The sequence below is a fragment of the Halichoeres trimaculatus genome, unplaced genomic scaffold (genome assembly GCF_033239565.1).
Source record: "Halichoeres trimaculatus isolate MK-OKI-2021-1 unplaced genomic scaffold, fHalTri1.1 fHalTri1_scaffold_20, whole genome shotgun sequence".
Taxonomy (NCBI): domain Eukaryota; kingdom Metazoa; phylum Chordata; class Actinopteri; order Labriformes; family Labridae; genus Halichoeres; species Halichoeres trimaculatus.
In genome coordinates this window covers 22,834,300-22,890,956 of record NW_027437198.1, presented here as the reverse complement: position 1 = coordinate 22,890,956, position 56,657 = coordinate 22,834,300, and the positions used below count along the sequence as shown (strand labels likewise).

Here is a 56,657-nt window from a genome sequence, read left to right as displayed (position 1 = left end):
CTGCCAAAAAGGATGATAATTTCCTGTTGTTTACCTTAATAAAGCTTCACATTCTTCTATAAAGCCAAAAAGTCCTAATTTTAAAGATTACTCAACAAATTAAGTTGAATAAAGTTTAAAAAATAAGCAGCAAAATCTAAAAAAAAAAGAGAGATAATAAATATAATAAAAAATAAATAAATAAATAAAAAAAATCAGCCCCCAAATCTAAGAAAATGTTTTATTTTTAATTTTTTTTCCTGTTTTTCCCTACCTTTTTTAATTAAAATTAAAATTTCTGGGTATTATTTTCCTCATTTAATAATTTGAAGATTTTACCAGGGACTCTGGGACATCATGCACGACAAGAAAGGAAATCTTATCAAGTATCTTTGTTTTATTTTCAGTAAAAAATATATCTTTTTAGACCTAACAGTCCAGATAAATGTCTTGTTTCAAATTATTTAAAATCAAATTAAAATTATTAAAAATTTTTATCATTTTTTTCTTGTATTGAGACATTATTTTTATCTCAAAAAACTTGATGTTGATTTTCTTTTACTTGCTACAGAGCTCATTTTTTCCTCTTAATATATTAAAATAAAACATGTTTCTGGACTTGTAAGTTGATTGTGGCTAATATAAAGTTCAACAAGACAATTTTGACTAAAAATAAGACAAAACACTTCAGTTTTTGCAGTGTGATGTAAATTCTTTAACAGTTTTGTGATTTTAACAAACTTAAATATTCCAAACAAGACTGATCACAACAAGAAAAACACTTTCAGTAGTGTTATTCCAAACAAATAATGCTCTGCAGAGTTTCTCCCCAACTTTCTAAGAGTTTCATCTGCTGTGATTTTAGTCAAATGTATCCTACGTTCACCTGAGGGTCAGGTTTTAGATATCAGCTGACAGCCGAGGAGCTGTATCAGAGCATTTTAAAACCTTAATGATGTGAAATTAAGATGGGAAATGTTAGAGCACAAAGAAGAAAGATGGAGAAATCAAAAGTCATAACAAGACCTGCACACTCTCTTTTTAAGCACTGATTTGAAGTAGGGTTAAACAAAAAAGGGACTTCATTGAGGTGAATCAGATCTAATTAAGGACCATAATCCAGTCTCCAGAAGTCCCTTTAAAGAGGTCACTGATTTCAATCCTCTTAAAGATTTAAAACATATTCTCTCTTTCTGTCATTGTCAAAGCAACCTGCCCCCCCTCTCCTGGTGCCTGTGGCAATCTGCCGCTCGTGTTTAAAGAGCAGAGGAGCCAGCGGGGAGGGCCGAGCAGCCGGGCGAGGTATGTGCAACAGACAGTGGAGCCGGGCAGGTCAATGAGCCGTATTGTCTCTCTTTACAAATCAGTGTCAGACACCAGCCCCTGGCCTTCTGCCTGCTGCCAGCTCCTCACACACACACTGGAGGGCAGACACACTTTTCACACGATCCCCGGGGACCCCTCTGCCGGTCACAATGGGGTCGCACTCAGAGAGGAGAATACAGATTGTTTGTGACAGTCATTACAGGTGGCTCTTCACACATTAAGCCAGCTCATGTTTCTAATAGGAGTTAAATGGACGAGCACATGGACACCAGGGCTGCACGTCAGCTGAGCATCAATTATTCATCCTCTGTTCAACGAAACCCCTGACTCACAGCACATGGGGAAGGATTTCAAACTTACCACAGAGAAAAAAGATTTTACTTGAACTTTTTTTCTCTGTTGGTAGAAGGCAATTTAACACAGATATCAACATAGCCTAATAACTTTAACCACATGCCTATCAGGGTTTGACCTCTTAAAGCTCTAAAGATATTTAACTTTTTGAAACACTCAAAAAGTGTGGGTCAGTAAAACAAAGTTTTAATTTCACCTGAAGTCTTGGTTATTTTCACACACAGGTGGAGACAACCAGTCCTGTTAATCCCCACTGTTCGTAAAGTATAAGACACAAGCTTCAACACTTACTGCAGAGAAATGAAGACTCAAAAGTCTACAGACAGTCATCCAAAAACATAAGATTTTACTCTGACACTTATAAACTCACTGTCATCTTGGGGGTCACCCTTTTACGGGAGAGGATTAGGGCCACAGGAAAAAATAAGTGCAACTTTTTTTTAATTTCTATTTTTTTCTCTAAATAAATAAATAAAATAAAAAATTATAAAATAAAAATTATAAAATAAAAAAAATATAAAATAATATATTTTTACTAAAAATAATAAAAAATGGACTTAAAAAAAAAAAAAAAACAAGAAAAAAAATATTTGATGGCCTTAATCCTCTTCTGTACCCTTTCCACACCTCCAGTCCTGGAAAAACATCTACTGAACTTATGTTTATATATGCATATGTATTTGTGATGATGTGCATGGATAAACTAAACTGAACTAAAACTAAACTAAAATAAAACTTTTTTAAATTTGATAAATGCTTTGAATAAAAGCTTTTTTAGAAAATATGTTCCATGATTGGTGACCTCTCTTGTTTTTCACCAACACACCAGAGGCTTTGGTCTCCTGCAGAGAGCTACATCAATGCTAAACATGAAAAGAGCATAAAGCAGGGGTGGCCTTATGGGAGGGCCCAGCAGCCCCAGGCCCACTACCTTTCTGACAGGACGATCCTAAACTTTTATTTGAATAAATCCTTTTTTAAAAAGTGTGGTAATCTTTTCTTTTAGCCTGTTCAAAAAAACAACAGATGATTAAACATTGTATCTCATTTTTTACCAGTAGGACTAGAGTATGATATTAGGAAAGACTGTAGATTTTTGTCTTTAATCTAACCGTGGCTAATGTTGCTGCTCTTACAGCCTATAATAAATGGAAATCTGAGGTGGCACAGCCTTTGGTACGTTAAAAACCTACGCTTCGGCCAATACCATAGAGAGCAACTGCAGGTAGGTCTGTCTAGTGTACTTAAAGATGCAATCAATTATAAAAGAAGCAAAAAAAAATCAAATCCACTTTAAGACCACACACAGCAAGAGTAATTAATCCATTCATATATGGAAATAGTTGCTTTCTAACTTCTGTAATTTAAGGGCCACCCAAAACTGAAATCCTTGTTCTGCTCCCTGGTATGGTTGATCATATGAAGGGCAGACATATGCAATGATTTTCTTTGGTTTGACGTGGATTAGGGAGGGTAAACTAGGTTGCCATGTTTTTTTTTTTGTTTTTTTTTTTTGTAAGATCACTGTTGAATATCATTTTTTCATGTTACCATCATTTTGTATTGATATTTTCATTGATAAAAAGTAAAAAGAGGTTTTCGAATTTAAGCGATTTCTGGTTTTACTGAGTCGGACACATTACCAGACTCACACGGCAAACTGAAATCTAATCAAGTATTTTTGACTTAATTTTAGTAAAAATGTCTTATTATATTTTATATGAGTCACATTCAACTGACAAACACAGAAAATTGTCCTATTTCAAAATTTTAAGAGACAAAAATGACTACCAAGTTACTTGTAGCATGTAAAAAAATCAGCCAGAAAAATGTGCTCGAAATGTGTTGGTCTGATGCACTAAAACTTTATACAATGATATCAAATATTAAAGGAGCAAAAAAGCAACCACATCCACTTTAAAACCACTTCTAGCCACAGTAGTTTACCTATATCTATATAGTAACAGTTATCTACTATCCACTTTGTAATTTAAGGCCCACCCAAATCTGAAATCCTGGCTCTGTTCTTGGCGTAAAGGACACCGAGCTGATTGTGGTCTCCGTCGGGGAATATGAGGTTTAAACCAGTCCACATTAAACAGGCTTTGAGCGAGTCTGAAAGCAGATTGAGTTTGAATGAAGGACGGGGCGAGCTGGGCCCTGAGGTCAGGCTGAGGTGGACAGAGGGTGGGGTGGGGTTCAGAGTAACAGAGTGACAGATCGCTGGCATGTTAAAGCACCCTGCTAAATTCATACGTCCCAGCTGTATTCAAACAACATGGATCGGGGGGACGGGGACAGTGGAGAGCAGAAAGAGGAGTGCAGCGGGTCCTGAGAAAGAGGCATGTCTCCCCGCCCCTCATTTTCCACTTCATTTCACAGGACAGTGGAGAACAGAGGAGCTGTTTCACCCTCACACAGACACCTGCTGGTGGGAGGAGGAGGCGGAGGAGGAGGGGGGAGTTAAGACACCGAGTTAAGACAGCACATAAACAAACACTTGTTACTGTTGGGCTGTTAAATTACAACGTCTGCTCTTTCTCTAACCTGATGTTCGCTTTTTATTTGAAGGTAAGATCAACGTTAAAAAGACGAGGTGGGAAAAGTAAAGAATGAATGAATGTAAAGAATTTGTGCTCATCATAAAAAACAAACTAAAGGGTTTAAAACTTGACCCATCACCCAGTTTTGAAGTCTCAAATATGACAAATGCAAACTTTTCTTTCGCTGTAGTTTGTATTTTGGAGCTTTTCTGTTGTTTTCAAACATGAGTGTATTTTATATCAGTGTTGTATGGTGGCCCTAAGAGGACATGCATGAGTACACTTTATACACTTCGTTTTCTAATGATAACAAGATTGATTCAGAGCAGATTTTCTTAACTGTTTATCGCCTTCTCGCTGAATAACAAAGCTTCTTCTCTCATGATGAAGACACAACTTTCTGGTGATGAAGGGAATAAACCCACAGGCTGGTCTCTTCAGCTCTTCTAACCCAGAAGTGAATTTCTTTAACTCTTTCTCCCGATTCAACCTTTTATTTAGTAATAATCAATGGATAAAACATCATGATATAACACAGATATAATTACAAGGCTTCAAATGTCACCACTCCACGTGTGAGATCTATAAGGCATGCAAAAGTTTGCATAGAGCTGGAATGGCATTGTACAGTACTAACAAGGATCCTTCATCTTCTTCCCTTTGCAGTTCACGGCGGCGAGGGGACGTCAGTGACATCTCAACCAAAGCACGCCATGACGGAAAAAACAGGCAGCATTAATCAAATCATGTGAGAGAAGGTAAAAGAGCAGAGAGGACGGTCAAACTCCTCCAGAGACACGTCAACAAAGAGGACAGAGCACTGCAAGCAGCCAGCGGTAACATCCAAGGGTACATTTAAAGGAATAAAAAGGCCTCCACAGCGCCCCCTGCCTTTGACAAACAGTAACAACAGTCTTCATCACTCAGTCCTTCTCATCACATCATGTACACTTCATATATACTTTCTTCTTATATATATTCTGTCTTATATAAATACTTTCCATACATATGAGTTCACCAGCTGATCGGCAGCTTTAAGGATAAGTGGGGACGTGTGCTGAGCTACAGGAAGCAGCGCCTGCTTCTGATTGGCTGAGGAGACGGGTTGTCTCGCTGGCCTGGGAGTTGGGGCTGCTCTCCTCAGAGCTGGACGGGACGTAGAGACCCAGAACCTGCTGCACCTTCAGGGGGAGCTCCTGAGGAGGAGAGGAGAGGAGAGCTTATACGATGACAGCCGACAAAGTCAAGCAGGAGAGAAACTGAGCAGGAGTTTCTCACAGATCTGTTTAAAAATTTGTTCATGTGAAAAGTTTAGACTTTTTAAAACCAGCTGTGGGGGTCTCACCTTGCACTGAATGAGCTGCAGGTAAATGGCCTCGGCTCCTCGCAGAACACTCTGAAGATCCAGCTTCATGGTCAGCTCGTTGATGTGCTGAGGAAACAAACACAGACACAGTAAAGATGCAGGTGAGGTAACAGGATTCAGCTCACAGACAGAGACACATGAATGCACCACTCACCTTCAGAATAGTGTTGAAGTCGTGGTCGGAGCCGATCAGCTCTCCTCTCTGAGACTGAAGGATGGAGCAGGCGATCAGCAGGTGGAAGTTATCGCATGGGAGTCGAGTCCAGAGGACCTGAGGAAGAAAACAATTTACAAACAATATTTATTTGGGTGCAGGAACTCTAGCTGTGATTTTGCTCAATATTTTACTGTGAATATAAAGTTTATCTGCAATAAGCCCTGGCTGACAGGTTATTTCTTTTGTGTAACTTTAAAAGAAGACAACAAAAATGCTTCTTAACTAAAAGCAAAGAACAACAACAGACATGTTTGTGTTTACATGTCATTATAGCTAACAAAAAGATTTTTGTTGAAATAAAAAATAAAAGAATGACTAAAATTCTTAAGTGAGTTTACAAAACATAGTAAAATAACCTAAAATGATGAAGAAAATGTCTTTCGTTTTCATCTTTGCCAATCTGTGTCGTACATGAACTCATTACTTTTACCAATCAGAGAGCTGACAGGCTGCTACTACTCCTGAATAAGTAAGGAGTCTCCCACTTTTTAACCCTTTTACCTGCTGTTTTCTGGCTTGTGATTTCTCCTGATTATTCCCCAACTTTAAGTTTTCTACTGTGATCTCTAATATTATAGAAAGTCAAATCAAGTCATGTACTTGAGCGTTATAACGAAAATTTAAAAACCATCCACCCCCTCTCTCTGAGTTGGTTTGATCCAAAGACGCTGTAGGAGACCTCAGAGACAGAGACAGATAACTGTGCTGCACTTGTTGACGAAGACTTTATCAGAGCCTTATCTGTTTTCTTTTTTCATTTTGTTTTTTTATTTTCTAGGTGTTGACACGACATGTCATGAGTTAAACTCTTGCACTGGTTAAAAAGTTAAATCATCCTGTGGTTAGACCTGATCTTTCTATCTCAGTGGTGAAACGATACAGTACCGATGCCTGGTTGCCTGGCAATCGGTATCAGTACTTAACAGTACCAATTTTCGCTACTTTTTTGTATCTATGTGGCATAAAATATCAATTAGTTTAATAGTTAAATGTAACTTCTTTTTTCAAATTAATATATTTCTTCTTCAGTTTATTACCTTGCAATGCTGTGTTCATGTCCAGCATGGAAAATCGCCTACTCTTCCACTCCCTCCCAGTCACAAGGATGCATTTAGATACTTAAATATGGTACCTTTTGATTTTAAGTAAATTGATACCTGGTACTTTTGACAGTATTCGGTTGGTACCTATAAATGTACCTAATTCAGTACCCATCCCTATCCGTGGGTCAATTGATGCTGGGCTGCACATAAAAAATTCTCAACCTACATTATTTTAGTTTGATTTATTATCTGATTCTGAATGATTTTTAATTTGAAAAATGATCAGATTCTCTCCGTCATACCCATCTATGACTCATCCTTGACGTCAACCCCCCCAAGCTAGCCAAATGAACAAAAACAAACATCTTTGGAAAGTTTCTTCAGGCAGGGTAAAAAAGCCAATGAGAAGACAGAAGAATAGCTTGTCCGTGAAAAAATTGTCTGACGTTAAACCAATCCGTGGTGCAGAATAGCTTGGGGACCACTGCTCTATATAACCCAAGGATCTCAAACTCATGCCATGGAGGGCCAAGAGGCTGCAGGTTTTCTTTCCAACCAAGAACTCCAACAGCTGATTTAACTGATTAGTCCCTGCTCTCTGCTTGAAGGTGATGTAATCAGTGAAATCAGCTGGTGGAGTTTTTGATTGGGAGAAAACCTGCAGCCTCTTGGCCCTCCATGGCATGAGTTTGAGATTCATGATCTAACCTAAGCTCCGACATGCTCCAACGTAGCATCCTCTTCAATAAAGAGAGATTAGAGCAGCGTAAATCTTATAGTGTGTAGGATGACTCTGTCTTCGGTGTGCGACCGCTCTCTGTCTTCAGAACAAGAAAGAGCTCAGGTGAAGGAGACTGACTGAACCAGTGAAAGAGAGGATGAATTCAAACCACAATGTCTTGTACGGTGTCTGTGATAGAGGACATTTTAAGACATATGCACTCGTAGAAACGTGACCACATGAAATTTTTACTCGCACACGCTAAAAAAAGTAGCATATGTGACCATTTTAGTCGCAGCCTTGAGCCCTGTTAAAAGATGTTAGACTGAAGTGAGTGCTGCAGATGTTGTGGTTTTATAAAAGTGTGACTCTACATCACTCTCACCTCCCACAGCGTGAGGATGTCCTCGAAGGAAAACTCTCTCTTGAACCAGATCAGCAGCCAGCGGAAACAGAAGCAGAGAGAGCCGCTGTCCTGAGAGTCTGACGGACGAAAGAAACATGATTCAGTGATCAGGTTGAACTTTCATACATACAGATGAACAGATTGTAATGTGTAACCCAGAGGATGAATTCTGTATCACAGCCTCTAATTTCCTACATTTTCTTCCTCATAACTCTGGCTAACAGTGCACGGTGTCGCCTCGGGCCTCGTTAGGTTTTATTTTCAGCCCATCCAGCGCGACAGGACGAGCGTTGGCAGACTTACCCAGGAAGTCACAGAGCTCAGGGTCCAGAGCCTTCAGCAGGATGCTGAGCTGCAGGAGCTGCTGCTTCATGGCCTCCTGAGACTCTTCAAAGTTCTGGTGCTGCAGAGGAAGAAGAGAGACTTCAACATCACGGGAACATGCAGCAAAAAGACATCTGTCTGACTGAAGACTGTGCTCACCTCTCTTTAATCTGTCTTTTTAATGACTCTGAATACTCAAATGTTTCATTCCACAACAGTTTATACTTCTTCAGACAGAAATATGAAGCTGGTACAGGAAGGACGGGCTAAGAAAATATTTGATCTCACATCAGGAATGAGGTTTATAACGCTTATTCACAATGAAACCTGTAATAACGAAGTGGAACCATAATAAAACTGCTCCACATGTGCTTTGTCTTTATTTAATCTGCTGATGTTGGATTAAATCACCACACAGGAATCCAAACATCTGACCTCACTGAGCACAAACAGTGAATTCAGCTCTGACTCAGACTTTCTGTTCTGGTTTCAGACACTCAGAGCTGACTCACTCAAAGTGTCTTTATCTCTAAATCACCTTTAATGTTCTTATTTTAAACCTGACTTTAAAAAGAAAGAGATGTTTGTACAAACCACCAGCTCCATGAAGCCTGTCAGACACCAGAAGGACTCCACCTCGTTCTGAGTGATGAAGAGGAGCGGAGAGAGGAGATCACTCATCCCCTGGACGTAACCTGGACAGACATGAACACAGGTTGGCATGAATACCTTAATCAGAACTACTTCCTGTGCCTTTAACTGTCTAAAACACATCTTTGAATGACTGGAAGTCTCAAATATGAAAGTAGAAATCAAACTGATCAATTGTTTTTATCATAAATCGTCTGTAGTACCAAGATCAAAGTTGTACATGCAGTACGTCATCAGAACGTCGTGAAGCAGAGTCAGTCCTGGGTTGTCGTTCCCAGAGAAGAACGTGTTGTGTCTGTCCGTCCTGCTGACGTCTCTCTCTGTCACAACAAAACAAAGACACTTAAACATCAGTCCCATCTCTCTCTGACAGCTGACTGACACCAGGAGGAGAGGATGTGTTTTTCTGACCGATCAGGCTTCTGTATCCTCTGAGGAGGGAGTTCCTCATCTCCTGCTCCTCACTCACGGACTTCCACTGCACCTTCATCCTGAAGTACTCATCCCTGCAGAAAAACACATGTGAATTTATGAGGATTACCTCCTTAATGGCACACGTTTAAAATTATATGCGATTTCTTTTTGTCGAATCCAGAACGGTTCAGTTTGTCAGTCATAAAAGGGGCCATACTGGCTCGGTCCAAAGGTTAGAAAAACTATGCTACAGCAGCTTTGAATGATCCTTTATGAGAACTTGAACAACTTAAAACTTAAATGTTGTGTAAGAAAACTTACACAAAGTTCGCTCTGGTTATTAAGCGCTTATAAAATGATTACGTGCACAATCTTTGCCAGCTCAAGTCGCCTCGTATGCAGTTTTACGCAGCACTTTTAAAAGTTATGATGACATCAAAATAGTGAAGCGATTAAAAATCAAAGCCAAGAAAACAATTTAACCATGTCTACCTAAGGCTGGGCAATATGGCCTGAAAAAAAATCCCAGAATATTTTCACAAAAAAAATTAAAAAACTTGCAAAAGTAAAGCCTATTTCACTTTTGGAAGTAAAGTTTTTGCTTTTCTTCTGTTTCAACAATTTCACTATGTAGTTTTAAAGGAGGAAGACTTTTTTGAGTTCACACTGACTCCCTTCATAAGTCAGTGCCCTGGTCGGGGCACCCCAATCTCAAGTGTCTGGACACACCCCTGCTTGTCATAGCGCACCTTGTTGCAGGTTTATCATGTCGCTCTGCTCATCAGCGGATGGATTTATGCTGAACGAAGGGCTCAAATGGTGGAATGGAGGGAGTTACAGAGAAAGAAAGGACTCAGCTTTCCCCAGGTAGAAGTCAAACAACTCCTCAAGCATTTATGCCCAAGCAGCGCCGCTCTCGTCTCCCTCCTCGCGGACTATTTGCACAAATCATGACCCGTCTGTATCGCCAAAAAGAGGGGATTTTCTTCGGTAGAGCAGGGTTGTTCTGAGAAAAACTGATCTGTATTTCTCCACTATCTAAATCTAAAAATGACCAGAGTATTATTTTTGAGGAGCAGCCGTTTCTATGCCAGTCAATCACATCATTAATAATCTGCAGGTGAACCTAAAAGGGTCCCGGCTTCGTAAATGTTTCAGTCAAAGATCTTAATCAAACTCCTGAAAAGTGACTGATAGAAAACAGAGTATTGAAGGTACGGGGTTTAAATGTTTACTGATAAGAGGTCTAGTTTATATCAAACTCTTTGGGCTGTTGATACAGACCTTAAGGGACATGTGTCCGTCAATGTGCTCGGTGGCAAAGACGCATAAGAACATTTTTATGACATTCTAGTTTCTGTGGTTCATTAGTGAACTGTTTAACCACGCTGCACACACAGAGTCAGCACTTTCTGCGGTGTAATAGGTGTGTTATAGTGGGGAGAAAAATTCAATTTTAATAATAATAATCGGTATATCGCCCAGATCTATGTCTAACTTTTCCCTAATAACAACAGAGCAATGAAAGAGAAGTAGAAATATAAACAAAACTGACGTTTTGACCCGCAGGATGTCCTCCCTCTCTTTGGTGGTGCTGTTCCACGGATAAAAGCCCAACAGGAACTTCCACGCCTCTTTCCTCAGCGGCGGTGAGATGCCCTGAAAAGAGTTCAAATGATATGAAACATGAATTTCAGGAGCACAGACAGTTAAAAACAGTAAAACAGTATTCATATACACTGCCTCTCACCCCTCTGAAGACGATTTCTTTGATCTTGTCTGGGTTTTTCACCCGCCCCTCTGCGTCCAGAAACTCCTCCCAGGTATCCAGAGGTCGTCCCCTCGTTACCTGTGGTCTTGGACCAAGCTCCACCCCCTAACCAGAGAAACACACAAACATTAACAGCCAATTTATGATTATGTGTGTCTTAATGTGATGATAATCTGCTCAGAATGTTTTTATCTTGCCTCTCTTACACATGTGATGAGTTCAAAACCAGGCTCGTCATCAGACTGAGGCGGCAGGGAGGGATCCTGAGAGGTACGAGAGTGGGCGGGGGAATCTGGAGGCCGTAGTGCCGCCTTGAAGAAGTTGGTGACTTTTGAGAATCCACCAAATGTAGTGGCATATGGGTCATGGATAAATCTCTGTAAGAGCAGATACAGACCATGTTAAGAATATAAGAGCTATCAAGTTTTCAATATTCATCTGTTTCAGCAAATTACCGAAACAAGGTCAGTGCCTCCGTCGTCGAACAGCTGCAGCTTGTCAAATGATTGAGAAAGCGCGCCTGAGTCATGAGGATAGGCGAGGAAGAGCCGCCCATCAACAGGTGACCTGATGAGGATAAAAAAAACAGCAATGTGAAGCTTTTTCTGAAGCTGTTCATAAAACTGTTACAACCAGGATGTTAACTCTTACTGGTCCAGGATGATGTAACGGTTCAGCGCCCTCAGCAGCTCCCTCGTCCCTCCTCTGTGGAAGTGAAGAGGAGGCAGCGGGTGTCCCCCTCGACTAGTCAACACCAGGAAGTTTCTGCCCAATGAGAAGCGAGCCCTCCGGAGGGAGTACAACTCTGAGAGCGGCAGAGAGAATGACCACTGTCCTGCAGGGGAAACAGATGAGTTTCAGTTTAACATGGAGATGCTGCTACTCACTTAATCAATAAACTGAAAAATATAACCTTTTAATAGTTGTAAACTTCACCTGAGTCTCTGGTTGGGACAGGTTCCTGATCTTTCTTCACTGTACTGATAACAGCCCAGTCAGGCTCATAGCCGGGGTCAAAGTTCGTATCCTCTTCCCCTCCTTCCCCATCCTAATCAGTGAGAAGTGGTTTTGAAGAGATTATGGAAAGACACACAAAACAGAAAGAAAACACTTTTACTCAGATAGCTACTGACCTTTTTGGTGTAGAGGACAGCCGGGGCGCTCCGACCCTCATCCTCAAGTGGGCTCCACTCTAAAGCTGGAACTCCAGCCTAAAATGACAGAAAGAGGTTATTCGTCCTTCTAGTGATTCCTCTCACTCTTTCTCTACTTTGAAGGCAACAAAAATCTGCTGACCCGCTCCACAACACGAATAAACCCTGGTATGGACGTCTCCAGATTATTCCTCTTGGCATTTGTGTGAAGATAAACGCCCTCCTTCTCAAATATCAGCTGGGGAGAGAAGACACAAGGATAGTTATTCTTAACATGTTTATGAAGCTAATTGTGCTCTCACATATAAAATACTCAAACTACAAGCCAGTGTCAGTGTACCATTACATGTGAGTAAGAACAAAACTTTAATTTAAGCCATAACTAAGAGTTAATCTACAGTAGAGCTAACAAATAATGAATACTACCTTGCAGAAATAATGTGATCAGAGCGGCTGCTTCAAAATTAGGTCCCAGATTCACCATTATCACACCAGATCTATTGATCTTCTACTGAATCAAACTGACCAGTTTCTTAAAGGGAGCCTAGTGAAAGTATGTGGTAGTATTCTCCTTCTTCTTTAATGAAAACCTGCTGCATTCTTAGTGATCAGTCCTTGTGCCTCTATATGCTTTGACCGTTGATTTTTCTTACCAAGCCTCTCATACTTCTGACTCAGGAATATAATACAACTCATACACCAAACTGAATTTGTAGCCTAAAGTGACCCTTCACTGCTCTGTTAGTACAGTAAAATCGCATTACAATGTGCTGCTGAATGACAGCCTGAAGTCACATGATTGTTGTGGCTGCTCATTTAGGTCAGGCAGGAAGGCGAGCTCACCATATGGGAAACTTTAATAGCTTTTTAGAGTACAGTATAAAAATAACACATATAGACAGCAGGTTTGAACGCCCATCTGAATTAATAAAACAGATATCCATGAGGAATAAAATAAGGAAGAAACAGACCTGTAGCTCTCAGTTTACTGTTTCTGATTCATCATATGGAATGATACTGTGAGCTAGCTTCAAGTGGTAACAACAGCTAACACAATGAGAGCAGAGTCGACACTTCCACACATAATTTCACGGTTGGGATGAAAGAAAGTGCTCGTTGATAAAACACGCTACGAAAAAGACATTTGAATGCAGTAATAAAGGTGTAAATACCTTGTAATCTTCTACGTTTTGCTCCATTCTTCCCTCACCTCTGGTCCGACTCGTTTTTCCAAAATAAATGTTACGTCACTGTTCCGGACAACGGAAGCCCCGCCCTCAGAGAGACGTCACGGCAGGACCCAGTGTATGGGCAGGACGAGCCCCTCAAAGGAATAAAATACATTTAACGAAGTCCAGCGGCGCCCAGAATAACATACGGGATTTTAAGTTAATCTACAACGCATATTTGGCTGCTAATATTTACTTTAGATGTGCTAACAGAGGTTTTTGTCCATTTTTAGGTCAAACATATTTGTTTTGTTGTAATTCTTATTTGAAACCACAAGATGGCGGTACAGATTGGTACTTAAATTCAGCCCCAGTAATGCCCTGAGAAAATATACAGTTGTTTACCATATAAAAGAATAAAAAAAATAAGAAACTAAAATAAAACACAAAACAAAAAAGGAGAAAATAAAATATAAAATATAAATAAAAGGTATATTTGTTTAAAATGTATTAAATAATAATAAAAAAGAAATAAACGTTTCTGACATTCACAATGGCATATTTTTGTCTGCAAATATTTAAAAAAAAATGTTGGATATCTTAAAAGAAAATGTTTTGAAAAAAAAGAGAGATAAAAATAATAATTTGACATTAGATACCTTGTCATGGCAGTACAACTACGTGAAAATAAAATTGTATTAATGTTGAAATTTATTTTTAAAAATTAGATCAAATATTCAAAATTACAAAATGTCAAAATTCTAAGACTTAAGTTGGCCGCCTGACTGCTTTTCTCAGAATTCCCTTTTTTCTCTCAGAGATCTATTTTCCTTAGTTTTCTATCGCTGTCAAAGTATTTTGTTGTGCCAAGATTCTAACTTTTATTCTCAAAAGAAATTCTGAATTATGGAGAGATTTTATGCATTACACGTGCATGAGACCCTAACGAGTACGAGCCCGCCCATAAAGGTCGGTCACGTGTTCCACCTGCGTTCGATTGGAAGCCTGTTAACAGTTGACGTCAGGCCACGTCAAGTTGGTTAGGGCAAGGGGGAAGTGGAAAATAAACCGGATGGGAGCCGACATCAACAACCTTCAAATTACAGATATTGTCACGTGATAATGTCAGTACATTTTACGGTTAAATAAGGTTGAAAACCACAACATGGGCTTGTTTTACTATGAATTTTCACTCTTAAAAATGAACCATTATCAGAAGACTTCTGAAATATAGTAATAGGGTGGAATGGTATTTTTTTTTTATTTCTCTGTGTTGTTTTCAAGTGAGGTCAAATTAATTCACAATAGCAAATTTTAACACAACCAATGTTAATTAAAGTGCCTTACAGGCAATAGGGTTAAAGAAAACAACAACAAAAACAAAAAGAAAACAAAACAAAAGAAAACAAAACAAAAGAAAAAAAAAGGTAAAATCAAGTCAAATCTAGTAGGATAATTATAGTCTCTTAAATAGAATACCAGCGTTGTCATTGCTTAGTTTTATTCTTCTGTAGAGCACACTGAATAGTCTATGTGAATGAAACAAATGCAAAACAAAAATGCAAGCATAGTTATTGAGCATTGCAAACAGAAGTTTAGTTAAAGGGAACACAATTACATGCATTATAACCCATAAAATGTTCACAAGTTATAGCACTACTTCATTAGCTCAAGGTGTGACATGAAAGTAGGGCATTGTCCATGATAATAACAATGATAATAGAAGTTACTCTCTAAGACACCTTAAATACATATGACAAGGTGCTTCAAAAGACAATAAAAACCAATTAAGGAGAAAATAAAAAAACAAAAACAAGAAAAGCAACGAGGTAACTATCAAAATGTAAAATTTGGTATAAAGGTGTGCCTTGAGTTGATCAGATCATAGTTTTAAAATGAAAGAACAAATAAAGTGCTCATAGTTAACTTTTTAAAAGACAATTGATATAACATTAGAACTTTTATCAACAACTTTGACTGACTTTGAATAATGAATTGTGTCATTTTTTCCCAAATATTGTCCTTGTTTACCTTGGAGCTTGTGGTGAGTTTGCGCAGCTTTTATTTTGAAGGCCCAAACCGGAAAAGCCGTATTAGTCCCTGCAGACTTGCTGCTGGTGAGGAGCCTGGCTTGGGGAGAGAAACCGTGGAAGAGGGCAGAATACGTATGACAGAAAAGAAGTAAAGTTAAGATTGATTAACATCTGGAAACGGTCAAGAAAGACACTGGACAGGTGAGCGAACCCCCACAGCTGTTTGTGTCATTTCCACCCGCGTGTCTTTGTCTTTGTTAGAGCCTGAAACATGGAGGTGAAATGTGGTTCCATCAGGGGGAGGCTGCACAACAGTGAATAAACAACATGATAAACAACAACAGCTGCAGCAGCGGCGACAGGAGCCGTGCAGAAAGCATTTAGCACGTAATTTTAAGCTGAATAGAAAAGATTATAAAGGCTGAGGTGAAGGTGATCAGTCGGGCGAGGAATCATTAGAAGGCTGCAGCAGCTAACGTTACAGTAGCTACAGTAGTTAGCATTGGTTGCTGTCTGACTCGCGGAGCTGCGACAGTTGAAGCACCTGAACGTGTTTTTGAGATTTTATCTGCACATACCTCACTATGCAGTCATTCTCAGTATTAAATATGTTTTCTAAGATTAAAGATGACTCTATATTTTAATCAAAGCATGATCTTTTCCCATTTTCAGAGTGTAACAGCTGTCTTTGTTTGATTTTTCCAGGTATCACCAGCAACTTGGCAACATCTCTTCTCTCCCCTGGCTCTCCAGTGTGCAAGGACACCATCCATTACATCATATCTTCAGTCACCCAGTGCCTCTGTACCTGATTGATCATCGCCCCCCTTACCATTTTCATCAGTGCAAAAACGTACCATACACCAGCAGGACAGAAGAACCACAAGTGAAGAGTTTTTGAAGCATTTTGATCAAAGTCAACCAAAGTTTCTCATCGATATTGTAATCAGCGAGGTATCCGAGCCTCTGTTTGCTGCAAACCCAAAAGAAACCGTCATTCATCAGCATTCTTCAAGTCAGCTTCAGGTATCTGTAAACTACCATAGCACCATTATGGCCTCCATCATCCACTCATCCGAGCCCGACATCCCAGACAACCACAAAGAGAGCTGGCTGGCTCTGCTTTCTGCAGCGGAAGCATATTGCCAAAAGTCTGGCTGTGACATGGCCATACTTACAGCCTGTAAGAAGTTCAGGTCGTCGGCTGGAGAAGGAGACGGGGTGAGGAAAAAGGAGAGCAGCAGTGCCTTTCCTAAGGAGTGTGATTTCTCCTATAATGTGTGGGGGCAAGGCTTTCTGGCCGAGTCGGCGCGTCGTTACATGGATGACATCGGCGTGCTGCACTCTATGACCATGCTAACAGCCCAAAAGCACACACGTCAGGTGGGGGAAGAAGTGGGGACCAAGCTGGTGGTTGATCTGACCTCTGACCCCGCACACAGAGGGGTGAGTGTTTTTCTTCCTGCTTAATTCTGTGCAGAGACATTTATCCAAGATCCACATGCTCAGGTTGGTTTTGGTTGTCTTTTCTAGAGCTTTACAGGAGACGGAAGTGGAGTCAGTCCCAACGGCAGAATGTTCTCCCAAAGCTACCCTTCAATCTACAGCTCAGGCGCCGTGACCGGCCAGGATGGCGGGCAGAACGGGAACGGGGAGAGGGAAAGGGAGAAGAGTGTGCTGGAGGTTGAGAGGGGAAGACAGAGGTCTGCGATCGTAGACTTGGAGGAGGAGTGTGAGGAAGAGGAGGAGGATATGGACGAAAGGAGACCCTTTGGGAATGAAAGTGCCGGTAAGATGTCAAAAAGATCTGTGTCCTTACTTTAGAAATCCTTCTGTCAGGAGCTGCTGAACAAGCTGTAAATGCTCTAATTGCTAGCTCTTCATTTAAAGTGACATTTTGGTTCAGGTGTTTTCTCGATGGATGAGGACTCTCTGTCTCGAGACTGCGAGCCGTTCTTTGAGTCTGACGGGGAGGAGGAGAGCACGGATGGTAAGAGACTTCTATTTAGATGTGTAGACATGCACCAATCGATTGGTCGGCCCATTTATTGGTGCCGATTTCCTTAATTTTGAATGAAACTGATCTTGTATATCTCCGGGAAGGTCTGACAGCCAGCCATTGTTGCTTTTTGCTCTGAGATCTAAAACTTCATTGGTTGTTTAAGTTAAAACATACAGATTTTATTGTTTTGCAGATATTGTTCAATGATTTTCAATAAAATAAGATTGAAACATTGGAGGCACATGCTGTCACTTAAAAAATAAAATATAATAACTCGTATCAGCAGGTCAGACTTTTAAAGATTGGTGATTGGCCAGAGAACTGCTTCCCTTCAGACGTGTGAATGGTTAAATGCTTACCTTCCTCTGTCCATCACAGGCTCTTTGAGTGAGGATGCTCCTCCGCCAACACGCGGCATGGCCATGGGGCAGGCGGCGTACTCCTCCTCCCGCCACGCCAACCCGATGGCTCTGGCTCGTTCACTTCCTGTTTCTGTTCCCGTGTGGGGCTGCAGGGGCGGGAACAGAGCTGCTCCTGGAGACAGCAGCAGCGGAGAACGGGTGAGCAAACGTCATTTTACAACTCATATCAATTGTAATGTAGCCTCCACTCCAGTGGGGGCGCTGTGGGTCTTGCCATGCTGTGATTTGTGTTTGCTCCTAACATGTAACCTCAGTGTGTTTTTCTCCCAGGTGGGCTGTGCTGATCTGGAGCACATCGCTGCCAGTATGAAGGCCCTGCTGGCTCCCGGAGCCACAGATGGGACAGAAATGTTCGGGGCTCTGCCGCGGCCTCGTCTCAACACAGGAGACTTCTCCCTCAAGCATTAAGCAGGAGGGAGACAGAGAGGGATAGAGGGAGAGAATGGATGGAGGGAATGTGAAAGTGGAGGTGTGTTGTGACGGGAGGGGACCCTGCAGGCGTGGCGTTCAGTAGGTGAAACGGTGAAAAAGCTTGTCCCTCTAATTATTTCTCACTAACCAAAATTAACGGCACATGCTTTGAGAAGTGACTGATAAAAAGAGATGTTGTTATAAACACTAATAACATTCAAACACTAGCCCCGCCCCCTCCTCGTGTCACTACACATTTCACTAGTCCACCCACCACACAGCCCACAACACTACATTAAGACTGGACCTGGAGCCGTGTGTAGACCCAGTCCACTCACAACGAGGGCACTCAAACTAACACGGCCAGTTGTGAATTGTACGGAGCCTTGTGTGCCGACAGAGATTTATCTTTTGGTTAACAGACCTGTGAGGAGATGAGATCCTGAGAAACACATGTTGCGTGACGGTTCGCTGAAGTGGAGACCAGTTGAAGCCGGATGCTTTGAATCTTAAATGATGAAAGTGTAGCAGTGCAGTCACTTACTTTAAACATCAGATGATACAAAAAATCAAACCTGGGAGATGCTTAGCTTAGCTTCCTTAGCTGGAGGCCTTTGGTAACAGCTAGCCTAGCTCCGTCCAAGTTCAAATCTACATTTCAAACACAGGTGAAACATTTGGTTAATCTGTTCACACGCAAGTTTTGGTTGCACACAGCAACTAGATAACTGTTTGAGCCATCTTCTAGCCTTGTAGCCTGATTTTTGAAACACTCAATATGACATGATTAGCTCACTTTGAGCGGTGAAACAAGAGGAGAAGCTCATTTCATAAAGATGTGATTTAATCATATTAGCCTGACTGGTTTAAGAGAGGTGACTCTGTTAGCATTGGCGGTTTTCTGACAGTTTGAACTCTTTAACAGTCGCTTGGAGTTTATCATCGTCATCGTTGTTGGCTTTTTGCAAGCTGTCTTTATGCTAAGCTAATTGCTCCCAGCTCTCGCTCGTGGCCTGTGAATGCTAAGGGTTCAGCGTTGGTGATCTCCTCGCACCACGTGGATGTTTTCTCTACGATGCTCCCATGAACCAACGAAACCAAACCATCAGAGAGGGTCAGAAACCAGAGGAGTGGTTAGATTAACACCAAGCTTCAAAATGTGAGCGTGGGGGACAGCAGCACCTCCTCCTAACATGATCTTTTACTTTTTGCCAACCAACGGCTGACTGATCGAATGATTGTAAAACAACCTTGAGTTTAAGGGGATGGTGTTTTTTTTGTTTTTGCTTCAGTGCTCCTTGTAAAAAAGACTGAATGAGTGAGTGATTGTGTGTGAAAGAGCGAAAGAGGAAAACATGATGGTTTGAGAGGAAAAAATGTCGACCTCTGACATTTAAAAAAAAAGAAAAAGCAATAAGTGTTTTGTTGAGTACTTTATGTTTGAAATAAAGGAGCAACACCAAGTTAAAGAATGACTCCATGTTTTGGTGTTTTAGGAGGATGTTATACCACTCGTCGCCTCCAGAGGGCGACATTTCTCTACTGTAAAAGGAACATCATGAGTTATGTGCAGAAAATAGGTGCAGAGTCAGCGTTATTACACAACAGTAGAGTTTATTAACTAAATTCAACACTTAGAAAATACAGCAAACAGTCTAATACATGCAAAGCTTTACAGTCAAGCTAAGTGAAATATAAATTGATAAATAAAAGTAAATAAGACAATCATTAGGTATCTTTGGGTAAAATAAGAAATGAATACACTTTTCTACATGCACCAGAGAAAACAAACAAGATGTTAACAACGTGCTTGGCTCCTGATCTGCAACTTAAACCCTTGCTCCTTCCTCTCCTTCCTCCTCACCACATCTTAAATTTACACAAACCCCTCACAACCCCCTCGCTCTGGACTCCCTCCGCCGTGTCACTGATCCTTTTTCCGGATAAGGCAGAACGAACTGGTGCCGACCCAGAACCCAGGGTAGATCTTCTCCTGGATGTTGGCCTTGAACTTGTGAATCAGCCGCACCTCCTTCTCGGCCTCGCCCTCCACCAGCAGGAACTTGATGATGCCGGCGGGCTGGTCCACGTAGATGCCCAACCTGGACGTCTGAGGAAGCGAGACGTCCACGTTCTCGCTGTTGTGCCACACTTGGAAGCAGGAGCCAGACCAGCCGGCGCCCCAGGAGCCACTGTTCTCCCCGAGGCCGCTGGGCCCCTCGTTGGCCTTCCTGGGGGCGCTTTCACAGACCACCCCGATCACCACCCAGCCGTCGTAGTCCACCTCCCAGTACCCACGATGACCCAGCAGACTCTCCTTACACAGCACCTACAAGGAAATGAAGAGTGGTCCACATACAGTTTCATTCAAGCTTCAAAGAATCAAACTAAATTCATGAAACAGGTGTTTTATCCTCTCAGACCAGCTCACCTGAGGGGAGTGCTCGTATCTCTCAGGTCTGTTGGGGTATGGGCAGACTGCATCAGATGATCGGGCCACCTTGGAGCCGCCCTCTGAAATCCACAGCAGCTTCTGAGCAGTTTTATCATCCAGAGTGATGGGGATCCAGTCTGAGAGGAGGATGAGGAGTTATTTCACTATCACTGAATCTGTTCAGCAGTTTACGTTAATTGTTTTCGAGTTTATAAAATAAACTTCATTTGTTTTTCCATTAAAGTAGGCGTAAAATTTGCATTTAAATAACCCTGCTTATAAGAATGACAAACCATCTCAGCCCAAAATCATTTTAATGCCTGAATTAATAATTTAACTGGATTATTTAGTCTCAAAGATATTAATCTCTACACACTCAGTGTTTAATTGTCTTTGATTTATAGTAGCATTAAACCTAAGCTCTTTATAAACAGCTTTAATTAGATTCTTGACCTCACAGATCCATCATGCTCTCCTCAGCACACTAAAAACTTCACTCTTCTCTTACACTTCCCATTATGTGCTGTGACTGTAATTGCTTTCACTTAAAGATGGTATGAAACTGAGGAAAGGAAAAAGAAAGAGTCTCACACTTCATGAAGTCAGCTCTGGTGATGGGTTCAGGGACGTTGGGCTCATACGGTGGCAGCTTTTCTGAGGTGAGGCAGAGCAGAGGAGATGATATGAGCAGAGAATTTACACGAGAGAAAGATTTATTAATAATTAACAGAGAGAAATTAAAAGTCAGAATATCCTTTAGTGATTCAAAAATGTTGTTTTTTTTACCTTCAGGGACATTGCTGTTTTTCCTTCCTGGAAAAGAAAGAGAAAGTTTTTATATAAATGTGTAAAATATACAGAATTAACTCTTAAAAGTAAACATAAAACCACAGACTGTCCACAAAAAGTGAAACAGAAACCTGCATTCTTACCTATGGCCAGCAGGGGGCCACTCTGTCATTTGCAAGAATCTTATCTTGCATTATACTGTATCTGTAGAGGGTTATGTATGGTGGCTCAGATGTGCAAACAAAATAAAATTTGAAACACTTTTACAAACTTTACACAACTTTACATTAAATAAAGATGTTTTTACATTAAAGAACGTAATTTTTAAAACACTTTTACAAGCATTAAGACAAATTTATGTGAAATACTAAAATAGTTAATGTGAGTGAATTCTGTTTTCTATGATTACAGAGACTGTTACAGTTGTGTTAGAATTCACTTGGGGAAAAAAAATCCTGTTTTACAACATAACTATCCCATAAAACAGGAATTTATTTATTTTAAAATATCCTGTTTTAATGAGATACTATCTCTTATAAACAGGATTTCCTATGACGCTCCGCTGCATGACTTGTTGCTGCAAGTTTTTGCCGTTAACCAGAGATGCAGGGTCAATACAGTTAATGCTTTTTGATTAATAGTTACATGTTTCTTTATTGGGATTTAAACAATTAAAGGTTTTCAGGAATTCCTTTAGTTTTCAGATTCCTGCGCTAATGAGATAGTATTTCATAAAAACAGGAAAATCAAAAATAAATATTTTCTGTCCTTTACGAAATGGTATTTAAAAAAAAGAAGAAGAAAATTAAAAAAAAAAATTAAAAATCCTACAAAATGGGTACCACAAAACTAGTGCACTCACCATAGACTGTTTATAAACTCTAATAAATTCTGTGAATCTGACATTGTTACGTCTATCCTCCCTAAAACTGACCGACCCTTTAAGCAACCACTTTAGGGTCACGTTTGGCATTTAGCACATTCCCTTTCCGTCAAAATTCTGACTTTGCAAATTTGTTTCAGGACTTGAAAGAGTGTTTTGTGTCATGTAAATTTGTTTTTATTATTGATAAAATTGTTTTGCTGATTATGTCATTATTATTAATATTATTATTAATATTAGTATTTATTTGTTTATTTATTTCATTGATATTTATTATCGATTTTTTTATTTTAACTGTAAAAATATTCTGTAAAATGAACATTTATTTAAAGTTTGTAAAAGTGTTTAAAACTTTTTTAACTTTAGTTTGTACCTCTCAGCCACCGTAGTTATGACCACACACTAACATTTTCAGATATAATATTATCACATGCATTCAGTGATACCGTCACAAACAACATAGCGAACTGAAGCGAGGTCATAAACCTGCAGTTCTCAGGTCTGCAGACAGAAACAGGATGAATGTACTGATGTCTGACGCGACATCTCCTGAAAGGATCCACTAAACCGTTGTGATTGTTTTAAATTGAAGACATGTTCCTGCAGGGATCTTTCAGGGTTGGTGGTTTCAGAACCACCCACAGCTTCTCCTCGTCTTCCTCCGCTCCTTTCATCCCCCTTTCTGTCGTCCTGTCAGATTCACCGTAAATCATCATCCTCTCTCAGCATGCTGCAGATCACAGAGAGGTATGTGTGCCATGTCGGCTCAGCACTGATTCATGAAGTTCCTCTCATGCCGCCTGGAGTTTAGGTTACACCAGGAGGAATCTGGAGGCCGGAGCATCCATTTGTTAAGGACACACATCATGACCAGTGACAGCAGGACTCTCGGTCTAAGAATATACTCTCATCCTGCTGAGGGCATGTTTGTGGTGGTGTGGTGGGGGGCCGCAGTATCATCTCTGTGTGTTTGTTCCTCCTCCAGCGTGTGACTCACTTCATCCTCTGACATTCTTAGAAAAATGTGATCCAACACTGACCGCTCCGATCATGATCCGGCTCCCCTCTGTGTGTGCTCGAGTTACTGTTTCCTCACATTTCACACCAACAACTAACTCATCCTTCTTACTCACCTATCGGACGGTTACATCATGGAGTTAGGAGCTCTTTCTCTGTGACCAAAATTAGACAGAACAGCCTCAATTTACCGGATTTCCTGTATGGAGGATTCAGGAGGCCCCTTATTTTAGAAAGTAACTCAAGACAAATGTTGATTAAACAGAGGGAAGCAATGAAACAAACTCGATTTCCCTTTTATGGCTCAATAATATCAAATTACCTTCTTACTTTATATATTTTTCTCCCTTCTACTTAATGATTTAACATCTTTGGCTTCTGTAATAAGATTATTGATAATTTTTGTTTTTTTTTTAAAGGAGATGAAATATCAAGTAGGTGGCTATAATTCCATGTTCATCATTGCACTGCAACAATTTCATCTAATTGTAAAATAAATAAATTCAAAAATTCTTAATTTTGAATTCAAAGTTGGGTCAAATGTTGAGAATAGGGGAAAAAAAATTGAAAGTCAAATGATAAGATTTATTTTTTAGCTGTAGTTGCTTTTACTAAATGCATCCATATATTTAATTTACTCTATTTCTAAGTAGCTGTAAGTGAATTATTGCTTGTTTTGGTGACATCTTAACATATTTATCTCATAATCTCCAGATAGTAAAACTGATTTTTACTGCCAATGAAAATTATTATTATTATTATTTTTGCAAGCCCTGATTTATTTTTCTCAGTATTTCAAGATATCAACCTTTTTTTTTTTATAGCAGATTGATAAAATAACAAATCAGAGCAGAGAAATAGCTTAAATTCATGTATTGCCTCATGGCCAGTTTGGGTTTCCGTAGCCTTTTACAGGAATGGTATAATTAACCTGTCAGAGCAGAGAAATAGCTTAAATTCATGTATTGCTTCATGGCCAGTTTGGGCTTCCGTAGCCTTTTACAGGTAAGGAGGCTCAAGACTGTCATAATAAAAATGCCATCAAACATGACGTTTTAGACTTTGGTTAAAGTTTTTGTGTCAAAGCATTTTTCGACCAAGTTGCTGCTCAAAAGATGTTATTACAGTGTGTGTATCTTTATATCTGTGAAGCGCAGAAACATCCCACATATTTAATGAAGGTGTCTGCTCTGATGTTATCGCTGCTGTGTTTGCACCATGAAGAGGAGCGTCAGCTGAGACAGCCTGAGGAAATTTAACCTCCACAGCCCGTATGACCCTTTGCTGGGGACGACGCCAGCCGCGTACCAACCAGGAGGGTAAATAAGAGTCTGGTTTAACATCTGCAAGCATCTGATATGATTGAGGTGGTGGCATCACTTTCAGTGGTGCGTGATGGCCTGCAGCTCTTTTCTGGCAGAGTGAACTCCTCTGTGCTCTGATTAAAGGTCTAAATATACGAAGCTCTGTCAAAGGAAACACAATACCATAAGTGAAGCCAATGAGAAGTGAGAATCTGATAATTATCAGGCATGTGGAGTTGTTAATTAGACCCTGCTGAAGCTGGAGGTCCTGTTACCGACAGATTACAGAGCTTAGGTTGAGTCTGCTTCAAAAACAAACATGCTACACCGCAAAAACCGGAAATATCATCAAGTGTTTTTGTCTTATTTTAAGTAAAAACTGTCTTATTATACCTGATATAAGCTACAGTTAGCTGACCAGTCCATAAAGTACAAGTAACTTTTCTCTTGTTGGCAGATTTTTTGTTACTTGTTACAATTTTTTAGACCTCTTTTTTAAATTTATTTTTTAATTTATTACTCATTTTTTTTTTTTTTATTTTTTTATTTTTTATTTTTATTATTAAAATTTTTTCATTTATTTTCTTTTCCAGTTAACCTCTCTTTATTGGCTCATTTCTTTCTTTCTTTCTTTTTTTATTTTTTTAAATAATTGTTTAAATTGTTTTGCTGACAAAACTAAGATCAACAGAAACTGTCCAAAAGAGTACAAAGACTAGAAAAGAAAATACATATGTATATAAACACTGAACCCAAATATATTGCACATTTTAAGATAAAGTCCCATAAAAAATTTAAGAAAAATCGAAGAAAAATTAAAACAAATAAATAAATAAAGTATATATAGAAAAAAAGAGTAATCACTGCATGTTTGGTCATCACATTAAAAAAAAAAAAAAAAAAAAAAACTTTGACCGTCAGTAGTGTTGCAGGGTGGCAAGATCGGGATATTAAACCAAAAAAGGTCACAGGGTGACACGGCTGCTGCCAGCTAAATAACTTGAAACGAGACATTTCTTTGGACTGATCAGGTGAATGTGGCTCATATTAAGTCTAAAAAGACATTTTCTACTAAAAATAAGACAAAACCACTTGATAAAATTTCCGTTTTTCGCAGTGTGAAGCTCCAGAAAGTCGTCTGAATGCAGGAGTACTGCAGGGAGATGAAGACGACGCTGCTGACAGATCACTTCATCCGTCTCTCTTCCCTGATTGGATTGCACCCATAGGGGAAGAGAGCAGGTGAGACCGGGACATGATGAAAGGAAAACCAAGTGGATGAGCGTCAACACGGCTTTAAGAGGGACTTACTGGAAGAATAGACTCTTCTCTGAATCTTTACGCTGAGTCTGGCTTCGTCTCAAGTGGGAGTGAAATGCGAGCTCAGAGTGAGACATCAGGCTGGCGAGTGCGATGGCTGATTGGAGCTCTGCCACCCATCCAGGCCCTCTTTAGAGGTTAATCCTCTGTGTATGCTACTCCTCGCCCAACCAGATCAACATGAAAGCCTCACAGGGATAAACAGATACTCCAAAAAGATTGATGACTTGACATCAGAGGGATGGGGAGATGGAGGAGAGCAAGGTGTAGGACATTGCGATATCACAGGGCAGAGGGAGACTCCTCATCAATCAAGCTGGGAATAAAGGATGAATGAAGAAGTTTCTGGAATTAGAGGAGAAACTGTCAAGAAACTCAGGTGGGTTTCTTTTTCTCTTCAAGATATCTGAAGAAAGAGACGACACACGAGTTTCATTCTTGTGAGCTCACGTAATGAGCCCAGAGCTCAACCAAAAGGTCAGCCCTGGATGCTGTGTGTGACGGACAGTCGAGATGGACTCTTTCCCTCCCCAGATTCCCCTCTCAGTGGGACAGAGCCACATTATCTGAGCAGATCAAGTTCAAAACTTCCAACTGAGACAGCAGGATTGGAAGATAGTGAGATGAGCAGGAGTGGCGAAGACCCAGACTCATCTCTCCTGTCAAGGCTTCTCTGGCTGGAGGCTCTGGGAAAAAACGGTGACCGCACATTTGAGGCGAGACAGGTGGACAGAAAGAGGATTAAAAGAAGAAGAACTTCTAGTTTTTTAGCATCAAGCATCAGTAAATAATGCTAATCTTCCTGCAGAGACCAGGTGTTGCTACGAGTGACACAACAGCAGCCAGACTGGCTTCAACAATTTGTTGACTTGGGTTACTGTGCAGCGTTTCACACTTTGTTACTGAGGCTGCCAGAGGAGGCATTAGTGACATTTGGGAGGGTGAGTTCACAGACATATGGAAGCTTTCCTGGAATGAGAAACGCAGCGAATGGAGCAGAAATGATCGAACAAGGGAGGAAAAGGACGAAACATCTGAAATCTTATCAAGTGTTTTTGTCTTATTTTGAGTAGAAAATGTCTTTTTAGACTTAATGTGAGCCACAGTCACCTGACCAGTCTGGAAAAATGTCTTGTTTCAAGTTATTTAAAGATAAAATGAGGTCTGAATTGCTTGTAAAGAGTTAAAAAAAATCTGCTAATGGAACAAGAGAAAACATTATAAGATCAGATCTAGTATAAAAAATAATTATTACTTAAAATGAGACAAAAACACTTGATACGATTTCAGTTTTTTGTAGGGAAAGGTCTGGAAAAGCCACAAGGATGACTTAAGAAGAAGAAGAAAGCACAACCGTGAGAAAGGCAGCTCAGAAAATACAAGAGTTCAGGAAACCGACTGACTTAGACCGACAAAACTGAAGAAACAGGACATGCAGGACAAAATGAAATGTGATAAAAGGAGTCGAGAAGTGGTATCGAGAAAATTGGCCACACCAAAGATATTTTGTGAGGATTACAAATATAAAACCACACACCAAGAGAACATTTTCGAAAGAAGAAATAACAAAAACAGAAGCTAAATTAGATGCATGAAAGCCACACCAACCAGAAAATCAGGCCTAAACTGCCTGAACTTCAATCATAGAATAACTGATCAAGCTTCGATCTAAATCTCCCACATTTCTCTGATCTGTGAAGTTGATCAGTTGATGCTTCCTCCCTTTCAGATGAAGACCCTTACCGGCTCTCTTGGGCACAGGCATGGTTCCCTTTGTGCTCCGGGTGCTGCTTGGCATCAAACGAGGAGGCTTCTTGTGATGATGCGTGGACGCCCCCGGTGGGTCGCTCTTATTGACTTTCGCAAAGCGGGGTGGGAGGAGGGAATGTGCATAAGTTGTACTGGATGGTCACTGTCCCCCCTGACACATGAAACTCCTGAACCTCTCCAGGGATCAGATGGAGACCAGCAAATACCCAGTATATCCCAAGTATGCACGCTCATTTGCATACACATGGGATGAGCATGTGAGGGACATGCACACACCAGAGATGACGCCATACACACTAATATCTGTTTATTTCAGTGGAGGGTTCCGCAGACATGTAGGGGTCAAAGGTCAAACTCTACTTCTGGAGGATTTGATGTTTTGATGAATTCAGCTTCATTTTGATTCCTTAGCAACAACTTCAGAGCAGAGAGTGACCAGCCCCTGGATTTGGCTCAAACTGACCCTGACAGAGCCTATAGGTGTTTGTTTCTGCAGAGAGGAGCCGGGGCAGTCAGTATGTAAGATGGCAGCCAGCTCCTCACTGGGAGAGCTGTCACCAGTCTGTGGATCCCATCAATCAGCAGCTGCTGTAGGGGCGCTCTGGCAGAGGAGTTGGGGTAAAGTATACTGAACTGCTGATGTGGTCAGAGCTTGAAAATAACAGCTTGTAAGTGGTCGCTGGGCGCAGATATTGCTGACATTTTCAGCCGTCTCAAGTAACGGCTTTTAATTAATCACATTTATTTGTAGGGAGTAATTAAAATGTCATAACGTTAGCTTTAATCCTCCTCATGAGAAAAACAAATGAGTTATTCTTTGAATCAAATCCTGCTGGAAGTGATTCAGTGTTTCTTCTTCTTCTCTAAAAACACAAACATTTTAAACCTACTTAATGTGTGATTTTACTTCTGCTTTCTAAACTACGGCAGCTCTTAGTGGACATATCTGTATCCCTGAGTTTCTTTCACAACAAGTAATTTCTGTTAATTTTCTTTCGTTACACTCCTGTCTTCTTTTATTTCAGATGTAAACATAAAATCTGAGTACAGATGCTGTTGAACAAGAAAAAGATTGTTTTAGGCAAACAATGAACTACAAACACAACTTTTACCATAATTTAGGTAAAATATTAAAATCCAAAGTGGTTAAGTTTATAAAAAAGAAAGACAAAAGTGATTCCCTGGATCTACAGCTTAAATGATTAACAGTTTTGGGGAGTTTAAAAAAAAAATTCCTGTATTTAACTGCAAAAAACACAAAAACAACATCATAGTGTTTCATTATCAGTATGATTCAGTGTCATAACTCTACAGCAGCAAAGTATTTGTATTGAAATCTGCAGGCTGTTAACAAGAGTTATGACTCTGAACAAGGTGTGTGTTTGTTTAGGAAATGAATGAAGATCAAATCTTCTTTTTTTCTTCTTCTGTCTTAACTCTACTTTTCTTTGTTCAAGACAACTTTTTGCTGGATACAACACCATGAAGTAAGGTATTATAGTCACGTAGAGGTACAGTTTGAAAGTGACAATAAGTAAACTTTGTCAGTTTGTACTGTAGTTTAGTAGCCGGCTATATTGAGCGTTACTCGCAGCCGGGTGCTCTGAGTCGTATCTGTAACGTGTAATGTTAGTGAATCCTGGTTCTGTCCTACCAGAGCTCATCTACCAACTCCAACCTCACCAAGCAGAGCTAACATAACCTCACTCTTCATTTTATTAATAGACTCTCAAGTTTGAACAGACCACTGCAGAATAACTGCTGACTGTGGGTTGGAGTCAACATTAGCACAAATAGTTTAGCTCTTTTAGCCTTTAACTCGTGCTCTATCTTCTGCTCTTCTGTCCTTCTTCTGTCTGACAGTTTGGCTCCACTATCCATTATCACTATAACTACACGGTGTTGTCAGTGTAATCAATCCAGTCCTCCTTAACCCAACCGAGAAGCTGAGAAATAGCATTTAGGAATAACTTATATTGATGCTCATAATCTCATTTAAAGTGTGGATCATGATAAGGCATATATCTGGAAGGGAGACTTTTTCAAGATCACTTAGAAACTTTCCACAGGGACTTTAACTGCTGACCTAACCTGTTTATTTCCCAAATTTTTCCAGCATAATAAGCATACACATTTCATTCCTTAGACCTCTCTAGTATTTCATGCAGGGATTTTTTTCTTTCATATTTTTATGTTATAACTTCATTGTTACTGTTATTATCATTAGTAGTATAATTCTTTATTTTTTTCCTATTCTTTCATATTAAAACTTATATTAGCCCCAAAGTCAAAACAACACTTGAAGAGATTCAAGAAAGAAAAGAAAGGTGGCATCCACTGTCAAAGGTGGAAAATAAAAAGCTTAACCTTTGATTCAATGAATATTCTGCGTCTAATAAAAATAAAAATATTTGTTAGGAGCATGAGTCTTTAACCAGTGATAAAATATTCTGTAGTTAAATCTTATCAAGTGTTTTGTATTATTTTAAGTAAAATGTGAGCCACATTCAACTTATCAGTCCAGAAAAATGTCTTGTTTCAAGTTATTTGACAAAAATGAGGTCTAAATCGCTTGTGACAAGTTAAAAAAAATGCCTATGGAGCAAGAAAAACTTTCAAGAAAATTTGCTTGAAACCATGACAATGTCTTTATACAAGTAACTTTTCTCTTGTTCCACAGGCAGATATTTTTAACCTGTCCCAAGTAATTCAGACCTCATTTTTGGCTTTAAGTTGAAATGAGAGATTTTTCTGGACTAGTCAGTTGACTGTGGCTCATGTTAAGTCTGAAAAGACATTTTCTAGTGAAAATAAGACAAAAACACTTGATAAGATTTAAGTGTTTTGCCATGTGACTGCTTTTTCCACTGTTTTCTGTCTGGGTGTTTGTGTCTGAGTGTGTGTGGAGCTCCTGCTGTGTGTTTACATACGCCTCCTCCTGAGCCTGAGAGATGTAATGCAATGTGAAATCCCACAGTGGGACACCGATATGACACAGCTGCTCAGTTAAATGTGCAGAAACAGAAATAAAGAGGAAGAAGCTTCTTTTCTTTCTGTTTCATCAGGACACACAGAAGGTGATAACTCCATAAAAAGTGATAAAGACGTGGATAAATCTGCAGTGCAGTTCTCCCCCTGGCTGGTTTTAGTCTGTACACTGTCTCTGCTGAGCCTCTGAGTCCACAGGCTTTCTCTCAAAGCGTCTTAATTGATCTAACTTAATAGGAAATAACTCCCTGTCACGATAAAGCGTGTGTCCCTCTGCTATTAAAACAAGAATTTTAATGAAGTGTAAGTGCCCGCTTAGCGCCGGCTCCTATAATACCAGATCTGCTTCATGTGAGGCATGAAAACAAATTTCAACACCTGCTGCTTACTGCTGTCAGTGAGAGGGCTTAAATAGTATTGTACCCTGACCTTTGGGTGCATTCAAGGCTGCTATGCACAACACATACACTCAACGCTCACCATGTAATATCGCAGTGTGCATTACCAGCAGGCCTGGCTGTTAAATGTCCGATCACGTTACTTCATTACACACTTCCATGATGCTGCCGTGACATGTGTAGCGTGTGTATCCGAGGTATACAATAAGTGTGAGGGTGTAATCTGTGGAGGCCTGCTGCGGTGCTTTTCAGGGACGAGTCCAGACGTCTTCTCGTCATCTTTCCTGGCTCTCTGATTGACGTGGCAGGTGCACTTCAAGTTTCTGACCACGTGTGTTTGTGTGACAGTGACTAAAGACTGGATTCAGCGGTTTGGTGTTGAATGTGGATTATCCCTGGTGGTGATGTGAAGTTTTGTTGGTTGTAATCCTGATGAATGATAGTTGGGCTGCAGGTATGTTTGGAGTGAAACAGCTGCCTTCCTTGTAATAAATGATGATAAATCCAATAAGGGTCATAGCTTTTCATTACAGGTATATTTAGAAAGTCTTTTGATGCTTTGTGACCCTAAAAATAATGGAAGTACATCTTCTGGTCTCAGATCCTGGCGGATTATCCTAATAAACAAACCGTGCAAAGTTCAAGCGTCCAGATTTACAGTGTGAAAATGACAGGCTAAAACCAACAGCCCTTCCCTTCAGCTTTACAGCAGCATTAACCTTGTAACGGCTCCTAAATCACCACATGCACAAGAAGGGGGGTCCTGCCCAACACGTGGTGGTCTCCCAGCAACACAGAGCCACAAGATTTATGACTTACGGCTGCTATGTGACCGGCAACCTGTTTCATGTATGTAATCTCCCCCTGGGGTCTGTGTTCTGATGTTGCTCTGCAGTAATCCTCTGTAATACAGCCTGTCTCAACCGCTCTCTGCATCATCACAGACATTTAATCACTTAAAGATCAGCTGAGTTCAATAAATCATCTCAAATAATCAAATCAGCGTTATAATGATTAACAGCCAGAGCAGGTTGGATGTTCTGCATTCCTTCGTGACACAACAGGAAGAGGGCTATAAAAAGGAAGTGGTTTACCTGTCACAGGCAGGGAATGGAAGGGCAAAGGGGAAACATTAATTAAGGTTCATTAGGAAAACATGCAGCGACAGGAAGAAAAGATAAGCAAACTAATCTTAGTTTGATCTCAAACTTTTATGTTTCTGCAAAGTTTTTTTTTCCACTTTTTTTTTTGCTCAGATCTTACATCCAACTTCAGTTCTAATTGAATATACTACATATCTAATTATTTCTTACTGTTTTAACTCTTCAATATCCATTTGATTGCATGTCACTGTTTTTCTTTTTTTTTTTTTTTTTTAAGAAAAGAACAGATAAATAAATAAATAAATAAATAAATAAATAAGTGTGTTGTTATTCCTGTTGATTTGTAAACTAAAGAGTTTGAAAGGTTTTGCACTGAAATTGTCCTTTAAAAGGTGCAGTGACTGTGCTTAATTTCCAGCTAGGAGAACAGGAAAACATTCACTCACTTATGGTGTGCCAGAAGAGACAAACTACAACGGGGCGAAAAAAATTGATTCACATTAAAATCCTGTTTTTGTTTTTTTGTTTTTTTTTTGGCATTTTTTTTTTTTAATTTATTTGTTTATTTATCTTTCAAATTTAAATCCTACATTTTGGTCTTTCCACCACTTTTCTCCAGCAGAGGGTGAATTAATATATATATATATATATATATATATATATATATATATATATATATATATATATATATATATATATATATATATATATATATATATATATATATTTTTTTTCTTTTTTTTTTTCTATTTGGTAACATGATGTCGGATCCCCTGAATGAATCCTCAAAACTGACTGTATTTGAGAGCATTTTTTGAGAATAATTATCACCATTGAACTTTTTCACTTGGTCTGGTGTTTTAAAAACAATCCAATATTTATTTTATTTTTTTATTTTTGACTAAACAAAAACAAAAAAACAAACAAACAAACAAACAAACAAACAAAACAAAACAAAACAATATATATATATATATATATATATATATATATATATATATATATATATATATATATATATATATATATATATATATATATATATATATTCATTTATTTATTTATTTTTCAAATTTAAATCCTACATTTTGGTCTTTCCACCACTTTTCTCCAGCAGAGGGCACATTTTTTTAACATTTAATTTTTTTTTTTTTGCTATTTGGTTACATGATTTCAGATCCCCTGAATGAATCCTCAAAACGGACTGTATTTGAGAGCATTTTTTGAGAATAATTATCACCATTCAACTTTTTCACTTGGTCCGGTGTTTTAAAAACAATCCAATAATCGCAATAATTAAAAATATCAAAGAGTTTCAGTTTGAATCAAATCAGGAGAAAAAACATACCCTCCCAGCACTGAAGACTAGCAAGCAGTCTTTTTTTGAAAAAAGTTAATTCAACATGTTGATGAACTTTAACATGATGCTCTTTTTTAACGCGTGCTACTTTTAGCCTCATTTGCTGTTAATTATGCACTTGTTGAAAGCAGCAGACATGAATGCACGGCTCCAGAGTTTGTGCAAACACAGATAATTCCTCTCCTAAAAGTCATGTGTCCCAGTGTCAGTTTCCCAGCAGCTTCCTGGTAGCTGAACATACATCACAGCTCATGTTGATAGGCCTCCCATGATCCATCAGCATTTCTGCTCAGAGAAAAAAACACGTATCTGACATTTTAAGGCAGAAAGGAAGGTGGACTGTGAGGGAGAAAACATACAAAAAGGAGTAAAAGCTCAGTTGATTGTGTTATAAATATAAACCTATAAGAACGCACAAACTGTGGACCAGCTTCTCCTGCCTGTAACCTCTGACTCCACCTGACACAGGCAGATCTCTTTACTAACAAATGACGCTTACAGTCCGGCTACATGCTCTCAAACTCTCCTCTTTCCTCCATCTCCCTGTTTCACATGTTGTCCTGCAGGAGGAGTGAAAATCAGTCAGAGAACAGGACGCCGTGTCCGTCTGACCCCAGGGGTCATTCTGAGAAAGACCTGCCTGTGACTGGACGGGGGCAGAGGCCGCTGAAGTGTTGAATCTAAGAGAATATTTCTCACAGTTGGACACTAAAAACAGACGGACATGAGGGAGAGGATCAGAGCTGTTGACACACAGGCTCTGGGACATACTGTTTCTGAGGATGTGTCGTTCTGGTGCTGATTCCACGACAAAGGATGAGGAATAAAAACTGAGAAAGACTAAAACATCTGTTCAAGGCTGAGGAAAGCGTTTCTGAGTAGTTTGATCTATCAACTGAGGCTGGGATTAAAATTATGTTTCAGAGACATGTCAGCACTCAACACAAGATCTTTAAACCCTCAGGGGTAATTTTTCATTTTGGGTAATTTTTTGCTTAATATTTGGCTGCAATTATAGTTTCATTATTCCACATAAAATGATATTTTGTACGAGAGTTTCTCTCATGAAAAATCTTACAATTCAAATTTTAATCTTTTTTTCAGAGGTCAATAATTCACTAGGGGCAAAACTTACAATATATATATTGTATATATATATATATATATATATATATATATATATATATATATATATATATATATATATATATATATATATATATATATATATATATATATATATATATATATATATATATAATATACAAAAAATCCTCTACCAAAAACTTATATAAAAGAAATAACAGATTATTTTTTTCCAGTCTTTTTATTTTTATGTTTTTGCACAGATCTTTTATCCAACTCCAGTCCTGATTTAGAATATACTAAATATTTTGAAATATATACATATAAATTTATATTTATGAAATTTATTTATTTTTTCTCCACATTTTAAATGTTGACAGGCTGTTGATTTTCTGGTAGAGGACAAACAATAGTAATGATAATAATAATTATTTATTATTATAGCAAAATAATAACAAAATAATTTGATATTTGGTGTTTTTTTTAAATTAAGGAATGAAGTTGAGGAATGAACGATCTGAGGAAAATAAAGGCAAAAATATTTATCTGTCATGCTTATCTAGGACTTTTTGGTAAAAGAAATTTTTGTCCTGTAATGTCTTTAAGGGGCTGTAAATTAAAATCTGACTACAACAAAAAAAAAAATGAAGCATCTAATTAAATTTAATTACAAATCTTATGTCCAAGACTCATCTTAAAAAAATCCCCAGCTTGCCAACATTTATGATTTATGTGATGAAAAATAATTCATTTAATATACAATTTTTATTCAAAATAAAAAATGTGACATAATTTATGCTTGGTACTTCTGTCAAGGAATTAGGTTAACTGAAGGATTTTAGTAAAAAATAAAACAGGAAAAAAATCAGTTGTGTTTTCATACCAGTTTTTGGCAGAGGACATTTTTGTCCTTGGTTTACCTAAATGAGTTGAAAATTAAAGTGACCTGATATAGTTAAATGTCGAACATCCAACTACTGCTTCGACACCCGGACTCACCTAGACCTGTGATGTTAGGGATCCTGAGACACAGAAAAGCAGATTCTTTACATTTTTAACATAAAAGTGCACAAAGTATCTAAGTTTGTCACCTTCATTTGTTCTGGCACCTTAAGATGACAAACAGCTAAATCCAACCCTCAGATTGAAACAGGATTTTAATCCAGCTACTTACAGACAAAACACAATGAGTCAAACAACAGGAGGACAGTCAAGTAATAAATACTTTATTTTCACATTAGTATTAAAAATGCAGTCACCTGCAGGGCGCGATATTTCCTCTCTACTGTACAGACTCTATTATTACTCATGGTTTAGCCTTAGACAGCATTATGTACAGCAGTTATTGTTCAAGAAATCTTCACCACAGTCAACATCAACACCCGTCAACATGTCCATCATCTTCCACCTCCATTAGCTGCTCCGCCCCCAGCTCCGCCACCTGATTGGTCCTGAGCGCCTGACATCATCAGAAAGAGAACAAGTGGCACGATGTACATCCACTGGAAAATGAGAAGGAAGAGAGGAAATGGAGGTGAATACAAGAATATTTGTTTTGGAGTAAACTGATTTAGTGATGATCACAGAAAACTTTTCCAGATTGTTCATCCCAGATTAGGTTTAAGGTATTTTCTGAACAGACGAAAAGGAAAAAGTAAGAATTCAAGTGGGTGAGAGCGTTAAAAGGAAAAACCCGGGATCAAACACCAAACACAGAAAACACAAACAGAAGAGATTTAACTTTCTCTGTTATTTTTTTAAAGATCAGCTTCGTTGCACAAGTATTTTTGATTTACAACTTTTTGAATCTATCCATCTTAAATGTATTTGGTGATGACCCTGAGGGAAACTGTCCAACAGCAGAAAAGAGGCAGCGTGTAGGAAAGAAGGCAGCAGGTTTCAGTTAGTTTTATTACTGAGGAGAGAAACACAAGAGGAGGAAGGGGGACAGAACGAGCCACAAGTAAGAAAACAGTACTTCAGTGGGATTCAGCTCTGCTCTCTTCCTCCCCCTGCTGGGGGCTGTGCCGAATTGGTGACCATGAGGAAGATTGCTCCTCCCAGAATCAAATACCACTGGAACATAGCACAGCACCGAGTCAACACACACAAACACACACATACATACACAGCACAGAGCAACAAACAGCTGGAGGAGAGGAGCCACGAGAGAGTCTGAGATCCTGGGAGATGTTTTTACTCCATCAGTCAACAGAGTTACACTACTGGTTTAAAAGATGAATTCTTTAGACAGAATTATCTTGCACGACTCTGTGATTTCAGGTTTGAGTCAGCAGCATCAAACTTGATGCTTTCACAGATGAAGGTGTGATAGTTACAGTCTTATTACAGTAGGGCTGGGACGATAAGCTATTCACGCAGTTGGATTCCGATTTTTGGGGTGCTGATTAGGGATAGACCGATTATCAGCCAGGCCCATTATCGGGGCCGATATTTGGCATTTTGGGGCAAATCAGTATCTGCCTTTTTTTTTATTTTATCTGACAGCCAATATGAAACCATTTCAAAACTGTGTTGATTTGGCTTTGATGCTTCTTTGCACAGAATTTCTCCCTGTCTACACTAGAGCCCGACTGATTAATCAGGCTGATTAATTGGGCCGATTATGCCTGTCACCAATTAATCGACATCGACCAAAATGTAGCCGATTATAAAAATTTTTGCTCCATGGAGATTCTGTCGCTCCTGCTCCTGTGTCTACGTGTTGGGCTGCACACTGCCCGAGTGCCCGCCCCCTCCGTCTGCCATTATCTAATGTAAGACTATAATATGGCGTTTTAACGTAGTGTAAGTTGCTCATTGCGTGTTTACATTTTTATTTTTTTTATACTTACTGTGTTTAAAGTTTGACTTATTTATTTAAGGTGTTTACAGTTTGACTTATTTATTTATTTTTGTGTTTACAGCTTGTTCTTATTTATCATTGGTTTAAACTACAGTTCTTATGTTGACAGTTTTATGATTAAAGTTTCTTGTTTTAATTTAATAGTGTTCTGTCTCTGTCTTGAATCATATGGGTATTATAATGATCTGTGATTATATGCAGTATATATCCAGTGTCAATTAATTCATTATATATATATATATATATATATATATATATATATATATATATATATACATATATATATACATGTATATATATATATATATATATACATATATATATATATATATATATATATATATATATATATATATATATATATATATATATATATATATATATATATATCGGCCGATATGTTGAATATCGGCCGATATATTGGATATCGGCTTTTTTTTTGCCCCCGGTATCGGCATCGGCCCCAAAAACCCTATATCAGTCAAGCTCCAGTCTACACTATGGAAGCCCTAGATGGTAATTTAAAGTCACTCACATAAAACCAAACAGAAAATTAATTCAACTGCATTACATGCCTGTAAAAGGCAGCACAAACTGAATTTTGTCCAGTTTTTTGCAGTTACATAGAAGTTTTGGAAAACTTTATTTACTGTAGCTAATTAATTTTTAAGTTTTCATTTAACTTTATGAAACATATGCGTGAAGGTATTTGATTGCAGTTAAGTGTTGGAGTCTATATTGTTCAAATTTTTTACACCAATATTTTCACTTTGTTGGCAAATGAACATCGGCTTCAAATATCGGTATCGGCCCCAAAAATTCCATATCGGTCTTTCTCTAGTGCTGATTTGATTTAAATTGCAATTCTGCGATATTTACGATAATATATTTAAATGTCTACAGACTATATCAGGAGCCATATTTTCACATAAAATGCACATCATGTCAGTCAGAAAGAAACATTTCACCCCCTGCTGGAGAAGAGTTGTAACTTTTTTCCAATCCAGTTTATAAACAAAGACTGAAATGAAGAATTTGAAAAAAACAAAATATTTTTTGACCAAGAATCCCAATTTTGATATTTTCTCCCACCCTTATATTACAGCTCATCAGCTGTGTGTAAAACATGTAGGTGAAGTCATTTCTCCTTACACTGTCAGAGAGAGTAACAGAGTAGGGATGGGTGGGAGACAGTGGTAATGTGTAGAGCCAAAACTCTATGTAAGTGTGTGGCTTCTGTGATGTGTTTACACACTGTGCCTGTTGTGATGCAACATAAAATCAAACTCTGAGAAACACAAGTTTCTGTTTCCAAAACGAACTGACGGCAGCTGTTAAATATACATTTTTAACAAGAGAATTAATGGATCCCAGCGTGAAATAAAAACAAAAATATTCCACTCTTTAGCTTTAAGGAGACTTTCCCTAACAGCACTCAAGCGCCCTTTATCCCGTATTTACCACATGCTGCAGGCTAGTTGTGTGTAAAAAGTTAGTGGTTCTGAAAGAGCTGAAAAATAGATGAACTTAATAAGCATTTTTATGTATTCATTAACTGTATGAGCTATTACAGAGATCAGAGCACAATTACCAAAGGCAGAGTGTGTCTGGAGGCACAGCCTGCCAGCCTTATCAGCACTTTTCAGTTTTCTGTGGGAGTACTTACATATTTAGCAAAGAAAGACTTCTGCTCCTGTGGATTCTTCCCTTTCTTCTCAGATTCCTGCTCCATTCGTTCCAGGAACAGAGCCGTCTCGGGTCTGGAGGAAAGCAGGCAATTAGTATTCAAACAAACCCCAAAACAGAGGGTTGTGTTCAAAAAGCAGAGAGACTCGTGTTACCTGTGGGGGAAATGATGTAAAGCTGCTTTACAAAGATAAATATAACTGAATCAAAGACATCGAAAGAAGCCACCCAAGAGGGTTTCACTCCAGCTGACAGTTGCTGAGGGATGGCATCGCTGTAGTTCATTTAATTTAACAAATAAAGTACTGACCCTGGTGCATTGACAGGAGCCATGATGCTGAGCGTTGTGTTGAAAACCTCAAGATCGACTTCATCTTCCACCTCAGTGCCCCTGCAGGCTCCAGGGAGCGTTACTATGGAGATGCCAATGAGGTACCCAGAGACGTCGGTGTGGAGGGTGATGACGTCGCTCAGATGGGACTCAACCATGGCGCACTGAAGAAAAGAGAGGGAAGAAATAGCATCAGAAATTCTTTAATGACGCCCCGGGGGAACAAGATGCATGACAGCCGCTTTTATTGAAGAGTAGAAATATAAGATTAGGGAGAAATCCAAGACAGCCTCACAGAAAAATATTGTAACATGATGCAATTTTCACTTCTGTACTCAAATACATCAAGACTAGAAAGACTAGAAATTGTACAATAAGTAGTTTACAGTTCATATAATTGAGCTTATATGTATTTGTGTTTTGACTTGTGTGTATTTAGCTTTGCATATGACATGTGAAAGCATTTCATCTGCACCTCTTTTAATTTAATTAATAAATTCTTGTTATTTATTTATTTTTTTGTAATGAAATTCTTTTTTTTTTTTCCTTTTGCGGTTTTATTTTATTTTAGCAATAAAGAACTTTGAATTGCCTTGTGTATGAATTGTGCTCTATAAATTAACTTGCCTTAAAGTGATACTCCGGGATGGAACAAGTTGGATCCCATCACAAGGTTTAGGGCAGAAATTACCCCTACAGCAGTGTTTTTGTGCAGCAGAAGCCCAGGGCGCACGCACCAAACACCCCCTCCCTGCTCCTCTGCCGGTTTCCTCTGGACTCAGACAGGGCCATATTTTACTTGACCAAAAACACAAATAAACAGACTCTGACTGAAGAGACATACGCAGACTACCTGCGTATGTCTATATCTGGCACTTGGGGGCACGCTGCTTGGGACTGATACACTGAGCAGCGAGCGCCTCGTAGCCAGCTGTGGCTCTGCAGCGGAGGTAGCGCCGTTTTACGACACGTTGAGAACTAGAGCCTTATTTAGCGGTGTTTTTGTGTGAAAGTAACGAGCTGAAAATTCTCTAAATAAAGCGTGAATGCAGACCGATATTAGATTTTTTGGGTGGGAGTCTGTTTATTTGTGTTTTTGGTCAAGTAAAAAATGGCCCCGTCTGAGTGCAGAGGAAACCAGCAGAGGAGCAGGGAGGGGGTGTTTGGTGCGTGCGCCCTGGGCTTCTGCTGCACAAAAACACTGCTGTAGGGGTAATTTCTGCCCTAAACCTTGTGATATGACCCAACTTGTTCCATCCCGGAGTATCACTTTAAGGCAAGTTTATATAAGTTTATATTAAGGCCTTATTTATTTTTAAGGTGGGTCACCTGCAAAGCTGGAGTGTTGTCTCACTGTTGAGATTCATAATTCCACATCCTCTAAATTACTAAATATTATCCTTGACATAAATGCTTGGAAATCAAATCTATGGGTAGTAGCTTTTAGCACTGAGCTGTGAACATTTGAAGAAATCCTAAAAAGAATGTGACTTTAAATATGTATTGTACAGATGAAAACGTTAATCTAAATACACCAGTCATTCTTGGAGCTGAAAGAGGTGAATAAGTCTATTCCTATTGAGTATAACCATGATTAACATTAACACATGTGTAAATGTGTGTTCTCTTTAGAATTCTTTGTTTACATGCTGAGATGTGAATAATTCAGATCATCACTGCCTGAGATGTTATTCCAGTGTACACATTGTGTAGTTCTATTTAATTTTAATGTAACGCAAAATAACAAGAAGGGTCTGTAAAACTGAATATACTGTATGTGTCAATATCATCCGAAGCTATACGTACAGCTCGAACAAACGCAGTGAGGTACCCTTCCATCTGGCGGTCTGTCTGTCGATCTGCCTGCAGGAAAACACGAGGCACTCTGATTCTGTACAGACCGTCCACTGCAGCCACTTCCTGTGGAGACATTCATAACAAGCGTGTTAGAGATGGAGGATCAAGCTTCACTTATCAGACTGAAAACCACATGTAAGTCCGTTTCATTTAGTATTACCTTCAGTTTGATCCGGTCGTCTTCTGAAAGCTGGTTCTGACTAAGTGACACGCTGGGCTCTCTGCCAGCTTTCAACAACAGAGCTCCACGTACCCTGAAGTTTGCTACATCATCTGAAACACGAAGGAGACGAATTATTGAGAGGAAGACAAGAGGAGTATAACAGGACATCAAGTTGATAAATGTGCTGTTATTCTTTAAAAAAAATAGCAATCAATTTCATAGCAAAGTAGACAGTTCTCACTGCTAAACAGGATGAATACATTTCTAGCGGCATAAAAATAATAACAGAAAGGTGTGAATGAGGTGTAGTTTAAAGGTTTTAGCATCCATTCATGGCGTCACCACTGGATGCTGCTCAGCTATGCTAACCAACAACACGAATAACACATTTATAAAGTGAACAAGCTCATTTAAAACAGAAGTCCTTACCAACTTCAAATGAATGATCAAGAGGCACAGAGAAACCACTGAATTCAGCATCGATGGCATCACCGACCTGTCAGGAAACGTTACAGTTAGCCCGCAGCCGGTTCGAGCTAATGCTAATTAGCATTGCTAAAAAGGTTAAATTTCTGATTAACCGCTATTTGTTAGTGAGATCAAGATAATAAATTTTAATACTCACCCTCCTACCGTTATTGCAGCATACAAAGTTAGTGTAAACGGCGAATAAAACAGTAAAAACTACGGCGATATTTGATCGTAATGGACGAGCCATCTCGACAGCTATGGACACCGGAAGAGACTGTCAAGTTCTTTGTAAACAACAACGTGAGCGCTTCCGGAGTAGTTTAACAAAATAAAAGTCTCAAATGCATGCTATTTCTCACCGCAGTGTTTCTGTACCCATTTTTCTGTCATGATGACGACGAAGGCTGTTAGCGCGATTTAATCAGCCCTTAATCAACATGTAGCTGTACAATAGACAAGGATATAATAGAATACATCTATCATGTCATTGTACATTGTCAAACGGAACTGAAATGCAAATCGTGTCAGTGCTAAAAGATGGCAAAAAGAAGGTAAAAGTGTAAATCTATAATAATAGAAATAAATGAATAAATAAATAAAACTATCAATAAACACACATACACAATCAGCATTTACACTATTTTACAGACCCCAGCGATTGCACTTTTTAAGTTAAGTCAAAACTTTTTTACAATCTGATTATCCTGGTTTTCATTGTCCTAACTCTTCAGCCTAGTTGCAGTATTTCAAACAGGTGAGGAATTGGGTGTGATAGATTCCTGACAATGTGTTGGACCTTTTAATTGTAGGAGGGGAGAGGGCATTTGATGGTTTTTCAATACTAAGAAAAAGAAAACAAGTTAAAATGTAGACTAGTGTACTGTTATAAGTTGTAGATTGCACAAAAATATCCTAATATCACAAGAAAACAAGGTTTGTTAACTCAGAATAACGTCATATTTTATTCCATTATAGTTTCAAACAAGCTTTGTTTGCTTCAATTAACAAAAAAAAGCAGAGGGCAATTTCTAATAAAGTGAATTTATAGATACAAGCCAGATTAATGCTTCTGTACTTATGGAAACTGTATGAAAACACAGACACAAAAAGACATAAGAGAAGGAAAGAGGGAGAAACACGCAGAGGAAAACAGATGATTTGGTTGATTTTGAATGCTGAGTTATGCGCTGTTTGTGACGGCCAACTTGTTTACATTTTGTTTACTAATACCTGTAAAGATGTTTCTTTATTCCAGGTTTCAGCTTTGTGTGTTTCTGGATGTTACTCTGCTGTCACTGCTGTACTCTTTGAATAAATATTTTTAGCTCTTTGTTTTCTCTCTAAGTTCATGCCTGTTGACAGAATTCAGCTAATGAACCAGGCTGCAATTTGTGTTGCTGTCTTGTACCTGTCAAAAGCATTTTTTAAATTATATTTTCAGTTTGTTCTTCTTGGTGAAATAAAGAGGTTAGTTTCTATTTTAGGACTGCTAAATTTCAGCTTAGTGGTGCTCTATATTCTGCCTCCAGCAAAGGAGGCAGTACAGGATGAATAATTCACCTTAAAGACATGAAGAGCTGTTACAGTGCAGAGGAATAATGTGCTTTTAGCTTCAAGAGCTGTTGTTTGCTTTGGACAGCCATGAATCTTTCTCTATACACCGCTTTAAGTCATGTGAAGTATGTTTTTGATGAATATTTTAAGATCAGTGGTTTAATGTCAGTCATATAAAATATGTATCACAGTTTCTTTACATCACATAAACATGACACCTCTTTCATGGACTGAGTGATGGGAGTTTTCTGGATGCACTGACACGTCTCAGACCAGCAGAGGCTGCTGACAGACCAGGAACGGCCTGCAGTCTCCAGTCTCTCTTCAAAGCGTCTAAAAGTGCCATTTTATTATCAGAGTAATAAATATTTATGTCCTGTGATGCAGAGAATTGCTTGTGTTTTAAACTTTAGTCAGCATTCTGTGTTGTACCTCAGCAGGTTTCTCTCTGGTCGTGTTTTGAAAGCGTAAACCTGCTCTGAATCACACCGAGCAAAAACTGCAGCTGTGGATGTAAAGCTTCATTGTCATGTGTCTGTTATATGTTTTACAGCTCTCATGAAATACCTGAAAGGTGAGCTGCATGCAAAGGTAAAACAACTCATAATGTCACCTAGAAGTTCTCCCATCATCCTTTGCTTTATGGCAGCAGCTCAGACCTCTCTTTGTTCGCAGCGTTCCTCTGACTCAACAGGATCAGCGAGCACTGAAACCAATGTGTGGAACCCTCTGGACCAGAATTTATGGACTGCTGCTTCGCTTGCCTGCGTCGGATTCTGGCTCCAGTCACTAATTTAACGTGTTTTGCTGTTGCCAAAACCTCGTTTAACAATCCAAGAGTCAACAACAGGGCAGAACGTCTGTGACCTCGACGACTGAGAGCCAAAACTTCAAAGTATGAAAGTGGAGCGAAAAAGATAGGGAGGAGGAGCAGCAGGTTTCTGCCGGCTTTGATTGATGTGATCTGTTTCTAGATGCTTATTTCTGGCTGAGGAGTTCTGCTGACACGCTAGAAAAACCCTCTGTGGATGCAGGAGAGAGGCATCCATCATTTTAAACTTCAACATTTGTGCATCCAATAGCTGAAAAGTAGTTTTGGATCCAGGCTATGTTATTTTTTATTTTTTATTTTAGTTTACAGATATCAAGAAATAATTCTGTTTTAAGACACCCAGAAATGCCCCTTGGGTGTCACACAACTGTAAATACAGTCTTATTTTTGACAACTTTCAACATGAGACCTGTTAGGGATTTTTTTTTAATCAAAATTTGTCTGAAAAAATGATTTTCACACATCCCAGAAAAGGGTGCACAAGCAGAGCTAATAAGCCCCACTGCTTCTTGAAAAACAAAACAAAATTAAAAATGTAACCAGAGAGTCAATGATTCAAGCACAGCACCTGTTTCCTGTGATTTGAAGCCTGAGATCAGTGGAACAACATGTTTTTGAAATTCAAATAGTTTTTGATGGGCTCACATTACAGTGTCCCCCGGTCTGGCTCCTGTTGTTCAGTCTGCATGGAGCATATGGCGACTGAAGCATGCGATTCCCCGGGGCTCTGTCTTTGAAACTATGCAGGCCAATCCAGTCTGAGTTCACCCCCCGTACTGGGACAGCCCATTACTCTCTGTCATCGCCCCAAACAACGGTGTCACCTTACTATTCTTAGTCAAAAAATGAAAGCATGGATGTATTCATGTGAAACAGCAAGATAAGGACTTTCACTTTGAAGGAAGACGCTGTCACATCGCGTATTAAAAAGGGAGCAGAGTGAAGGATGAGACGGGAAGTCAGCAAATGTTTTGGAACATGTCCAAAGGTTTGAATAAAAAGTGTCTTTCACAGTTTGACAGCCGTGACCCCAATTACATTATGAAGAAAGCGCTCAGCGCTGAGGGATGTTTCAGCGAGAGACTGCCTCCCTCTGAAGTCTTAAAAACTGAAACATTTGTTTGATACCTTTATCTTTTTTTTAAAGTGTTTTAAAGAGAACAGTGATATCATAAACCCAATAACACAGTGAAAAATTAAGCTGCAGTTTCTCAAGTGTCCACTAGAGGCTGGCTTGAAAATCCAAAGACTCTCCATCAGAGCCACGTTGCTAAAGTGTAACAGTGTTTACTGCCTGGCACAAAAACAATCTTGTAAATTTTGTATTTATTTATTTTTTTATCACAGTAAAGGACCACTTCAAAAGATACAAACGTTTCTTTCTGTGATTCATGATTTGAGTTTCCACTGTTTTGAGTTGACTGTTGGAACCAACTTTGGGCTTTTATTTTGAAGGCAGGGATTCCAGTTTACCAACAGGAACAGGATATAAAAATGCCTGAAGCTACAAAAAATGACATCATACAAACACGCTGTATTTACGGTACATGAGTTTCATGTTTTAGTATGGTGGCCAGTAGGTGTTAGCCAGCTTGCAAAAGCAACAACACAAACGCAAGAGCAAAAACAAATGCAAAAGCTACAACGCAACGGATGTGCAGCCACAACGGAAGTTAAGAGGAGAGTTACACTAATAGACACAGAAAAGTTGTAAAAGTCAGCAAATGACTGTTTTCTTTTTTTACCTTCAGCTATGATAAATATAGCTTCAATGCTAACGCTTTTGATTCATAGAGCTAAATACAAGATGATGTATTTTTCTGGTAAATAAAAAAATATAAGTACTATGTAGAATATTACGAGGTGAATCCCAAACAAAGCTTTTTTTTTAATCATAGATGAAGTTAAAAAAGATAATCATTTACTTATTTTCGCCACTTTTCTGCATTTATTGGGATAACTAACCTTTTTAACTTCCATTGCATTTGTGTTGTAGCTTTTGTAGATTTTTGTAAATCGTCTGACACCCACCAGTCACCATATTTAAGCGATGTGAGTCGTGATGACCTCTGACCTTTGCTGCTTGTCACATATTAGGCTTGCTGACTACCTCCGCCTAGGAGGTTATGTTTTTGGGAGAGTCGGCCTGTTTGTTCATCTGTGAACAACATAACTCAAAAAGTAACAAACAGATCTTGATTCAATGTTCAGGAAATGTTCAAAATGGGATAAAGAAGGGGTGATTAAATTCTGGAGGTGACCCGGATCACGGTTTGGATCCAGGACTTTTTTCATTGTGAGATTGGGCTGTTTTCACCATATGTGTATATAACTCCGCCATAAATGGTCGGATTGCTTTGCAAAACAATACAAGACAAGGTCACCATAATTTCTGGCAGATGTAAAAGCACGAACCAGATCCTGGAAATATTCTGGATACTAAGATCTAGAATATGAAATATGTACTGGGTCATCATAATTTTCAACACTGTCAGGAAACAAATTATCGTACAAACCTGCAAATAACACCAAATTGTAGCAGACAGTCTGCTGAAAGGGAGTATAACATTAAAGTAGGAATAAAGTGTTGGTGACAACCACAATATGCTTGGTGGAGGTCTGTGCTCTTTGAGTGTTTTTCTAGTTTTGTAAGCGACAGTTCTCGGCATCAGCCGACATCTGCTTTTTACGTTCAGCCTCAGGCTACAACAAGCCGCCATGTTCATGACGTCATCACACAGATGTGTATTTCTACATTCAATGAAGCGCTCTCTATAGCTTCATATCTGTTGCTCGTTTTGAGGTAAAGCTTAAAGTTGCTGCTGCAGATGGAGAAGCTTGGCTCCAGGACGCTGCCTTCTTCAGCTTCTTTGCTCCGTTTTTTTCCGAGCTTAAAAGTTTGCTGACGTCCGGGTAGTGAAAGAAGTTATGGAGATGATTAATGGTTATAGAAATATACACTTTAATTTCATCCCGTCCTGCTCTTGTAACTCGTTCCCAGAGCCATCCCTGTGGATTGTCACACGTTGTAAAAAGCGGTGAACCTGATCTTCTTTATATTGGCTCCTCATCAAATCCAGGATCCAACTGTACATAGCTGTGATCACATTTAGAGCTGGGTATAATCAGACGCTGACCTGCACTACACCAGAGATCATCTGCAGCACTTCCAGGCCCGGCAGGTCTTAAAGCTTTTATAATGACGGTATATCAGTTCCTGCAGGCTTAAAACTTCCCCTGACTTTGCCTCTAATGTTGTGGCTTATTTTGGACTATCCCCCTTTGACCCTGATTCGTGGAAACTGCTAGAAACCATCAAGTCCCGCTCGTGTGTTATCATTTATATCTCTCCTCAGACTTTTAGATGGAGAGGTGCTTTATTTTTACATGAAGCTGCTTCACATCAGTCTAATCGCTGAGAAGTTTTTGCACTTAGCTCCACTTCTGAACACAAGCATCCGTCTGACACCTCACATGTTTGAGTCGTGGGAAAGAGGATGGAGAGGATCTGCTCCTGTTTGCTTAATATGTTCTCCTGTCAGGATTAACTAACGCAGGCGTTAAATAACTCAAGTGTCACCCTCTTACAGTGGATCACTGGATCATGTAGGACACCTATAGTTAGTCTCCTATATCCACTTTATATCCACAATATCAGAATCATTCCAACCTTTTCAGTGAGTATAATCGCTGCATAAATCAGTGGGGATGAACTGTGAAGGCATCAAAAAGATGTATTAGAGATAATTCAGCTTAAATATCCAGTAATGTAAAGTCAGAATATACATTAGGTGGAATAGACTCAAGGACCTTTTATGTCAAACAGCCCTCCATAATCTTCCCCGAGGGGATTTTGCTCTCCTTGAACATCTGAATCTCAAGTTGCACTTGCCTGAAATAGCTGTTCTTCAGTCTCTGCCTCCCTCTCCAACTGGAGCTCTTTGGGCTGAATTAAAGAGTCGCAGGATGTTTGTTGTTGCTGCAGAGGTCAGGGCAGGTTGGTGAAAAGAGAGGAAGGATTGGTTTAAAATGCATAAATTAACTCTTTTAATTATTGAAAGTCAAAGAATAGAGCATGAACTGTATTATCGCCACCCTGTTAAAATAATGGCCTAAGTCTTTTTTTTTCAAGTATTTGGGAAAACTACAGAGCATATGATATCTATTTACCATTTCAATCATGTAACATTAAAGGGGCTTAAAAAGGCTCCCTTCTAGATATATGCCTGATTATAATCCACACTTTAAAATGAGATTATCAGCACCAATATTGCTGGTTACAGGTTATTTTAAATTGCTAATTCTTAGCTTCCTGTGTTTTTCTCAGCTAAAAATAATTTCTAAGACTAATTTTGGTGGACACAGGAGCCTAACTGTCAGACAGAAAAAGGACACAATGGCAGAAAAAAGCTAATTAGCCTTTAGCTCGGGCTGTATCGCCCTATAACACAGGCGCTAAACTGTTTTATGCTAATGTTCATTCCAACCCACAGTCAGCAGTTATTCTGCAGTGGTCTGTTCAAACTTGAGAGTTTATCAATAAAATGAAGAGTGAGGTTACGTTAGCTCTGCTTGGTAGATGACTGGCAGGACATAACCAGGATTTACTAACGTTACACATTACAGACATGTCTTAAAGCACCGAGCAGCCAGCTGCGCTAAATATAAACGGCTACTAAACTACTTACAAACTGACAGTGTTCACTTGTTGTCACGTTAGCCTATAGATACGTCAGAGCATTGGGCTGACAATGTCGCTAACAGCCTAGTTAGCTAGTTAGCGGCTGCTACAACGTCTGCAATGTCACGTTTCAAACAGTAGCGCTACGTCACTGTACTGATAAATACCTTACCTCGGCGCGTTGTATCCAGTAAAAAGTTGTCTTGAACAAAGAAAATTTTTGTTGATCCGATCTCCATTTAATTCCAAAACAAACACACGCCTCACTGAAAGTAATTTACTTTTAGTGAGACTCCGGGCCACAAGGTGGCGAGGGAGTGCAATTAAAACAGATCTTCCTCATAGCATCTTGAAATAATAAAGTGACTTAGCCCAATTTTGCTAACATTCTACTGTGACTAAGACAACTATAAACCTGGCTAAAACTTCCCTTTAATTTCATAGTGCAATAGTGCAAAATCAAAACTGAAATTACCCTGAGTAAAATTAAACAAATGTCAGATAAATCAAACTGTTCAGGAGGCAGTCCTCACTTCTCCAAGTCTTCTTTGCTGCTTATTATTGAACTTAATCCATTTTCAACATCCAGTTTTGATGACTTTTTGAAACCTGACCATTAATTGTCCTTTAATTCCAACCTAAAATGAACAAATGTCAGGTCAGTAATATATTTAATATATCTAATATAATATAAAATCTCCTACCAAAAAGCAAAAACATTTCTTTCATTTTAGAAACTTTGAGGGGGATTGTCGCCTTGAGCTAATTGTTTGGTTACAGAAATAAGTGGGTTAGCCAGGAAGTGGTAGCTAGCTAGAAGTAGCTAAATTTGTAGTTAAACTATAACTTGTGAAATTTAGACTAAATTACTTAACAACATTATACCCTAGCCTTCATGACAGTGAACCTAATCACTCAGCAGTTGAAACTGATTCAAGAATTACGTTTACAGCTTCTTCTGCACTTAAGTTTCAGTTTCTTCTTGAAGCAGCCGACATGATGAAAGCTTGTTAAATTTCCCAAGTCACACATTTTATCCTAAATAATCCAAAATTTTGATTTAAGCTGAACAAAGAAGGGCCTCAGTCACCCTCTTGACTTAAGCTATTTTCCTAAAGGGCATAAAAGCATGATTGTTTTAGCTAGACCAGCATTATCAAGAGATGATTTAAGCCAAAAACTAATTTTTGTCAAAAAATGATAGAGGCTATTATTTTAATAGGATGATCATATTTGTTTTTGCTGCATGATGAATGATGAACCACCAAAAATAGAAAATATCTCTTCTGTGTCTTCAGTAACGTCTGCGGTGAGTTGGGAAGTTCAGACCAATCCAGGGGGGCTCCTGAGGTCAACGACCTGCTCCTTCTGTCTTTGACCTTGTTCCTTTCAAGTACCACAAAATACACCCTGACGACAGCTCGGCCACGGCACAACAAATGGGATTGTCAGAGCCTTCAGGAATGCAAGGCTGCTGCTGCTGCTCTGCTCTGCTCCCGTTTTAATATCTCACATTGTTTTCTTCTCACACTCCTCAGGTACGCCGAGACGGGGAGGGGGATAAACATTTTGTTTTTGGGTCATTTGACTGCTGAAACTGCTGCTCCTGATTTCAAGGCGACCTGATTACAGATAATCTGTAAAAACATGAGCTCCTAACAACAAGTTCTTGGGTCACACAGTGTGTCTTAATTTCTACACATCAAACTGAGGGAGAAGGAAGCCTTTTAAACATGGTTCAGGATTCATTTCCAACATTTTGGTTTATTTGTTTAGAAGCTGCAACTGCAGGGTTAGGATAAGGAGGAAAAACTGTACAGGCAAATGTTTAGGTAGCAAAAGCTGTCTAAGAAACTTTGGGGAGATTATTTGCCTGAATATGATGAGTTAGCAAATCTGAGAGGTGAGGATGTAAAATTGTATAAGTATGAATGGGTTGAAAAATTTTGTGGTTTTCTTTGAAAGCAGATTGGCCGGGTTATGCTTGGGTGAAAGATGACTATCAGTCTACTACACTGTAAAAAATGGCATTTAAATTGGTTTTAAACCAACTGACCCAGAAATAGAAAGAAACATAAATATTTACAGCAAACTGACTCAGTATGTACAAAAAAAAATTCCATATTATCAAGTTTAGAAAGGAAATATTTGTTTACATAACTCATAGGAAGGTGAATTGTGAAATTCTTGTCATGTTCTTGTGGTTACACCATTTGACAGTTTAATGGGACTGATTCTTAAATTGGTTAAAAATGGAAAAAATGTCATAAAACACTACGACACCAACAAAAACCAACATCTAACATGTTATCCTAGCAAAAGATGATTTTTCATTCCAACCCATATTTGTTTGTGTCCCATTTAGAGGAAAATTTATGCGTATATCCCTTTAATACCAGAGGCAACATGACAGTCATTTCAGTCGGTGTTATCCATCTAAGCTGTCAAAAAGTCGGTCGAAAACATTAACCCAAACTTTCCACTTCCCCCGTGTGTTTGGGCAAATCACAATATATTTCATTGGTTACATGTCTAAAAAATTGACCACACCCTATGTTCATGATTGTCGCAGTTTTCTGAAAAAATATTTGTGACTAACAAATCATACCGCAATGTACTCCCTTTGGTTATTCTTCTTTAACATGGACAGTAATAATACAATAACTTTTTGGAAATTAGTTGAATTTTTGGTTTGGTATTATTTTTATGATTTTTGTTTTTTTTTTATATTGTTTTGCTTTGTCTTTCTAATTTACTTCTCCTTATTTTTTTTTGGTTATAATTGTATCAGAAAATGTTAAAAACTCAATAAACATATTGTTGAAAAAAAAAAAATGAAAACACTGTCTGAAATAACCTACACACCACATCCAGCCTTAAAGGTTTACATACAAATGTTGCGTCCAGTCTGGATTCAAGGTTGGAAAACAAATTACCTGCTTGACGATAAGGGAACAAACTTGCCTGGTTACAGTGAAAGTCTTGGGAGAAAAATCGCAGCGTTGTGAACAGGGGGACCTTTTGTTGGGGTTGTCAAACTGCCTGAAAGAGATTTTAAAGAATCTCTGAATCTTCATTTTGTTCAGGGAACAAGTTTCGTTTTGTGAAGGTTCTGGGAGCTTCACTGCTCAGCTGGTTTAGATAATTCATGTGCTGTTGCTGTTGGATGTAAGTACCATCCAAGTTGTGAAGCGAGACATAAACTGCACAAATGCTACAGCTACAACCCTGATTTCTGGTGAACATCCTGTTTCTGTAGAGTCATCCAACAATTTGATTTTCTGTGTTCACAAACCTTCATTTCAAAGAGTCTGGTTCGGCATTACCTGAACTGTTTGATAGAAATGACATGCCAAGACATACTGAAGTGTTCGGCATTTGACTTGTTCTTAGTGTTGAAGACCACAATTAAGACCACCAGGTGGTCCAGTGCGGATCACTACCGCTTGGCACAGGTTGGATAGGTAAAATCTGATCCTGTTTGAATTTCCACAGTCAACTCTGCCCGTCTTGGTTGGTGGAGTGTAAGCCCGATGCTGTTTGTCGCGACAGCTATGTAATAGGCCATGGAAAGCTCTTTGTTGAAGCCATTTTCCAAACAATAATAAAGTTATCTTCCTGAAGTTGACTGGAGATTTAAACATGGCAGGGTTATGTACTTAATTACTGCTGTAACACAGGAAGTGACGAATCGTTTAACCAATGGATGGACTTCAGTGTTTCTAGCTCTACCTTCTGGGGTCGAATCAGTGTTTCTGGCACCCCAGCGGAAGGGTACCAAAAAGTGGAACGGTACATTTTGGTAATTTGGAGATCTGTCCTTGTTTTAGTTGAAAGGAAACACCACAAAATGTGTGCCGAACCAAGATGAACTGAACTGATCCACTTGGTGGAATCAAGGCTTAATAAGACACCTGGGTCACTCTATTACAACAGAGGCTGAGACCAAATTACCGGTTAGATTTGGACAAAAGGTTGATAGAAGTTTCTTAACACCAACAGAGAATTAATCTTACACCAATTCTTTTCTTGGGGGTTTTATTTGCATTTTCCAACTCAGAAATTATTTTTTCTGTTGCTTCCAATGGCACATCAACGCAGCATCAACAAACCTTGTTTACTCCCTTCAGATTGTTTCTGTTGTGCCAAAATGAAAGGAAGAGCATTATCTGCCTTCACCCTACTCGCAGCATTGGATAAATTTACAGCATATTGCGTAAAAAATACAACCCCATCCTCTTATTAAAAGCTAATAAAGGCTGAAATCTTAATTTTTCTGACGTAAACTCCCCCGATGAAATATTTACCACGTCAGGTTTCACCTCGAGTTATATATGAGACATATCTGAACTGTCTCAGCCACCATCCCACCCTTCAATCTGACTGTCAGAGCTGATTAACGTCCGTCAGACTGATAATGTCTGCTCTCTGGAGTCTAATGAGTTAATCAGCTGGCAGCTTCTCCCTGAGGGCCGGACTTTTCTTTAAGGCTCTGAACCGTTTTACCCCTCATGGTGTCTTCCTTCTGCTCCTCAAAGCTCTGCGGCTCCTGCCAAGGTTTCAAGTGACAGCTATTCTGTTGCTCTCCTCCTTCCTTGTTCCACTTGACGGGGGGAGGATGAAGTGACTGGCAGAGTGTTTGTGTATGTGTGTGTAGGAGTGTGTGTGTGTGTGTGTGTGGAGGGGGGGAGTGATGAGGTGATAAAAAGGGATGAAGGAGGAAAGTGCAGGCAGATCCACAGACAAGGAGGGAGGAAGACGCGTTGAGAGAGGAATCACTATAAACAGACACAGAGAGACATGCCTGAGCCCCAGAAGCCAGGTAAGCTGGTCCGACCGGGAGGTTGACACTCCAAACTCACTAATCAAAAACAAAATGTGGAGCTGACGCTGCACGGAGATGCTCCGATGAAAGCAAACCAAGACAACAAAGACTTTCTAACCCTTGATTTGAAACTACTCAGCAAAAAAGTCATGAAATCTGGATCTCTGAGGTGGAAGATGCTCTCTGCAAAATGTTTGAGATCACTTGTAGTTCAGTTTAAGGGCACTGCTAACAAATCTACTGTACGAATCGGCCTTCTCGTTCAAAGATAATGGGCTTTTGAAAGAATCTGTCTCTCTTTAAGGGGAATAAAACGCCTGTTGTACTTAATTTTAACCCTAATACAGAAAAAGAATGCTATTGGTTTGGGTTTTCTTAAAAAATATGTTTCATTAATTGAATATTTGTGCTCAAAATTAACACAACGAGGTCACAAAAGAGAAGAAAACTCAGCAAAATGAGCCTTAAATGGATTCAATATTCATGTTCATAAAGGGACAAATGAGTTGTGATAGGAAGGGAGGCTCAGCATGTGATGAGAGTAATGAATTAAATGTTACATGAAATTATCAAAGCACTTCCTCTTTGAGGCATAAATCTTTAAACCGGCGACAACAAAGTCAGCCTGACTGTCGGAGCGCTAATTTCTCCTGACGTGAAACCGTGTACTTGGGTTTTTAACGCAAAAGATCTCATTAAAACTGTCGTTCCAAAAGGCGCCAGCACGACCCAGCCCTGTTTGTGTAATAACAGTAAATAAAGTCTGCGGCGAAGCATCAACCGGCCCATGATCCCACGCTGTAACGTGTGCCATTAAACCGCACGGCCTGACGAGTGTGTCGTAATGTTTGTGTAGGCCTGAAATACGCTCGGCTGCTTCTGTCAACAATGACCTCAAAGTGCCGTAAATCAGCCGCTCGCAGAGACAAATTCATGCATGAGGGAGAGGGAAGGAAGGAAGGAAGGGGGGAGGCAGGCAGGAGGAAGAGGAAGAGGAAGAGGAAGAGAGGGATGCAGATAAAAGCAGAGAGAGATGAGCGGGACGATTTGTCAGAGGAACCTCTGCCAAGTCAGGTGTAACTACCTTGCTTCGTATCTCTGCGCCTCAGACACCTTATCTATCTGACCCTGATTGCCTCCCTCGATCTGTTACACTGTCTCCCCCGCTGGCATCCATCTCCCCGCGCCGACCTGCTGGAACTTCAGCATATCGCTGTTATTGTGTGAAAAGTCAGAGCTGCTCTTTTTCTGCTGGATTTTCAGTCGAGCTGTCACGTTCTCGGTAACACGCTGATGAGAATCCAGAGATCACTCCCCTTCTCTGAAGGATGAAACCCGAAATAAGACTTTCCCAAAAACAAGAGGCGTCTTTCTTCTGCGTATCACTTATCCTCTTCAGTAATTCCACTCCTACATTTCATTACATCTTACAAATGTGTCGCCAGTCCACTGACCTGACATCACACGTATCAGGTTCCTGACAGCACTTTACTACCTTCTCACCCACTCCACTTGCTCTTGTGTTTCCACCCATCCCGAATTGTTGGCCCTCTCTTGAACTTCATCACACTTCGGTCACTCCGTGGCCCTCTGGCCCTGTCCATCAGCTGGTTAAAAACTCATGTGACGCCCCCCCCTCCCAGGGCGTATTGTCGTTTTCCGCTCCAGGACTCAAGAAGCTGCGGGGATTTGAGGGAAGCACGCATCCCAATAAACAGCCACAAGAATAGTTGGGGGACAGTGGCTGTGGCCTTGTGGATCCAAAAAAAAGAAGCGTTGTCTCTGGGAAGGGACGGGTGTGTCTGCTTTAGTAACCTCTGCTTGACCCGTCTATAAAGGAACGACCTCGCTGCGTCATTGTGTTTCACGGGTTCATGGAGTGAGATGTTTCTGTCATCTTTAAACCCTCACTCATACGTTCGTCAGCTGTAAACCATTTATGTTGTATGCTTTTCTATCTTCCAGCTCATTTTTTTGCTAATGCTGTTGTTCAGCATCATCCCACTAAAAAGCAAGAACTGGCTCAATTTACCCCTGAAATTCCAGAAGGGTCCGAGATTTACTGAGCACTGTGTCTTCAGTTACCTTTGACAGGTATTCAGCATGAATTAAAACGCTAACTGTTGACAAGTAGCTGGCTAGCTGATGACGCCGGCTAATGGGAATTTTTGAAGGAGCTTCATAAACAAACCAGGACAGATTCCAACGCACAAAAAACTTAAAGCATATCGGGAGTGCTCCAAAGTTGCTGTTTGTTTGTTGTTGTTCAGTTTTTATTTTTTTTACCTTGAAGCCTTGTGCCTCTGTGTTGACTCTAGAAACTAGCCGCCATCGTAGTCATGAGTAAGTACTACATGCTAATGTAACAATGTGTTTTTCGTCACTCTGCAATACTCCTCCCAAACTCATGAGGGCAGTGATCTATACGAAGGTTTCCGGCCTTTTTCCATTTTTTTTTACACATTATATTATACTGAAGTAAATATATGACAATAAAAATGCTAAAAGTGACAACAATTATTATAACAAACAATTTATATTGTACTTTTTAAAACAGGGTTACAAAATGCTTTGCAAAATAAAAACAAACAGTAAAATAAATAAATGATTAAATAATTAAATAAATAAATAAA

General features: G+C 39.3%; 4 protein-coding genes across 6 annotated transcripts; 1 reads left to right on the top strand and 3 right to left on the bottom strand.

Moving 5' to 3' along the window:
* Positions 1 to 4,384: 4,384 nt before the first annotated feature.
* tbc1d17 (TBC1 domain family, member 17) lies at positions 4,385 to 13,563 on the bottom strand. Of its 2 annotated transcripts, none has more exons than XM_074696011.1 (17): positions 13,442 to 13,563; positions 12,412 to 12,507; positions 12,249 to 12,326; positions 12,052 to 12,163; positions 11,767 to 11,950; positions 11,571 to 11,682; positions 11,313 to 11,492; positions 11,095 to 11,220; positions 10,900 to 11,003; positions 9,342 to 9,436; positions 9,134 to 9,250; positions 8,874 to 8,974; positions 8,259 to 8,358; positions 7,935 to 8,032; positions 5,723 to 5,839; positions 5,548 to 5,634; positions 4,385 to 5,398 (listed from the first exon to the last, which is right to left on the bottom strand). In XM_074696011.1, the coding sequence occupies exons 1-17, from the start codon at positions 13,466 to 13,468 to the stop codon at positions 5,237 to 5,239; spliced, it is 1,896 nt and encodes a 631-aa protein (XP_074552112.1). In that variant the 5' UTR covers positions 13,469 to 13,563; the 3' UTR covers positions 4,385 to 5,236. The 2 variants fall into 2 exon arrangements, with proteins under 2 accessions (XP_074552112.1, XP_074552114.1); XM_074696013.1 differs by having other exon boundaries at positions 4,386 to 5,398; positions 11,322 to 11,492.
* Positions 13,564 to 15,524: 1,961 nt separating this feature from the next.
* akt1s1 (AKT1 substrate 1 (proline-rich)) lies at positions 15,525 to 19,784 on the top strand. Its single transcript, XM_074696017.1, has 6 exons — positions 15,525 to 15,672; positions 16,177 to 16,917; positions 17,005 to 17,260; positions 17,378 to 17,461; positions 17,852 to 18,033; positions 18,166 to 19,784. Exons 2-6 carry the CDS (start codon positions 16,525 to 16,527, stop codon positions 18,301 to 18,303), a joined length of 1,053 nt encoding a protein of 350 aa, XP_074552118.1. The 5' UTR covers positions 15,525 to 15,672; positions 16,177 to 16,524; the 3' UTR covers positions 18,304 to 19,784.
* Positions 19,785 to 20,125: 341 nt separating this feature from the next.
* On the bottom strand, positions 20,126 to 27,854 carry LOC141810022 (tripartite motif-containing protein 16). Its single transcript, XM_074697319.1, has 5 exons — positions 27,797 to 27,854; positions 21,527 to 21,553; positions 21,332 to 21,394; positions 20,738 to 20,877; positions 20,126 to 20,635 (listed from the first exon to the last, which is right to left on the bottom strand). The coding sequence occupies exons 1-5, from the start codon at positions 27,849 to 27,851 to the stop codon at positions 20,231 to 20,233; spliced, it is 690 nt and encodes a 229-aa protein (XP_074553420.1). The 5' UTR covers positions 27,852 to 27,854; the 3' UTR covers positions 20,126 to 20,230.
* An 8,109-nt stretch (positions 27,855 to 35,963) lies between these two features.
* Positions 35,964 to 42,440, bottom strand: emc10 (ER membrane protein complex subunit 10). Of its 2 annotated transcripts, XM_074696683.1 has the most exons (8): positions 42,287 to 42,440; positions 42,091 to 42,157; positions 41,659 to 41,771; positions 41,448 to 41,561; positions 39,621 to 39,805; positions 39,291 to 39,384; positions 36,737 to 36,834; positions 35,964 to 36,260 (listed from the first exon to the last, which is right to left on the bottom strand). In XM_074696683.1, the coding sequence occupies exons 1-7, from the start codon at positions 42,377 to 42,379 to the stop codon at positions 36,748 to 36,750; spliced, it is 753 nt and encodes a 250-aa protein (XP_074552784.1). In that variant the 5' UTR covers positions 42,380 to 42,440; the 3' UTR covers positions 35,964 to 36,260; positions 36,737 to 36,747. The 2 variants fall into 2 exon arrangements, with proteins under 2 accessions (XP_074552784.1, XP_074552783.1); XM_074696682.1 differs by lacking the exon at positions 36,737 to 36,834.
* Positions 42,441 to 56,657: the final 14,217 nt, after the last annotated feature.

Excerpts from the sequence above, each read along its gene's own strand:
- tbc1d17 (XM_074696011.1), bottom strand. The coding sequence starts at position 13,468 with ATGGAGCAAAACGTAGAAGATTACAAG. Across the intron at positions 11,951-12,051 it reads TGTCCCAACCAGAGACTCAG|GACAGTGGTCATTCTCTCTG; the intron begins GTGAAGTTTACA and ends TTTCCCCTGCAG. Across the intron at positions 8,033-8,258 it reads TGAGCTCTGTGACTTCCTGG|ACTCTCAGGACAGCGGCTCT; the intron begins GTAAGTCTGCCA and ends TTCGTCCGTCAG.
- akt1s1 (XM_074696017.1), top strand. The coding sequence starts at position 16,525 with ATGGCCTCCATCATCCACTCATCCGAGCCCGACATCCCAGACAACCAC. Across the intron at positions 16,918-17,004 it reads CTGACCCCGCACACAGAGGG|AGCTTTACAGGAGACGGAAG; the intron begins GTGAGTGTTTTT and ends TGTCTTTTCTAG. Across the intron at positions 18,034-18,165 it reads ACAGCAGCAGCGGAGAACGG|GTGGGCTGTGCTGATCTGGA; the intron begins GTGAGCAAACGT and ends TTTTTCTCCCAG.
- LOC141810022 (XM_074697319.1), bottom strand. The coding sequence starts at position 27,851 with ATGCCAAGCAGCACCCGGAGCACAAAGGGAACCATGCCTGTGCCCAAG. Across the intron at positions 21,554-27,796 it reads GCCTGTGCCCAAGAGAGCCG|GAAGGAAAAACAGCAATGTC; the intron begins GTAAGGGTCTTC and ends TTTCTTTTCCAG. Across the intron at positions 20,878-21,331 it reads CAGAGCTGACTTCATGAAGT|ACTGGATCCCCATCACTCTG; the intron begins GTGAGACTCTTT and ends TCCTCCTCTCAG.
- emc10 (XM_074696682.1), bottom strand. The coding sequence starts at position 42,379 with ATGGCTCGTCCATTACGATCAAATATCGCCGTAGTTTTTACTGTTTTA. Across the intron at positions 39,806-41,447 it reads TCACTGCGTTTGTTCGAGCT|TGCGCCATGGTTGAGTCCCA; the intron begins GTACGTATAGCT and ends TCTTTTCTTCAG. Across the intron at positions 36,261-39,290 it reads AGTCTTTCTTTGCTAAATAT|TGGATGTACATCGTGCCACT; the intron begins GTAAGTACTCCC and ends CTCATTTTCCAG.